The following is a 51,378-nucleotide window of genomic DNA, read 5'->3' on the forward strand; positions in this document are numbered from 1 at the left end:
CATATTTAAAAATGACCCACACATACACATGAATATTCACTGTACTGCTGACAAGTACAATTTCACTTTCTCACACCAAGTCAGCCGCCCCGTACAGAAGAGAGGGCGCCACCCAGCCTACGCTTTCCTCCACACTGTTCCCTTTTGAAAGATGCCTGCTAGTCCGTTTACAGTGCTGTGGTCTTTCTTTCTGCCTATCTTGTGATCCAGCGTACAACCTGGACACCAGGGCCGGTGCTGAGGGGCCACTGAACAACACTGTACTAGATTAAGAGGAAAATATATTTTACGCCTGAGTTGCTTTCAAAGAAAGGGTCAACAAGCAGCCATAGGAAGGACATCCGAAAACCCTGGCAGGACCCACCAGGAATATCAATTACTGCTGAAAGAAACTATAGCTGGGGGATGTCATGAATTCAAAGAAAATGGAAGAGCAAGCCAATCTCGATTTCGCCTACCTCACCTTCACTCTTTGTGTCCCTTGGGGTTTCTCCTAACTATGATGCTCGGGTCCCTTCCTGTGCATTCACTCCCTGGAGAAGCTCACGTGGTCCTGTGGCTTTACTGACACTTATGAATCTGTCTCTCCACCCAAACTCATCCCCTCCTCCCCACCCCACGCCCCTCCCCACTGCCAAATCAGCTGGGAATGGATTTACATTCCCAACAGGTATCTGTAACTTAACATGTCCCAAATCCAGCTACTGATCTTCCTTCCCAAATCAACTCCACCCACAGCTTCATCCTGGTCTCCTCATAACAAGTCATACCTGACTCCTCTCTTTTCCTCACACCTCACCAAAATCCTATTAGTTCTAAACTAATCCTGAAACAACCAATCATCACCAACCCTAGCCTAAGTCCCCATCACCTCTCACTTACATTCTCCCTTTCTCATTCTTTTCCAGTCACACTGGTCTCCTCTCATGGTTTCAACACATCAGGACACATGCTGGCCTCTGCTCCTGCCATTTCCTCTGCCTTGAACACTCTTCCACTGATACCCACTTAGCTAACTTCCTCACCTCCTCCTAGTCTATGTTCAAATCTCATCTTCGCAATAAGCCCTACACTGATCATGTGTTTTAATTATGCAACTGTATTCCCCCATACCAACTCATGTCCTTACTCCTTTCCCTGGTGTCTCAGACGGTAAAGCCGTCTTCCTGCAATGCGGGAGATCCAGGTTCAACCCCTAGGTCCTTACCTGGAAAATTTCATGGAATGAGGACTCTTGTGGCTCCATGGGGTTCCACAATCCATGGGGTCAGAGAGTCAGACACGACTGAGTGACTTCACTTTCACTCTTCCCCAGTCACAGTATCTTCTAATATACTGAATAGAATTACTTCCTCTGTATACCTTACACATCGTATGTTGTCTACTGCTTTTTAAAATATTTTATTTTTGGCTGCGCTTTGTTGCTGCTCGTGGGCTACTCTCTAGTTGCAGTGCATGGGCTTCTCATTGTAGCGGCTTCTCTTGCGGCAGAGCACAGGGTTCTAGAGCATGTAGGCTGCAGCAGTTGTGGCCCATGGGTCTAGTTGCCCCTTGACATGTGGAATCTTCCAGGAGCAGTGACTGAACCTGTGTTCGCTGCATCGGCAGGTGGATTCTTAACCACTGGACCACCAGGCAAGTCCCTGTACTTTTCTGATAGAATGTCAGCTCTGTATCATGTAACTGAATGAGAATAAACAAGCAACTAAATAATCCCTGACAGAGTAGGCGATCAGTATGTTGTGATTAAATGTACATGCTGAGAATTCACTTCCACAAGAATTGTAACAGCCAGGCTTCCCTGGTGGCTCCGACAGTAAAGCTTCTGTCTACAATGCAAGACACCCAGGTTCAATCTCTGGGTTGGGAAGATCCCCTGGAGAAGGAAATGGCAGCCCACTCCAGTACTCTTGCCTGGAAAATCCCATGGACGGAGGAGCCTGGTAGGCTACTACTGTCAATGGGGTCGCAGAGTCGGACACGACTGAGCGACTTCACTTCTTCATGTGTGTAAATACATATATAATATATACATATATATCAATGTACCCAAAATGATCTCACTACATAGATCCCATTTCCAACCCTCATAAGGGCTTCAAAAGTCCCAAACCTAGAGCCTCACATCTACTTTCATCGAATACACTCATCCATACCCAGAATTAATTTTTACAAATTAATCTCAAATATTGTCACCTATTTAGTTTTCTCACCAAAAACATTTAAACAAGAATCTAATCATAAGGACCTTCTATAAGGGCATGTAGGACATTCTATAACACAGCTTAAATTATGTGGACTTACTTAAATATCAAAATCATGAAACACACAAGGGAGGATATTCTGGACTAAAAAAGCAATGACAACCAAATACAGTATGTGATCCTTGATTTGATCAAGGGCAGAGGGTTAATTTTTCAAAATAAAAAAGCCAAGAAATATTAATCTCGGGAAAAAAAAAAAAAGACACCACTACATCCTCAAAACTCTTGACTGGATTAGGAGCGGAATACTCTCAAACTAGGAAACAGTCTTAGTAAGTTTGGGACTTAACTCTGGATTTGTCTAAAACAAGAAATAGTGAGCATCCACCACAGTTCTCTAGGTAGTCGGGCAGAGAGGAAATCTGACTCAGACCACTGAGCAGGGCCTGACGCATGACCACATGCACCCCTGACCATCGCAGCAGCCTCTGTCTGCAGGAGCATGGCCCAGCCAGGTGGGACTGGATCAAGGAACCACCACTGGCTTCTGAAAGTTCTTGGTTTCTTCACTTTGATACAAATTCTAGATTATCCAAAAAGCCTTGAAAGCATGTGCCTATTAATGCTCGTGGAACAAGATCCTTTTTTAAAAAACCTTCACACCACAAGCCCAAACCTGTGGCTGTGTCCCCCTACATACACCACAAGACAAGCACTGGGTAAAGATGAATATTTATTCACTTTACAAAGAGAATGGTATTAAATTGCCATAAACAGCTCCATTTATAGACAAATATAACTATACATTACACCAGTAGCTGACTCTAACTTTCCCAAGATGCTTGTATGGCTCCAACTCTACTAGTTGAGCACGGAAATCTGCCACCGAAGTGAGAAGTCCCTCAGAGATAATGGTTTTATGTTTTACATATTCACAGGTGGGAAAAATAAACCCATCTCCCCAGCCCTTTCTTAAGAGCTGAGCTTCCATCTGCATGTTCCCTACAGAGCACTGAGCAAATACTGGCTCATTCTTTAAAAAAAAAAAATTACTGATAATTTGAAAAGGCTTTTGTAGCACACAAAATACTTCTTTATACATACATAAAAAATCTTGAGTCAGATTTATTTTAAGGTAAACATAGCCTAACACTGCCAAGAGTGGATGATGAAAAGGAACACATTAAATTACGGAATTATAAAAATATTTTCTTTGGAAAAAAATTCCAACAAGGTTATCATTAATATCTAAAACCAAAGAGAAAAAAATAAACAATTGTTCTTTGATCCATTAGTAGTTTAAATAAAAATGAAAACCTCTTCAAAAGCAGCTGTAACTGAATCTTTTAAAAAGTTGCGGGTAATGAGCACTTCTAAATCCATACACTGATGATTCTTTACAGGCAACCTGCAGTCAAGAAAAATCCTTAATATGGCTAATTCTTTACTTTTTAATCATCATGATTTCTGTGTATTTTAAAAAAATATTTCACATGACAGCTTGAAAAATAAGTGGTTGTTTTGGGGAAGCACTCCAAATATTCAATCTGATTAAAATCAGATTACCACAGTTGAGAAGCCAGGAAAACTGGTGATTTTATTTTATTTTTTTTAATCACAATCATTTTTACTCGTTTTTAGTTTATCCCTTCATGTTTTATGAAAATGTACCAAACTGTTTCACTAGTGCTGCTTCGTATCAGGACGTGATGAAAGATACCAACCTGAGACAGGAGCTGACTCCTTCATTAAAGTCCAGTTCTTGAACCCTTACATGGGAAATGTCTTTTCATTTATGTCAATCCTTGGCATAACCAATCATACGAAGATATTATATTATAAAAATATACCATATATTGGACACTCATGTCAGTACATTGCAGAAAATGTGTCTATTTACTGTGTAAAGTTTATTAACATTTGAATGAAACTCTCTTATTTACACAATTAGGTCTGGGGTGTTCAGGACAGCAAAGTGGCATAGGAACCACCATTAGGAATTTGGAAATGTGCAGCGGTCCTTGGCATCTGTCAGAGACAACCCTCCCCAGGAGAACTCGGCAGCAGTGGGTAAGGTGAGCCAGTTTACACAGTTCATTTGGCCTGTTCTTTTCTGTTCATTCTTCTTCACTTTCATTCTCAGGATCTAAATCAGAATCTCCATTTAATTCCTTTTCACTTGCCACATCTCTGTCCTCACCATTTTCTTCATCTTTGTCTTCATCATCCCCTTCTTCCTCTTCATTCTCTTCATCAACATCCTCATCTTTTTCACTTGCTTTCTCATCCTCATCTTCATCCCAATTATCCTGGTGGAAATAGTAAGCAAAGAAAGCATGATTGAAGGCCTCAGTCTTACAGAGTACAAGGATATAAGGCATGTTTATGTACCAGGAAACAAATTACTCACATCAGAATCCTTATCTGCTATTTCATCATCAGATTCCTCTTCAGAAGATTCTATAAGAAGAGGGAAACCTAGTTTTAATTTTGTGATCAAAGCAAAGGGCATAGCACTGAAAGCTAATAAATGGAATCAGACTCCTGAATTTACTTTTAGAAATGTATTTAGCTGTCCTCCATCTAAGAAGGATTATGTTCTACTTCTAAAAGAAGCACAATGTTATGCCAATTATATCTCAACAAAAGGGGGGAGGAAAGGTGGGATCACAAGAAGTGTAATTAATTCAGGTACATTTTTATGTTCTTCAGTTATGTTTTATAGCTTTCTCTATAAAGGTTTTGCTTCATTTTTTAGAGGTATTTCTAGATAGTTTTGGATGCTGCTGTGAAAGGGATCTTTTTTCCTAATACATTTTCTAAATAGGACATTATGGACATACAATTACTGGGACATAATAATGCTACCAATTCCTTTTTTGCTAGATCTTGGTATCCAGTAAGCTTGACTATTTGCATATCTTAATAGCAATGCAACTGCAGATTCTGCTGTATTTTCTATGTGGAGAAGAAAAACAACTGCAAGGTCCAATGTTCTAGAATTCATTTCTTTCATAAAGTATAAGGCAGGATATCCAGAAGTAATAAAAGGTACACTATTGTCTTGTTAATGACTTTATGGGAATGCTTCTAAACCTTATGTCTGATGTAGATTTATTAAGGAAACTCCCTTACTTAAAATCCTAGGTTGCTTAATATATAGTGCTCATGGTAATCTGTTAATGTGGTAATAACTACAGTGATAAGGTTTCTTGACGCTAAATCATGTTATAATCTTTAAATACATTCTACTTGACAATGAAACATGATTTTATTTCTATAATTAATCTGCTACTTAGGATATTTGAGGATGGCCTAAAATGCTATTTTGACTACATTTTTCTGGTTCTGATTCATAAAATGCCTGAACTGTTCATATATGACAAAAATGACTTGTTCCTTAAAAGACTAATAAAAGTCATTTATAAAACCTGTGTCTGGTACCTTGTGAGGAAAGATTTTGATTAAGTAAATTCAAAACTATTACTTCAAGGTTTCTCTAAGTCAATTTGGTCATTGAAGCTTCCCAAGAAATTACCTATACCATCCAGGTTTTCTGTATGTGCATGGCTGTTCATGGTGTTCTATTTAAATCTCTTCCATACCTGATGCTCTTTTTTGTTACTCTATTTGTGCCCTCTCTTTCATTTGATCACATTTCTGCCGGTTTCGCCAAGGGCTTGTCCGTTTTATCAGGGAAGGTGTGCCAAAGCACGATCTTACTCACAAGTCACAGAGTTGAGCCAATGTGAAAATGAATTGTTAAGCATATACCCTAAGTCTTTACCTTCTTCATACACCAACTTTGCCTTCTGAGCAGGACAAGTCGTTTCCTTTGTTTTCTCTGACGCTGTAACCTGAAAGACAATCAAGTGCTATTGTGAAGTGGAATGTAAATTTATCTCAAGTATCACACAACCTCCCCAACAGTAAACTCACCCTCACCCTCATCCATGAAATGGATGACCTTAACATGATGCAGTTCAAATATCAGGCAAAAGGCAAGTGCATCAAATCCAAGAAAGAATTACTCTGTGTAATTACTCTGAAAATGCTTCTCAGGTTAAGATTTCCTTCTGTGACCAAAAGCTGCAGCAATACCCTGCAACTCTTGCTCACAGCACCACAACCACTCTAACTATATTAAGTTCAAACATTGATGGTGATGAGCTAAAGTTGACTCAAGTACAACAAAGCTTACTTACTATCAAATACATAGCACTGCCTAGTTAAAAATTAGGTCTTCATCTACCAGTTTTTGTTTTAACTGAAATGGGGCACTTTCAACAGCCAGGCAAACAATCCTTATTCCTCTCTCCATTACTCTCACATTCAAATGTTTGGCACAAAACAATCTGATCTACTCACTTGTGTGATTAGAAGGATAAGCTTTCCGTGAAGGTGGGAGAGCTTCTGAAAAGTTTTTACTCTGCTTTCCATTAACTGGTACAGGGTCCCCAGCTGGGGTACCAAGTCAGGCAACTACAGAAAGACGACAATAAAAAAGATACTTTGACACTATCATAACAAAACATAGATAACAAATATATAAATCATGCTCACATATGCCTGCAGATTCAGCCCCAAGCAAATGCTTGCACTTCTAGCGGCAGTGGCAGCCTGTCACATAGCCTAGCAAAATCTCAAACTTTCAGATGCCTTTACTGTACTAACGGCAAAAACAAATAATACATTTTTAAAAAAGAATGATACAAGGTCAGGAGAAACTGCAAGGCAAGACAAATTGCAGGCTGGGGCCTCTTTGTGCTGATCATATTATTTTTGAGAACATCAATATAAAGGAGACACTAAATAAAAAGTACCCTCAACCACATATTTCTTAAAAAGGACTTCACTCTGAAACTTCCTCTCTGATGATATCACAGGATCAACCTCTACCATTAGGTCCCAGTAGCTAGAGGAAGCTTTTCAGAGCTTCCAGAGACCCACTGGACAGAGTGACAGACTACAAAGCTGACCTTAGAGTATTTCAAACATACTTCCTGTTAAACATACTTCCTCTGACTTATGCTTCAGAAATTAAAGCAGGAAATTATTTTATTCGTCCCTCCAGAGCTGTAGAAATAGGGACCCTACTCTTTGCCCTTTAACTAGCCTTTACTTGCCCTCCTATCTGACACTAAAGTAAATAAGAGTATTTCATTCAAATGTTAAATTTTTAAACAGTGAAAATGAGTGTGTGTACATTACTAAAGCCCCCATGCCTAGCAATCTTTGACTTAAGAGAAAGTGCTTAAAGATACCTGATAAGGAAGAAATTAAGGCAAGGTGGAAGAAAAGCACTGTTCTCTGAGGAAAGAGGACTGTTTTGGGCTGCAGAGCCTACCCCATACTGTACTTCCACAGTCTATTCTGCCCTGACCTACGTTACACAACTACCATTCCGTAGTTATAACTGAAGGGTTGAATCCAGAAGGGATTCACTTCAAGTCCTCCTAAGGCTCTTTTCACCTCTAAGCAATTCAACAAGGTCACAAAGTAAATGCTGTACTATGCTTGTGGTGATCTCTCCATTCCCATCACCATGCCACTCAACCACCACCCCCCAATCTCCCAAGGCTTCTGTAAGCTAAGAACACCAATATGCATTCTGTTTCCTGTCTCTTCCCCCATTTTTACTCACTGACAGAGATCACCACAGACATACAGAGAATGAACTGCCAAACTCAAAACAGGTTATCCAGTAGCCTTTCCTATCTCAAACTCCTGAAGGAAAAGGAGCCTGAGAACAAGGGACAGTGATCAGGCAAGAATTGAGTGAAACTGTGTTAAGAAAGGAAGAGCTATAGTTTAAACAGCAATTAAGAATTTTCAACTCTCCATTAAAATCTTTCAAGAAAACCTACTGAAAGATGCTAGATAATCAAATAAAAGGAGGAAAATGCCAACTGCATGATTTTATTTCTAGTTTATTCATTTCTGAATTAATGATGTGGTAATAACACAACTTCTATTATGAGATATAGAACTATTTTTTTTTTCTGGTGCTGCTTTAAGATTTTACACTCCCTCCCTTACATCTGTACAGGTAATAAGGAGCTGACAGTAGCCCCAGCGAAACGTCAGGTATTAAATATTTATATAATTTTTATCACAAACTACCCATTTAGCCTCCTGAGGCAATGTACAACAGAAATGTTAACACGGGGGATATAAACTTTTAAAAGTTACTAAGCTTTTTAGCAGGAGGTGGAGAGATACATACAATGTAAAGATAATTTTGCTAAACAGGTTGTGTATATAAAAAAACATCTGAAGGCTCCTATGTAACTTTTCTCCTTTCTGCATTTTTCAAGCTTCTCTACAGAATATATATTACTTCTAAAACCTGGGTCAACAAAAGACCGGTTTACAAAAGTTAACAACAATGACAGTATGATACTGCACCTGGGAAAAAACAAAACCTTTAAAAGAAGCGGCTGACAGTCAAAGGGCAGATGGTTTTTGTTAAGCCATCACTTCATAATCCTTAGCAAATCCAAACTATTCAACTCCAAACGAACAGACTTACTGTGGATAAGTAGGATGCATGGACCGTTAACACACATTTTAGCCACTGAACCATTAAAATAGCACTGAAAAACAACAAACAAACAACAAATCAACTAACATTCACAAATCCAAAAGTAAATACAACAGAGTTATAAAGATCTAGAAAATGACTCTGCTAAGTCGCTTCAGTCATGTCCGACTCTGTGCGACCCCAGAGATGACAGCCCACCAGGCTCCCCCGTCCCTGGGATTCTCCAGGCAAGAACACTGGAGTGGGTTGCCATTTCCTTCTCCAATGCATGAAAGTGAAAAGTGAAAGTGAAGTCGCTCAGTCGTGTCCGTTTCTTAGCGACCCCATGGACTGCAGCCTACTAGGCTCCTCCGTCCATGGGATTTTCCAGGCAAGAGTACTGGAGTGGGGTGCCATTGTCAACCACTATTGAATATGACAGTCCTTTCATCCTTTCACTGGGTCTATTTGAGGTCTGTGTAATATAGGAATCTCTTGGGGAAGGGAGAGGGGAGTAAGATGGACTAGGTAACAGGACAAAAACCCCTTCCTCTAAAAATAATTCAATTCCAGATATAAAACTAATGTTTTACTTCATAATTAGCTGATACCAAGGCACTAAACTGGGCTCAGTTGACACTGCATTTTATGCTCATGTATCTGAGCCCATCTATTCATCATAAGGTACAAACAGCAAAAGATTTCCAAACCAGCATGAAGACAAACATGGGCCACAAATGTAAGTCAGGCCCTAATTAATGAACTCTTCAACTTTCCTCTGTGAGCTCCAAAGTCTAATGGAGTCTATCAGGAAAAACAACTTAGAAAAGAAAAAATATATTATAGACACTGATGATGCCATCAGATCAGATCAGTCGCTCAGTTGTGTCCGACTCTTTGCGACCCCATGAATCGCAGCACGCCAGGCCTCCCTGTCCATCACCACCTCCTGGAGTTCACGCAGACTCACGTCCATCGAGTCAGTGATGCCATCCAGCCATCTCATCCTCTGTCGTCCCCTTCTCCTCCTGCCCCCAATCCCTCCCAGCATCGGAGTCTTTTCCAATGAGTCAACTCTTCGCATGAGCTGGCCAAAGTACTGGAGTTTCAGCTTTAGCATCATTCCTTCCAAAGAAATCCCAGGGCTGATCTCCTTCAGAATGGACTGGTTGGATCTCCTTGCAGTCCAAGGGACTCTCAAGAGTCTTCTCCAACACCGCAGTTCAAAAGCATCAATTCTTCAGTGCTCAGCCTTCTTGACAGTCCAAGTCTCACATCCATACATGAGCACAGGAAAAACCATAGCCTTGACTAGACGGACCTTTGTTGGCAAAGTAATGTCTCTGTTTTTGAATATGCTATCTAGGTTGGTCCTAACTTTCCTTCCAAGGAGTAAGCATCTTTTAATTTCATGGCTGCACTCACCATCTGTAGTGATTTTGGAGCCCAGAAAAATAAAGTCTGACACTGTTTCCACTGTTTCCCCACCTATTTCCCATGAAGTGATGGGACCAGATGCCATGATCTTCGTTTTCTGAATGTTGAGCTTTAAGCCAACTTTTTCACTCTTCACTTTCACTTATCATCAAGAGGCTTTTTAGTTCCTCTTCACTTTCTGCCATAAGGATGGTGTCATCTGCATATCTGAGGTTATTGATATTTCTCCCGGCAATCTTGATTCCATAGTACAAGCTTAATATCTTTGAGAAATCAACATCCCCTGCGTGTGTGCTAAGCTGTTTCAGTTGTGTCTGACTCTTTGCGACCCTATGGACTGTAGCCCGCCAGGCTCCTCTGTCCATGAGATTCTCCAGGCAAGAATACTGGAGTGGGTTGCCATGCCCTCCTCCAGGGGATCTTCCTGACCCAGGGATTGAACCTGTATCTCCTACATCTACCTGCACTGGCAGGCGGGTTCTTTACCACTGGCACCACCTGAGGAGGCCCATCAACATCCTATCTAAATGTTTAATCATCAAATTAACAAAAGATGACTCGTAAGATTTAGTTATATAAAATTGTTTCCTTATAGTGTCTTTTAGCAACTACCAGAGACTGAACAAGTTCTACAAATGGCCAGTTTTACACATCATGATTAGGCCTAAATCATTAAAAATTAATCCACTAAATGGCCTGCGTTGTTTTCTAAAAGAAAGGAAAAAAACTCCAATACAATCTTGGAAATAAGAATCATTTAATTTAAAGTAAGTGCAGAGATCAATATTTCACACTTAAAAGAGTTTTATTAGAATTTCGGGCTACCTACTATGTAGTAACATGCTGTAAGACATTGCTGTTATTAAACAATCACATTTAAAATATTTATAATATCAAAGCAATTTAGGTTGCCCAAACGTCTTACCTATTAGGATGTCCTTGTAATCTCTTTGTAAGCTGAGGAAAAGAAAAACAGTATTAGTCACAGTACTTCAGAGCCAGCCAATCTCCCATCAATTCACACGAAAACACATCCAGAGAACCAAAGGAAAAGAACAGCCATATTAGGAAATCATTATTCTTGTTTCCTAACTCCTAAATGTTTTGACCAATTTAACATCATCTAGGAATACACTCCTAAAATAACAGTAATTATCTGATAAAAATCTAGGCTAGGATTTATGAATGAAATGTCCAAAACAGACACAAAGACAGAAAATAGATTAGCGGTTGCCAGACACTGGGGAGTAAGGACAAATGGGACGTGACTAATGGGTACAGGCTTTCTTTTTGGTGCGGCAGTTGTACAGTCTATAATATACTATACAACACTGTACACTTTAAAGGTATGTAAATTATATCTCAATTTTTAAAATATATAGAAAAAAATCTAGGTTAGGAAACTTTTGGCTGAGGAGATCTAGTGGTCATCTATCACCCACTCTTAAGCACCCTGCTCGCTTACATACTGCAAATCCATGTCTGGATTTTCATCTTCGAGTCACAGCATTAGGACCTTAGAATGAAAAGTGTACTCAGTTACCTCTTGCAACAACGGAATAACAGCATGCAGGGGCATCCTTAATACAGTTCTCTTTATTAAGTTTAAATTCCTAGTTTGAAGTACTTTCTGTGAGGGGGGAAAAAAAATATAAATAAGCATACTCAGAAACTAAGGACACTACAGGAAATACTGTCAGTAAAAATGATCTTAAAAACCACACAATGAAGAACCAACTGAATTTTAGCAAATAAAGGTTGGGATTAAATGAAGAATGCACTATTTCTTATGGCTATCAGACAAGTATAGTCGGCAAGTTATCAGGACATTTACTCCTTGGACTCTTTACCTTCTAGCTTTCCCTTCAACCCACCTCCCTCAGGCAACTACTACTGAACTATATATTTGGTTTGCATTTTCTAGAATTTTTATATAACTGAGAGCAAGCTATATGTACTTTTTTGCCTGGCTTCTTTCTCATAGCGTAAGTTTGAGATTCATCCATGTTGTTGATGAAGCAATACCCATTCCTTACACTGCTAGATAATAGTTTGTTTATCCCTTCACATGTGGAGAGTTCTTTCCAGCTTGGGGCTGGTATTCCTGTACAAGTCTTTGTATGAACACTGGTTCTTGTGGTAAATACCTAAGGACAGAATGGCACATTCTTGTGGTAGATGTGTCCTTAAGAAACTGCCAAACTGTTTTCCAAAGCAGGTGTACTATTTTACCTCCCACCAGCAAGACATGAGAGTTTCAGTTACTCTGCATACTCCCCAACGGACGGTACTGCTATTTAACTTTTAATAAATCGTAACGGACAGGTAGCTGTCATCTCATTGTGGCTTTAATTTGCATTTATGATGATTAATGATGTTTAATACCTTTATATGCACTCACTGGCCATTGGAGTATCTGTGAAATATCTGTTCACACCTTTACCAATTGGTTTTTATTTGAGTCTCACAAATAAGTTAAAAGAGTTCTATAAATTCTGGATGTAAGTTTTTTGTCTGATACATAAGTCGCTTTTTTTTGCCAACCTATGGCTTGCCTTTTCATTATCTTAACAGTGCCATTTCAAGAAAGCAGCTTTAATTTTTTATTAAATCCAAGGGACCAATATTTCCCTAAGTGTGGATTTTGTTGGAATATAGTTTTAAAGAAAGAGAAAAAATAAAAGTTTACAAGATAATCAGCCAGAGGTAAGTATTAACTGGATATTTGATAATTTTAAGGAATCATCATTTCCTTTTTTTAGGTGATAACAGATTGTGGTTATGTTTTTAAAAGGAATTGCTATTGTCAGAGTTGAACAGGGGTATATTTGTGGTTGAAATAAATAATAGGTCTGAAATTTGATTCACTATAATCTGGGGGAGGGGCATGGCAAACAGATAAAACAAGAACAGGTTGGTTAGTGTTGATAATTTTTGAAACTGAGTGATGGGTTCACTGTGGCCCATTGTACTATTACGAGATGTTTCTTTAAAAAAAAAAAAAAGATAACTGATTCACTTGTACTACTAAGGAATTTTTCAAAGCACAATTAAGTAAGCTATGATGGCAAATAAGTTATATTTTTTTAAAACACTGTTTTCTGTAGCTTATTTTTCACCAAATCCTCACCGAGGTTTCTTCACCATGTTAGACTAAAATTGATCTCCCAAGATACATACGCTCACAAACTGTTTTGAAAGTGATTTTAGGTTTTCACATATGTCTGGTTTCCCCCCTCATTTTACAAAATCACCTTAAACATAGGACATTCCCATTTAGATCAAAATATAAAGCAGAGAAACACTATTCATGGGTTGCCTATTCAAGTCACATCTATACTAAGTGGCACCAAGAGTCACTAATAACAAATGCGCTGAGCAAATGGAAACCTGCTTTAATCTAATCAGGTAGTGCTTAAGCCCATTTTTTTTTTACACTTAAATTTTCTCTACAGACCACTTTCAAATTCTGGAATTTAAGAGGACCGAATTAAGCAACATACAAGCAGTCACCAACTTACAAACACAAAAATAGCAAATGCCTCCCTTTTATATACCCCCAACCCTCTTGAATTTTTCCCTCAAACCTCCTATCCATTGCCAAGGTTCCACCTCACCGCCCCCTCTCACGGCCAGGGGGAAATAAGTTTCTGGAATCCAGAGTAAAAACTCAGGAACGCATTTTCCTACAGAAAAAAATATAAATTGTGATCTAGAATGCTGAGTATTATAATTCAGCTACACAACGTTTATAAAGGCTTTTGTGAACTAAAGCCTAAGAACCCAGTAACAAGTCACAACAATATTTCTATGAGAAAATGCATTCCAGGTTCAAAATAACTCAATTCAATCCCTTTGTAGGTTGGTGACTGTCTGTATAGTGCCACCAAGAGACAGACATTTGACTAAACTCACAAAACAGTAAATTCAAGACAGTACATGACTATTCACTCTGTAAATGTGCTGTCAATTGCCTTCTAAGAAAAATTAACCATCTTATTCCTTTAAAAACTGCTATAATACTTACATTTAGAATTTCAAAATCATTACTTTCTAAGCCCTGTGTGAGGAGAACTGGAAAACTATTTGTCTGTGGAAGGTTGTCCTTTTCTTTTTTTGAAGCTATATCCAGGGCTCCCAGGCGTTCTTCAATGCTAACCTACAGAACATAAATGACCAGTTAATGTTGCACCAGACAAGACCTAAACCAGTTTGGTCAAATTACTCTGTGTTTATGTCTCAGGAGACAAAAAGCTCTAACTGATTTACACCTCAACACTGAAAAACACAAACATGCTCTTTCTCATTCCAATAGAATCTCATCACCATAAAGCCAATGCGGCACACGAGTGTAACAACTACAGTCCACGTTCACAGATTTTAGGGGGGGGGAGAAAAAACCTGAAAAATCACAATTTGAGAATTTAATTCATAAAAATCCCTCTGTAAGATTCAAAAAAGAGAAGGGTCTGAAATCTGATTACTAGAGCCTAAGAAAAAACCTATAATTTCCCCCTTCTATAGTTTTCTATAAAAGCTTCCCCGTAGTATAACCTTCTCTTGCCATCAACCTCAAATCTCTTGCTAACAAATATTATCGAAAGAGCACAGATTCTCCCCCAAATTTATAAGATGTCTTCCTATTTTCCTTTTTATTTGCTACAGAAACTGACTTGTACTTAACCAATCCCTCTGAAAGCAAATCTAACAACTATGTTCTGCCAGCCCCTTGGTAAATGAATCAAAATACAAATGATCTATTATTACCAAAACAAACAAATATGCTTTGGTAAAGCCTCCTGTCTGGGATATGTTTTACGAAAAACAATTTTTAAAAGGTAGGATGAAATTAAAGGGTTGTATCCAGGCCAAGCTAGAGAGAGTTGGCCATTATTTTTACATACAGATACCACGTTATTGAGTAATAATTTTTATGAATAAAGCTAGACATTTAAAATCAGGTAAAGAAACATAACATTCTTTCTCTAACAATACAACAGTTAAAATTTTAGATTATTTAGATCAGAGTGACAAGTGAATGGAAGACAAAAAAGAGGACTTTTCATTGACAAGAAGAGTAAACCATAAGAGGGTTTTAAAAGTTGCAAAAGAATGAAACTTATAAGTGCTTTAAAAGATTATAACGATGATCACTTTTAAAGACTAACTGGCCCTAAACCAGCCAGGAATGCTCAGACAGCCAAGAGAAAAGGCATCATTGGAACTCAGCAACATGCGAAACCCAATGAAAATCATCACAGCAAGTCCTGGTTTAAACCACAATTACCTTATACAGCTAAAAATTAACACATGGCCAGAAGAGCACCCTCTTTAGTTAACAGAGTTTTGTCCTCTCCATTTTCTGAAGTCTTCAGCTTTGGCTCCTTCCAATACATTCATTAGATTCTCCCAAGTCATCTTAAATTTCAAACTAAAACATGGTCAGAAGGATTGTATTACCTCCTTTTCCCCCAATTTCCTCTTGCTCTCTACTTCCTTGGTCTGTGGAGGAGGCGGCTTGACAGCTGCGTGATGACCAGGTATCCCGGGCACCAGAACTTTTGCTTCAGAATTCATCACTGGTGTCCTCACCTGTTACACAGGAATAGGAAGCATGTGACAAAGGAAATTATGTCTTTAGTCCTTGTAACATTTATCCCCAGTGAGAAAACTAACAGATTTTAAAAGGTTTTTCTACTGAAAAGTTTAATACAACTAACTCAATAGGATATGAAATAAAGGTACATTTTAACTGAATATGGGCATTTAAGTACAATCTGAACATTCATGGTTTTAAAGCTTTCAACACCAGGTAAGAGAAAGAATCAAGAAAAACAAAAATCTACCTATTACCTAATGACACATTGACTTAAAAATGTTAATAGTGAAGCTGTCCCTTTTACTACTACCTTCAATAATTGATCTTTGCCAGAAATGCTCAGACAGCCAAGAGAAAGGTGTCATCTCTGAAACTCAGCCAGAAGCGAAACCGTATGGATGTCATCATAGCATATCTTGGTCATTAGACTGCCAAACACAAGTCTACATGTAGATGCCACATTATATTCAAAATAGAGCATCACAATAACGCTCTTATATATGGTATTTAATTCCAGCCCCATCACGGATTCAAGTTTTATTTCACCCTGAAATACAACAATCCTCTCAACAAAGTTATGGTGCTTTTTAAGTACAGAAACTGATAAAAATAATTTATCAACAAATCTGATATTTATTCAGTGATACTGCATGGGGGGATAGAGGAGGAAGAATTAAATCCAAGGTTTTCAACTTCTAGTCACCTATCCACTGATTCATTCAACAAATTAAGAACACGGAAATGAATAAAGTTTTATAATTTTGATATCTAAAACCTAATCCCACAAAGTTAAGACAAGATCACAAATAAAGATAATATTTAAAGTCTAAACATAGTATTACATAACGATTCAATTCAAATATCTTTTTTCTTAACTTCTAATATACAATGCACTCACCTTTGTTATAGCTGTTTCTACTTTTGGGGCCCAGCAGTTTGAAATATCTCTTATTAAACACATATGAGGTTCTTTGGGATTCAAAGCCTGGGGACGGGATTTTCAAGGGGGACAGAAGGTGGAAGAGGGGGGAAAAAAAACTGTTAAACAGAGTAATTGGGAGTAAGAATAAAGTGAAAAAGAAATGCCTACTTGTGCATATTTATAAAAATACAAAAAGGTATAGAAGGTTTCCAGAAAAAACTCCTGGTCACTCAGACTGATCATCATTCAGACTGGGGGCATTTGAGGAAAACGGATAAACTCTGAAGACAGCAAACATAATGTCTACTTTCCTTAGTTATGAACTGCTCTAAGTTTTCACATGTGCACCTTCAAAAGATTGAGATTTTAAATGTAACAAGTTTTAAAGAAAATATTATCAGCTCATTGCCCTTGTAAAGAGTAATCTGCTAAAAAAGACTTGTCCTACTCTAAAATTTCCTACTGCTATCCTTCCACAGGCTAGTCAAAGACAAGCAGTGGCTCAAAGGTGAATTTCTATGTCCTGATACAGTAATAAACAGTTAAGTTTATGCAGCAAAACCCCTATGTATCTACAAGGCTTTAAAGTTATAGGTAATTTCCTATATCCACATAATCAATATCTGAAAGACACAAAGCAAACAGGTAACAGGCTGCATCTGGAGAGTGGGATTATTAAAGGAGTCACATATGGTAAGAGACTTATGTTCACAGCTTAACACTTCTCTCCCCTTTTTTATATCATATCCATGTATTATGTTTTTTAAAAGTAAGTAAATAGTTTTAAATCGAATCAACAACAGATTGCCTGAGCAAGAAATATTCTCTCACCCACGTTGCCCACGCTCTGCAACAAGAGAAGCCACCGCCTTCTCACAGCCTCATCTACTGGATATGCTCATAATTACATACCAGAAGTCCTCAAGAAACTTTTGTAATCAAAAATTTTAAATCATTGCCCCACCTATCACATTTCTACTTGGAATATTCAATGTGTGGTATTACCATGAAATCTTATTTATCTTTTGGGTAACTGGGCAACATTCACCCATACCTGTGGCTACTGAGCACTTGAAATGTGACTAGCCCAAAGTGGTATGTGCTTACAAGTGAATAATACATGCCAGACTTCAAAGACATAATACCAAGTAAAGGAAGGAGAGTAAAACATCTCAAATAATGTTTTATATTAACTCGGGATTAAAATATTATTTTGGATATACTGAGTTAAGTAAAATTACATCGGTGACCCTTGAACAATGCAGAGCCTAGGCGCACCAACCTTCCATGCAATCGAAAATTCATCACTTATAACTTATAATGTATCCATAGTTCTGGCAACTGTGGATTCAACCACCTTGGATGGTGTAGTAGTACAGTACTTACTATTGAAAAAAGCCATGTAAAAGTGGACCCACACAGTTCAAATCTGTGTTGTTTAAGGATCAACTGTAGAACCAAAGCTCTCACAAGTTAAAATAAACCACCCACTGAAAGGTCCCTCAGTTAAAGGGAAATATATGACATCTTCTTAAGTATTCCAATAAGCACAGTGTACCCTTTCACAATCATCATCTACAGAGATGTATTGATGTTACACTACTTTACTTCAGGAGCATGTACGTACCACTCGCTCAATGGTGGGCTGAAACCAATTGCCATATACGAGCAACAATGACATTTTGTCTGAGCAGAAACCAGCTGCTAAAATAGGGATAGGTTTTGGTGTTGATTTCTTGCCTTTCCCAGGTGTTGCTATCTGAATTGTACAGTTTGAAGTCAAAGGCTTTTTGCAGTACCTAGAAATGGAAAAACAAATAGATAAGAAAATGTGAAAAGAGGACTTCCCTGGTGACGCAGTGGGTGAGAACCTGCCTGCCAATACAGGGGACATGGATCCAATCCCTGATCTGGGAAGATCCCACATGCCAAGGAGCAACTAAGCCCATGAACCACAACTACTGAGCCTGTGCTCTAGAGCCTGGGAGCCAAAACTATTGAAGCCGGGACACTACAGAGCCCATGCTCTGCAACGAGCAGCCACCACAATGAGAAGCCCACACACCACCACAAGACTAGCCCCCACGATGAGAAGCCCACACACCACGAGAAGAGTAGCCCCCATTTACCACAACTAGAGAAAGCCGGCACAAAGCCATGAGGACCCAGTGCAGCCCAAAAATAAATTAATTAAATATAAAAAAAGAAAATGTGAGATAGCATTTCACACTAATTCTTTGAAGCTGGTGTCAAGTAAAGAAATGGGATCCTCCACTGGCCTCCATGTCAGCACCAGGAGTGAGAGGGTCCCCAGAGCGCCAGTGTTTCTGTCATCTGTCCCCACCCTGCCAACATTCAAGACCTCACCACCAAAATCTGCCATTAGGTACACCTGCTCTATCCCCACAAAAGGCCCCAAGCTTCCAAGTGCTCTCTCACCACCATGAGCTTTCAGACCGAAATGGCTCTGTCCACACCCCTACTCCCCTCAGGCCCATCTCTAAACGCTTCCAATCTCCGAACACTCATCATGACCTCTGCAACACACTTCCAGGGGCAAAATAGTCAGTAAAATATAAATGAAATTAAATCCTCAACTTCAGAGCTCCCCTCACCTTGTGCCAGGAGCCTTCGCCATGACTTAAGTGTGCACCTTGTTCTTCACTAACATTCACTACAAGCAGTCTCTTCTTCCACCATCTCTAAAACCACTGAAATTGTCGTCACCAGCTAATGCTAATCCTGTGGCCTCTGGATCACTCAGCCCTTCTTTAAGATGTGAGTGGCTCACTGTCATTCTGTCCAACAATTCTGCTGAAGAATTCCCTTCCTGGTGACTTCCACACATGGCGTGCAGACGGATGATCCTTCTGACACCGCCCCCCCACCTCAGTCCTAAGCCTTTTGCCTCCAACAACCTTATCCGTCCCTGTATCTCAGCCACACACACTCACACCACAGACATCTTATCACCGGTAAGTACACATCCTCCATAAATAATTCCAATTCTAAGCACCCCACTAGCTTTCCAACTCTCTCTTCCTAGTTTCCCAACTCCACAACCATCTCCAGCCAGGATTTTTGGCTTCTGCTTTGGCCGTTACCCTTCTATGGCCTATTCTCTTTGCAATGTCTTAAAATTTAGGTCAAACGCCATCAATTATCAGTTTAAAACCCTTTAATGGTAGGCTACTGCCCAAGAAGAAATGCCCAGTCCTTACTGTGGCCCTCTTCTGGGCCCTCAGTTATACGTTCCACGTACACATATGACTATGGGAACAAAGGCCTCGAGGGCTACACACCAAAAGGTTAACAGCTACCTCTAAGGAGTGGAACTCAATGGAGCTCCAGAGACTTGGGTTTTATAACCGTCTATGTGTCCTGAATGTTTTAAAATAAATTATACTGCTTTCATACTTCCTATTGTAAAAGAAAGGGCGGTGGTGGTAGTGGTGTAGTCACTAAGCCGTGTCTGACTTGCAACACCGTGGAGTGTAGCCTGCCAGACTTCTCTGTCCATGGGACTCTCTAGGCACGAGTACTAGAGTAGGCTGCCATTTCCTTCGCCAGGGGATCTTCTTGACCCAGGAATTGAACCCGGGTCTCCTGCATTGCAGGCAGATTCCTTACTGACTGAGCTACAAGGGAAGCTGCCAACTGACAATAAAAAGTTGAAACGATTTTAAAGTTTCACATCATTATGCACACTGACTGAGTCTCAGACCATGTTCACAGCGTATGGCAAGAGCTGGCAAACTTTCTACAAAGAGCCCGATAGTAAATGTTTTTGCTTTGGTGGGGGCCACATATAGTCTCTACTGGATGCAGCCTGCAGGCCATAATTTACTGATTCCTATTCTATGACTATTGTACATAACATCAGCAACATTCCTCTCTGTCCACCAGAACACAAACAAGCATTCACTGACCCACCACTGTGTGACAAGGGCAACACTATCAAAATTAGAAATTAAAGCTTCACCAAAGCTCACAACAAAGTTTTCCTACTAAGCCAATTTCTTTTAAAATTTATGTTAGAACTAACAAAATTTACTAAATACACAGCATAAAAAGCCACCCTCTTTAACCAGAAATATGAAGAAATAGGCCACAACTCCAAAACTCAAGTTTTCATGGGAATGTATGTATTCATACAGACAAAGAATTAAAGCTTTCAGAATGACATTACTGAAAAGTAACAAAGCAAAGAAGGCTGAGGTGGGAGTATAAATAAACAGTAGCAAGTCACAGAAAGAAAATAAATTTCTGACTTGAGAACTTTCTTACTTACCCATTTAGTATGTGTTCAAAAAGATGAACTTGACCATCTCTGCAAACAACAGCTAACTTGACAGGCTAAAACAAAAACGTAACATTACTCTAATAGGAAATATAATTCAGTTTACTCTAATAATTACTTATGAAAATCCAACTACCCTCTCCACCCTTCAAATAGTAACCAGAGATAACACAACAGTAAGGATGGACAACTTCTGAATTTAAAAATTATCACTGCCATCAAAAGAACAATTCAAATAGAAGTTGTCAAGCTTATAAACAGAAGTTTAGACTATGAAGACCGTAGTCAATGACCATGCAGCCTGGAGGTTCAGAGGCACTAAGTTCCTGCCAAGTGCATTGGCTGACAACAGGGAACCGGCAGCATGTGTGTCTGGATCACTGAAAGCGCCACCACGCCCTGGCCTTTCCCCTCATGAGCACTTAACACAGAACCCAATGTTCACTTCCAGCAGTCTAAGACTTTTGTTTTACTTCATTCTCTCTCTTTCCTGAACCATCACATTGTCAAAATCCCGATTTAAAAAGAGTATTTGTGAAGTCCAAAAACAAATTCACAAAAAAAAAAAAATTAGCCGCTTACCTCCTCTTTGTTTTCTGACAAAGTCAAGTCAATATAGACAGGCTCATCTGTAACTGTAAAAGACATCACTGCATTCTTCTCTTTGTTTTCTGACCGGACCTGCCTAGATAATAAAACCAAGGTTTAGACAGCAAGACACTGGGAGGGGGGAAAAAGGGGGCCAAAGAGCAGTTCATCTTTTGAAAGCTAAATAAGGTAATTAAAGACAAAAATAAGCAAAATATTTGTGTCACTACCATGTACCATGGTTGCATGGGAAAAAAGAAAGCACTAACGTGTTTGTGGCAGACTTAAATAACGAACAACCTTCTTTTCCACAGACCATTTGTCTATCTTGATGGCAATGCCACTTTCTTGATCACTACAGCTTTGCAAGTCTTGAAGTGAGTCCTCCAACTTCTCTTTCAAAGTCATTTTGGCCACTCTAAGTGCTCTGCAGTTCCACTTGAATTTTAAAATCACATTGCTGGCATTTTGACTGGGTTCACTCAGAATTTATAGATTAATGCGAGGAGAATTAACATCATAGTAATATTGAGAAAACAGAGTCCAGAAATAAACAGATAAATGACCTCATTATTTGTTGATTCCTTATTTGAGAATATGCCTACTTGTTAAAATTTATTTGCAGACCCCAAAATCAGTATTTGCGGTGATTTCATGGTCTTTAACAGGTATACACAGAGCAGTGAAGACTATGAGCAGCCCAACACCCATGAGGTTAAACAAGGCGATGCTCTGCCTTTGTACTGCAGCTTTCACACTAAGGATTCTTTTCACAGCCTGCTTAGTGCCACACTTTTTGCTCCTGTGCTTTTGGTTGGTGACTTCTGTTTAAAATGGCCCCCAAGAATAATGCTGAAGTGAAGCCTAGTATCCCTAAGAGTAAAAGGGCTAAGATATTCTTATGGAGAAAGTGTCTGAGTTCGATAAACTGTTATTTAACATAAGTTCATCACCTATGTATGTGTGTATTAAACCGTCAGCAAAAAGACATTACTGAACTAATCCAGTAGTCATTTCTTTCAACAAAATCAGAGATTTTCCTAAAAAAAAAAAAAAATTTTCAAGGTTTTAAACTGCCCAGTCACAAAAATATTCAGCCTAGTGTACCTTTAAACAAGCACAGAGGAAGTTCTATAATGTAACACTCTTAAATTTTTCTCATAAAGATCTGATTTTTAGGCAGGCTTAACTTCTCATTATAAGTCAATGTAAATCTAACACTAGATACAATAAAGCCAATCTCATATTCATCACTTATATTAACCATGTAAATGTGACCAATCCTTTCAAGGTAATGTTACCTCCCAAATCCAAAAGACTACATACCAGACATTAAGTAACCGGTCATGGACTGCTCCAGATAAGAAATAAAGACCTGTAATTCCATCAAAGGGTTGGATCTCATTAGGAGGTCTGATAGTAGTGAACGTAAGTGATGAAACTGGTGTCGCATGTCCTGTGAAGTGCTAGAGAAAGTTAAATCTCATTTAGGAGAAGATGGATATAAAGCAGTAACAAAAATTAAGAGTTCACATGTACCAAACACAATATAGATAATACATATCTGAAATCAGAGCTCCAGACTAATTATTTGTGCTATATTCCTCTCACTTTAAAAAATTTCATCTGAAAATATTTGAACATTAAAGATGTCCCTTCCAACTCCCATGACCCTATCCCATAATCTTTTTTCCCTCCATCTTTACCCTAAAGACTCACTTCATTCTACCCATTTTAAAGGGGTGCTTGGGTGCTCAGACACAGCCAAGGAATTGTAGGTCTTCATGTTACTCTCAGTGAGTCGAAACCACAATTTTAAGGCATCATCATAGCACCAAAAGTTCAGTAACCCAAGTACACTGAATCGTAAGTCTGTATCTCCACAGTTAAGTATGGTGTTAATTCTAAGCTTCCTTAGTTAAATACTAAAAGTGTACCAAATACTGGATGCAAGCTAGAAATTAAAAATTACTATCATTATTACACAATTATAATTATCAACAGAGATTTAATTCAAATTCTACTCATTTCTTCCATTTATATTCATTTTTGCAATGCATGTGAAATAGATGTATCTAATTTATTTTAACAGATTTGGAGGCTAAGTTTTGTCTATTAAAAATCTACTATTTCATATGTTTCAAAGTAACAAATCTTATAAAACAATATTCTCTTGTTCAGATTTCTGCCTTTCTCCATACTTGCTCCAGTCCACTGTTATGCTTATGACTAATTTGATCCACTCACTCTGTAGACTTCTTTGGTCTCCAAAACCCATAGTTTGATTGTTCGACCAGCTGAAAGCAACATCTTTCCATCTGGGCTGATACACAGGGAACTGACACTGCTATTATCACCTTTCCATTTGCTGTATTGAAGAGAAATAAAAACATCTCAGTAAATGGGGAGGAAACTTTACTCAGAGCAAAAACAAAAAACAAATCAGGCCTTAAAAATGCCACTTAAGATTCTAGGCCAAATGACAATCCTCCGAATCTTGAGTCAAGTAACCAACCCTGGACAGATCTCCAAGGTCCTGCCTCCCCAACAGGACAGAGAATCTGGAGAGGTACCAGGAAATGGGTAAGAGCTATGAGAGTGTACAATGGGTAGCTGTGTATCCTGTGATCCATGAGGTGGATTTTATTAATACCCAGGAAACTGGGCATGCTGGCTGGACCCCTGCAAAGCCACTATCCCCTCCAAAGTTCCTGCATTCTCTGAAAGGTTGAGAATGTACTTGGTAGCACAAATGATCTCTCAACCTATGGTACAAAAAGGCTATTTCTATTCCAAATGCACACAGATATGCCCCCATCTGATAGAGTAAACTAAATTAGGTATCGATGATCCCTTTCTAATATCACAAATACGATCAGCAGCAAGAGTGTCTGCAGACTGTCACACACGTTAACAAACTTTTATAAGCAACAAGGAGCTTAGCCTGGCCATTCACTTATATAATAAGAAATAACAGCAGCAATTTTCCTACCAAAAAAGGTTAATTCTAAAGTGGAAAACATATTGCTCTGCTAGTCATATTGGAACTGTCAAATAACTCATTTAGAAAAACAAAACTACTCTTTTGTCTAGGCTGCCAACATGCCATCCGAACTAAGGGAGACCCGAAACTTGGGAGCACGTGAGCCACGGCCACAGTCGCCTCCGGAAACACCACAAGGCCAAGGCAATGCAAGTACCACCACAGAATCAACTTCAAAAACATCACCCAGGGTACTCTGGGAAAGCTGGTATGAGGCAGTACCACTTAAAGAGGAACCAGGGTTTCTGCCCAACTACCAGCCATGATAAATTATGGACCCTGGTTAGTACACAGACATGGGTACATGCTGCCAAGACCAAGACTGGAGCTGCTCCTATCACTGATGTGGTGTGACTGGGTTACTACAGAGTTCTGGGGAAGGGAAAGCTCCCAAGGCAGCCTGTCTTTGTGAAGGCCAAACTCTTCAGCAGAAGAGCTAAGGCGAAGATTAAGGCTATAGGTGCAGCTTGTGTACTGGTAGCTTGAACTGACATGCTGGGAAATTCATTAAACGATAAGTGGTTTTCAAAAAACAAGAAAACCAAAATTAGATTCTTAAAATACACATACAATGACCTTTAGAAATTAAATCAAAACTGATGAAAAATAAAAAAATGTTTATGAGAATGTTTTTATAATTCTGGGGTTAGAAAAGGCCTTCCAAAGCAATTACAAATAAGGAATCACAAAGAAAAAACAAACAAACAAACAAATTTAATTAAATAAAACTTCTTACCACAAAATAAGTCATAAAAATTAAAAGCAAAAGCCTGGGGGGGAAAGATACAAAAAATAAATAGGCAACCAGGGCTCTGTAACAACCTAGAGGGGTGGGATGGGGATGGAGGTTCAAGAGGGAAGGGACATATGTATACCTAGAGCTGATTCATGTTGATACTTGGCAGAAACCAACACAATTCTATAAAGCAATTATCCTTCAATTAAAAAATAAATTTAAAATTTAAAAAAAGAATTAATACTCAGAATACATAAATATCTCTTTATACTCAAGAAAGAACTCCTAGGGACTTCCCTGGTAGTCCAGTAGCTAAGATTTCATGCTCCCAATGTGGGGGGCCTGGGTTCAATCCCTGACCAGGGAACTAGATCCCACATACTGCAAATAAGACCAGTGTAGCCAAATAAACATTTTTAGAAAGACAAATAAAGAAAAAACTCCTTGATTAAAAAAAAAACCCCAAAATAAAAACAGACAAGGGCTTCCTTGGTGGTCCAGTGGTTAAGAGCACACCTCCCAATGCAGGGACATGGGTTCAATCTCTGGTCTGGGAAGATACAGGCCTTGAAGCAGTAAGTCCAACAGCCCTAGAACCCGTGCTCCTCAACAAGAGAAGCCACCACAATGAGAAGTCTGTGCAAGGCAACTTGTCAGTAAACGTGAAAAACTCAATCTCACCAATAATCAAGGAAATGCTGCAATAATGAGCAAGAACTTTTCCTTTACTCTCGTTGGTACCAAACATTCTTGACAATTTTTCACCAAATCCCACAGCTTTAGCACTCACCTATATTCCTTATTTACTATCTGGTCATTGAATTGAGAGACTTTAAAGAAAAAAAGGACATGATCACCATCCTGACAAGCTTTCTGAATCTACTTCACCACTGAGCACTGAAAACGCCAGCATAGAGCTACCACCACCAAAGCCCGCCCCCCTCCCCATTAAGAGCTTTGCAACCTGTTAACCTCCCTCCATCAGTAGTACCTGGGAACTTGTGTGAATTCTGAAGCTCCAACCTAGACCCACTAAATCAGACCTGTAGACACAAGTAGCATAATGTGCACTTTAAAGATGGAAAAGCAATAGGAAATGTGACTGGTTCCAGAGGAGTAACCTACAATATTAACTCTGAAGGCCTCCCAACCACTTTACAAATGAGCCCAGCAACTGAGCCACACACCCACACAGGCTTTCCAATCAGCTTTTTAATGTTTCATTTTCAAAAAACAACAGGCAGTCAAGGATCTCCAGTCACTTGAAGAATGTCTTTAACATGAAAGAAACCAAAATCAAACAAAAATCAAAACACATCCTCAAGAGGGAGATGATAAGTAAAAAAAACTTAAATCCTGCACTACTTTAGAGAATTAGAAAATATTACAGGCATGAAAGAAACATGACAGAACGAAAAAGAAATATTCAAAGAACATAAAATAACTCCCAGAAGTTAATAATTTAGTTTGAGGAACTTAAAAATTCAATACAAGACTTAGAAGGTGAAATTGAAGCAATTTCCCAGGTAACTGAAGGAAAAGACAAAAGAGTTAAAATGAGAATACAGTAAGAAACTTAAAGGATTGGTCCAGGAGACACAATATCTAAATAACAGTATGCAGTATAAGAGAAAGGAAAAAGCGGGAATTAAATTATCAGATCTGTAGTACAAGAAGAATGAAAAACATGAATTCCCAGGCTAAATGGTCCCTCAAGGGCCAACACAATGCACTGACTGAAGAAAAAAATAAACAAAACACAGAATATTTCAGTGTATAAGAATAATTAACAATGAAAGCCAAAAAAATGAACCAATGCTTCAAAATCCTGGGGGAAATTATTTCCAACTCGAAGTCTGTATCTTCAAATTATTAATCAACTGTGAGGACAGAAATAAAGACACTGGAAGACATGCATGGTAAATGTATTGAGATTCTGCTTGTCTTCCAGGAAGCTACCAATTTGTGTGTGTCACCAAAAAGAAGAAATAAACCAACGAAGAGAAGAATGGGGTCTAGGAAACAGAGGTTCCATCTGACAAGATAATTTTCAAGATAATGAAAGGAAATCTCAGGATAATCACTAGAATAGAGCAGAGAAGTCCTCCAAGAAATAAATGAAACTGGAGAAAAGCCTACAAAAATTAAATTACTGATTCATCAACTGATGTGTCTGAAAATATGTGAAATTTAAACTATTGCAGGAATGAGACTGAACTAATGACAAGTATACACAAAACTAAGCAAATGAAGCAATAATACACCCCAAAATTTTGTGCCCAAAGATAATACAAACAGCAGAGTCCAAGTTTCATCTAAAACAGTATTTAGGTAGGTATAACGTGAACAATGAATATTGTTTAATCAAAGTGTGACATTACAACACTGGGGAAATGCAGATAGAAAAAGGTAGGGACTAAGAGCTAAATCCTCATCTTCCTAAAATGGAAAATAAAATCAATTAACTATAGCATAAGAATGCCAAGAATGAAACTGTAAACACAATATTGTATGAGAGAGCGTAGCTGGGTGAAAGTTTAGACTCTGATTCAACCTCTCTCTTAAGTCAAAACTGGGACGGAGACCACCTTGCAGTGTTACAAAAACAATACTGTGTATAACATGTTGAACAGTGCCTTGAACATTATCAGTCATTCCTGGAAGGACTGGCTTGGTGAACTCTCATCTAGACAGCATTTAAAAGTATAGCTGCATGGGCCCCACCCTGACCTAGTGGACAAGAATCTCCACAGGTGTCTCTTTACAACCATGAGTGTGGTTATTGGAATGCACTAAACCTCTAGGCAGATGACTCACTGCACCACCAGCCCCAAACCTTCTGTAAAATTCTAAGCCTCTCTCACCACCCCTTCTGCTGGGTCTAGCTTCTCTGCCTCTGAACTAGCTTGTCTGTTTCTGAACTAGCTCCTTCCCATACATTTTACACAGTCCTAGCAAATTGTCTTCCTAAAACATTATTTGGGTTACTCTGCTCCCATGACATTGACCTTCAGTGTCTCCTGCTTATCAAACATCTAAAACTCTAAAAAAAAGTAGTTTTAGTACAGCAGGAAAACACTGTGCCAGAATTCAAGAGAGCAAGATTAGAACTCCCCTGCCACTTATTAGTTCTAAGACTATGAGTATCATTATCCCCCTTAGGATCCTCATCTGCCTAAGTTCAACTACATTCAACAGTCCACATTCACTAAGCATCTACTATACAGTCACTCACAGGATTAGGTGCTTGAACTAGAAGATTGTCTGAGATTTTTATCAAAAACTTACGGCCAGACTCTTATACAGATACTTTGGCTCATATCCTCTACCAGCCATTATTCCCCAGCATGGCCCTCCTCTTAAATTCTACTGCTCCATTCCAAGTAAATCTTTCACTTTTCTTTCTCCTAGCCTTTGCTCCTGCCATATCTCCATGCCACATTCCTTTCCCCACCCTCAAAAAGATTCTCCTGCCCTCTTCTATCCGTCTTACCTCTCTTAAGAAGACCAGCTAAAATTCTTCTCTTCCACCAGGCCTTCCCAACACCACCCTACTCATCTGACCAGTAATTACATGCTGCTGCTACTAAGTCGCTTCAGTCATGTCCGACTCTAGCGACTCCATGGACTACAGCCCACCAGGCTCCTCCGTCCATGGGATTTTCCAGGCAAGAGTACTGGAGTGGGGTGCTATTGCCTTCTCCGAATTACATGCTACCTTATGGCATCTCTTATGCAGTTATTTTACTCCTGTACCGTTATTTATGTATTAAAATCCTCTTTTATGTATTATGTATTTTTATGTATCTAATACATAGACTTTTATGTATTAAAATCCTCTATGTCCAATTTGATTAAAAATTCCTTGAAAACAGTCTATAACCTTACCAATGTCTACATTCCCCATTGTATCCAATACCCAACTTTACTTATATCAAGAATACAGCCATGATTTGTCAAAACATTAATGCATTCCCAAATAGGCATCGAGCTATCCCAAAAGTATCAATGTTACTCACCACTTTACTTTGCATGTCTGTGTGTTCCATTCCACAATATGTTTATCATCTGAACAACTATACAAACAGCCATTGTCTTGATGCCACTGTATGCAATTGACTCTGTTGTCATGTCCGCCATTCTGCAGATTTTTTAAAAAAAGTTTAAAAAAAAAAAAAGCTCATCCGGTATAATGTATAATATGCACCCTAGATTCATTACTGAACACTTAACTAAAATGTTAGGCCTTAACCTAATAAAAAGGCCTACCCATTAACCTAATTAAAATGAGTATCCATTTCCAACATTAAAAATGAGATAAATCTGCTATAACTTTATCAAATATTAACTTTCTCTTCCCCTCTGCTGGAAAAACATACATCATAAGTCAAAGTCCTAAATGCCTGCTGCTTTTGATAGGAATGCCAGCACTAAGCATGATAAAATACTTCATGCATAGTGGCAATAGTCTGGGACACCTGAGTGAACTAGTAAAGTCAAATCTTAAAGGGTTTAAAGTCAGCACTTAAGGTAAAATTCACTTCTAGTTAAAACTATCCTTGAAAATCCCTTTACAAAAAAAGTACCAAACACTCTCTCAATTTTAAAAATCATTGTTTCTTCAGGGAAACATTGAATGTTTCCATGTGTCACAGCTCATACCATACAGATGTAAGTTTAAATATACTTAGCATAGCAAAATGCTTGCTTACTCAGAGGCACCGCATAGAAATGGACACATTAACTGCGGAAAGACAAGTTCAAGTCTCCCATCTAACACATCCCAGAACAAGCTCATTCAGCAGAGTAAGGTGTTAAATCTTAGGATAAAACCTACTCTCTGAGCAATTACTGTTTTTTCACTCTTTCCACCTAAATTCACATTAATTAAATATACATACAATGAATCATGACTGTATACATATCTACGCTAAGCATAAAGGTAAACTCACTACTACTATCATACAGACTGCTCCCACCAAAAAAGAAAAATAATTTTAAATGTTAAATTCAATTACTTCCCTTCCTTCCTAACAGCTATCTACTCAAAGCCCTACTTCATAACCGCACACAAAAAACTGAACAAAGGATATGAACGGATAAATTCCACTGAAAGAACTCAGTAAGAAATTTTTTAAAAAATTTTCAGTAAGTAATCCAAGAGATACAAAGCAAAACAAAGCAACATTTTCAGTGTGTTCATCTACCTATTTTTCAGCACTGTAATATCCATCCTGGTGAGGCTACAGTGAAAACGACACTATCGCATGTCGCTAGAGGGCCAGCATACCTTTTTGGAAAGCATCTAGCAACTGTCCACTCATTCATTCATTTACTCATTCAACAAACATTGACTCAATACCAATTACTTCTAATAAACTCATTCCTTGCCAAAGGTTTATATATAATCCTGCGAGGTATCAAAATGACCTAAAAAGGAGTTCAAGCCTCCATCAGTATCACGTCTGTAACTGACTGAAACAGTACCACCGTGTACCCAATGGTAGGTCCCTGCTGATCACAGAAGACTGACCAAATCAAAAGATGGGATCCAGGGTATAGTGGGGTAAAAGCAAACATGAGGCCTACACTCAACTTGCAGAGGAAGGAGGAACGAAGGGAGTGTCCCTTTACATATACTTCTGAAAGTTTTTATTTCATTTGTATATTATTTTTACAGTATTTAATATAAAAACAAGTGATATATTTTTAAATGCAGATTTAACAATCAAATAAAAATTTTCACCTATTAAATAAGTTTGGGTTTTTGGTTGGTCTCATTGTTGTTTTAATAGAATAATCAATGATGACAAAAACATTGCTGAAACACAGGTACCCTGCCACCACTGAGACAAGGACAAATTAGGAAAACTTTCAGAAAAAATTTATACTATGTATAAAAACACCTAACACACACCTTGGACTCATTAGTTATAGATTAGTAATTGTGGGAACCCATGTAAGAAAAAAAAGTTTTATAACAAAAAAATCAGAAACTACCTCAATGGTCAGTAACACCACCAAGGGACTATCCAATTTATAGGACTTTAGGCAACTAGGTCTGAACAAATATAAAAATTACTCAAGCTGTAATATAATGGGAAGTATCAGGATACAAAATAGACTGACTAAAACTATCAACAGAGGATCTCTCATTGATAAATTTAGGTACGTGGGGGGGGGTGGTTCAGGATGGGTGACACATGAACACCCATGGCTGATTCATGTCAATGTATGGAAAAACCACTATAATACTGTAAATAATTAGCCTCCAATTAAAATAAATTAATTTTTAAAATTTAGGTACAATTTTTTTCCCTAACTTCAGGTATTCCAAATTACTATGGATAGATGTTACTTAAAAGAGAAAACAGTCTTTTATTTATAAATACAGAAAGCATTCCTATATACAGATAGAAATTAAGTGAACATCAAAAGCATACTGTAATAGGTAACAGTCTGAAACAAATCATGCCAATTAAGTTACTGTCTGGCAGCACCAAGCCCACATCTCTCTGCTCTGGATGCTGGGGCTGGGGCTCTGCAAACCCCATTTCTGCTTTGCTAGTGGGATCATTAGTGGGCTCCAGACCAAGGGACTTATTACCTTCCTGTCTCCCAGTTTGCATCACCCCAGCGTTTCTTCAACCCAGCAGGAGCAATCCTTTCAGCAGCAGCTGAACTTAAGATGCAGTTTTTTCAACACTTGGAGAACCTGTCTCATCAGCTCCTTTCAAAGATACCAGCAGCCAGCTAGGGCCCACTCCCTCCTCCCAGAAGTCTGGACCTCAAGTCCATAGGGCCAATCTCCCTCGACAGACATCATCTGTACAGAGAGCAACATCTGCTTCACAAAGGTCTGAGTTTCAGCAACAATCTCACAGCTTCCCTTGTTCCCGAGCCCTGGACGTGGTGTGCTCCTTCCTTCAGCTACTGTCTGCGATACCCAGAATTCTTCTTATCCTTTCTTATTTTAAGCCTACGCAACAGTTCTTCACACTCTTCATATTCTGACCTATAATAGTGACAAGGTTACCTAGCACAGCTATTATCAAATATTACTGTTCAAAATTTTAAATATGGAAGGGGCAGAAAATGCCCTTATACTACAGATCCTATAGCATATCCTGAACTGCTTTGTTTTTCATAATCAGTTTCCCAACATCACTCTTTTACATAAAACACACATACAGATAGGTACTTACTATCAATTTACTGTGTAATTCTCCTTTTACTGTACTGTATAATAAAATACTACCAACTGCTGTACCAAGAGCCAACAAGTCAGCCTGGTTACTTGTTACTATAGCTTCTGATTTCCTTTTTTTCCTCTGTGGACCTTCCTGGGGGGAAAAAAAGACAATTTTTTATTTTATTATTTCAAACACTGAACCATCATTAATGCATAAATGCAAATGCCCTTGAGCCCACAAATGAAATGTGCCTGCTTCTAAAAAATGTTTTTTTAAAGTGGAGATGGGATTTGCTCTCAGATGATTTCTTTTTCACTACTTAGAGTATAATCACTCCACAGGAAGAACTTCTAATACCTGTCCCTGTCTCCTACCTCTGAAATAGGAGAACTTAGAATGCTCTTGGTAGGGTTCTAAGGGCTCCAAGCAGCCTGTTTTCGACTTCTCAGAAACCAACCATTCCCAACAAGTCCAAGCGAAGTCTCCACTCCGAAGCAAAAAGATTACAGATCCATATACAAGCAGCCAATACTTTCCCCTTTACCCACAAAATCTTTCCTTGCCTTGTGGCTTCATTTTCAGGAAATGGGATTCAAATATTTTTACATTTATAAACATACAATTACTTCAATTTGAGTCAAAAAATAGTTGAACTCTCAGAGAAGCGCAAAGCACACATCAGAGAAGTTGCTCCAGTGACTGATTAAGGGTCAATCTGAAAGTTCCATGCTGTGTTTGTGATTAGTGTCAAAGAGTCCAAGCCTTCTTTGACTTACTTCAAAAAATGAAAGTAAAAAAAAAAAAATGAAACTAACAGCTTCTATCTGTCCATCAAGAAGACAACCAGTGCGTACAACTTCAGAGTACTATTTTAGAGTTTATAATGCCAAATAATAATTTATAATTTTGTAACTTTTCTTCCATATATTTATAATTTTTTAAAATTAAAGCTTGTTAGCCTATGTTTTAACATAAATTCTGAGAAATCCATTCTTTTCATGTAAAACAGACCAAAACCATAAAAAAGATAACTTTTTTTTTCAATACTGCAAGATCTTTGCTCTACAGCACATAAAAAGCAGTTCACGATACATAAAATCTGCCCAACCCAAAAAACCACCAAGAAAACTGATGTTAGCAGTACACAGACTATCAAGGAAGAGATTTATAAGGCATTTTCCTCTTTTTCTCCTCTTAGTTATCCTACAGAGATGTTACATTTGAAGAATTTGATTCACTGGACATACTAAGTCAACAAAAAATTGAAAGATTTAACAAAAAATAAGATATCTTTAAATATGGAAAAAATAATGCACATTTTACAAGTCTTGAGAAATGTATTACATTAATAAACCCAAAAGAGAAGTTAAAATTAAGAGTCAAAGTCTAAGTCTGATGGTCTCATCAGTAACATTTAATTTGACTGAACACTAAACTCAATCAAGAACTGTCCCAAGCTCCACCTTCAGTTACATGAATTTCTAAAGGCACCTCTGAATGATCCCAGAGGGCAAATGTGGCTTCTGCGTAAGGTTATGAACACAGACACCAATTTCAGGCAAGGGAAGCAGGGGAAAGTGTACCAACCTAATACTACCTCATCAGAAAACTCTTCTCTGAAAGATTCTAGAAAGTATTTCTTCTATTCTTGGTTTTCCTTAAATCAAACTAAAATTACCTACACTGAGGTTTCTAACGTGTGGAACATGGGCTGATCCAAATATGTGTATGTTTTTCTGTAGATATGCATCTGCATTAAAAAGCACAAAGAGGGCTTCCCTGGTGGCTCAGTGGTAAAGAATCCGGCTACCAATGCAGGAGACACAGGTTCAATCCCTGGCCCAGGAAGCTCTCACATGCCACAGCGCAACTAAAGCCTGTGGCCCCAAGTACTGAGCCTGTGCTCCAGAGCCCCAGAGCCCCAGCTACTGAAGTCGGCATGCCCTAGAGCCTGTGCTCCACAACAAGAGAAGTCACCCCAATGAGAAGCCCACGCACCACAACCAGAGAAAAGCCTGGGCAGTAACAAAGGCCCAGCACAGCCAAAAATAGATAAATTATTTTTTTTAAAGCACAAAGAAATTTTAGAAATTAAACATTAACATTCAAAACCCTCATTTACCTATCAGCAAAATCTCCATTTTGGGGAGAAGCAAGCGAAGGCTAGTGGTAGGAATATTACAGAAATTATGCCCAATTTTGAGGATCATTGGTCTAAACCTAAATAATAATCCAATTAGTTAACCTCAAACAACTAACAACTCACATAAGTTTTCTCCAAGTTGGGTGATCTTTTTAAAAACTAACTTCTCATTCAATAGGATGCGTATGTCCAAACAAGTAACACATGCAACCAGATAAGTTTATATAACCAATGTGTGTTTCAGTGAAACCTAATATTTTAACGATGGTGTGATCACTCACCTAGAGCCAGACATCCTGGAATGTGAAGTCAAGTGGGCCTTAGGAAGCATCACTAGGAACAAAGCTAGTGGAGGTGATGGAATTCCAGTTGAGTTATTTCAAATCCTAAAAGATGATGCTGTGAAAGTGCTGCACTCAATATGCCAGCAAATTTGGATAACTCAGCAGTGGCCACAGGACTGGAAAAGGTCGGTTTTCACTTCAATCACAAAGAAAGGCAATGCCAAAGAATGCTCAAACTACTGCACAATTACACTCATCTCACACGCTAGTAAAGTAATGCTCAAAATTCTCCAAGCCAGGCTTCAGCAATACGTGAACCACGAACTTCCAGATGTTCAAGCTGGACTTAGAAAATGCAGAGGAACCAGAGATCAAATTGCCAACATCCGCTGGATCATCAAAAAAGCAAAAGAGTTCCAGAAAAACATCTATTTCTGCTTTATTATTGATTATGCCAAAGCCTTTGACTGTGTGGATCACAATAAACTGTAGAAAATTCTGAAAGAGATGGGAATACCAGACCACCTGACCTGCCTCTTGAGAAATTTGTATGCAGGTCAGGAAGCAATAGTTAGAACTGGACATGGAACAACAGACTGGTTCCAAATAGGAAAAGGAGTACGTCAAGGCTGTGTATTGTCACCCTGCTTATTTAACTTCTATGCAGAGTACATTATGAGAAACGCCAGGAGAAATATCATTAACCTCAGATATGCAGATGACACCACCTTTATGGCAGAAAGTGAGGAGGAACTAAAAAGCCTCTTGATGAAAGTGAAAGAGGAGAGTGAAAAAGTTGGCTTAAAGCTCAACATTCATAAAACAAAGATCATAGTATCTGGTCCCATCACTTCATGGGAAATAGATTGGAAAACAGTGGAAACAGTGTCAGTATTCTTGGGGGTTCCAAAATCACTGCAGATGGTGATTGCAGCCATGAAATTAAAAGATGCTTACTCCTTGGAAGTTATGACCAACCTAGATAGCATATTTAAAAACAGAGACATTACTTTGCCAACAAAGGTCTGTCTAGTCAAGGCTATGGTTTTTCCAGTGGTCATGTATGGATGTGAGAGTTGGACTATGAAGAAAGCTGAGTGCTGAAAAATTGATGCGTTTGAACTGTGGTGCTGGAGAAGACTCCTGCGAGTCCCTTGGACTGCAAGGAGATCCAACAAGTCCATCTTAAAGGAGACCAATCCTGGGTGTTCATTGGAAGGACTGATGCTGAGGCTGAAACTCCAATACTTTGGCCACACTCATTGGAAAAGACTCTGATGCTGGGAGGGATTGGGGGCAGGAGAAGGGGATGACAGAGGATGAGATGGCTGGATGGCATTACCGACTCGACAGACGTGAGTCTGAGTGAACTCCGGGAGTTGGTGATGGACAGGGAGGCCAGGCATGCTGTGATTCACGGGGTCGCAAAGAGTCGGACACGACTAAGCGACTGAACTGAACTGAATATTTTAACCCCATTACTATATACTTCTGAAATCAAGAGTGTAATGGGACTAATGATTATAGATCATGACAGACTTCTGTTGGCATTTTCTATTAGAACCTATTATTTCTGTGATCAAAAATTTCAATGACTCCTCAGAGAAGAGTAAATCAAAAAAACAACTGTTTGGCATTCAAAAGCATCCACAATTTCCCTCCAGCCCACCTTTTCTAGTCTCATTTCCAATTCCATCCTTACATTACACTCCCTAGTCAAGAATGTGTGTTAGTTGCTCAGTTGTGTCCGACTCTTTGCAAGCCCATGGACTGTAGTCTGTCAGGCTCCTCTGTCCATGGAGTTCTCTGGGCAAGAATACTTGAGTGGGTTGCCATTCCCTTCTCCAGGGGATCTTCTCAACCCAGGGATCTAACCCGGATCTGCTGCACTGCAGGCAGATTCTTTACCATCTGAGCCACCAGAGTCACGAATACACTTTCCCATTGGCTTGTCCCTCCTTTTGGAGAGAACTTTTTCTACCCATCTCAAATTTCAATTTGGTTAAAAAAAAAAACAACTCGATCCATGCTTCAGGGTCGACCTCAAATATGTTCTCTCCACAAAAATCTCCTCTTTCTCTTAAGACTCAAGTCATACTCTGCTTTGCATTACAGACACAGTATATCTGAATTGTCTTTATTTCTTCTTTAATGTCTTAGTCATACTGCTTTGTTTCATGTCATGTGCATGTTAATGACATGTGTAAATATATAAAGTAATGGAAAAGGTAGGCTAAAAATTTAGTTCATCTATCTGTAATCAGTAAATCTGAGTTTCAGGGAATTTCCTGGTGGTTCCATGGTGAGGACTCTGGCACTTTCACTGCTGGACTCCAGTTCAATCCCTGGTCAGGGAACTAACATCCAACAAGCCACACGAAGCGTGGGGAAAAAAAAAGAGAGAGAAGAAAATCTGAGCTCCAGAAGGTACCAGGAATGAAGACCAAAAGGACAGGGTCTATTACTTAGACTACAGAGTCTTTGCCAATGTGAAAGGCTGGCTGAGGTAAGCAATAAATGCAAACAACAGTCTCAAGAAAGCCGTGTTTGATCTAGAAGGCAATCGGAAGGCTGAGTGAGAATCTGCATGTGCATGATTCATAAAAGCAAGGCATGGTACAGATGTGAAGACAGAGAGAAAAAGCACAACCAGGTGATGAGAAGTCTGATTTTGATCAATTAAGCACTGACTTTTTAGGCTGAGATCCTAGAGTAAGAAGAGTTTACATACATACACACTCATAAAAACATGTGTGTATACAGCTGAAACAAGTTTCACCAAAAAACTTAAACTTTACTATGCAAAATACACTCTACATTGTCTATGCCATTTCTGTAATGCTATCACAATCCACTAAATCTATTTCACAATCCACTAATAGTTCAAAACCTATTTTTGAGAAATACTGACCTCTAGTCACTGAAAATCATGGCAAAGTTTCAAGTTTCATTCTGCAATTGGTCTCCTATGCCACCATTTCTTGGCCTATTTTAGCTGTCCCTTACTCTGGCAAATGCTCAAATTTCATGGGTAACAACGAATAAAATGTGTGCATTTTACATGTAATTACATACAGTATGTACATCAAAAATAAATCTTAATTTATTTCTGCCAATAAGATCTAATACACAAACCTTACTCTTTTTAAGTCTAAACACTGGAGAGACCTTAGGACAGAGCATTATATCGTAACATAAGTAAACTGTGCTTCTTCTCTAAGGGTTAGGACTGGGGTTGCTCAGGTCTTTCCCAGAAACATGCTTAATGCTACTGTGCCTGCCCTGTCCAAAGCCTGAAATGCCATGTGCTTCATTCAATAAGCACTAAGCTATGCAGGGTCATTTTAATTGCAGTGACAGCAAAGCAACATAAATGCATTTACTGTGGTAGCCAGTCCGTTTCTTCAGGACTTATCAGCAGTTAAGGAAGGAAAAACTGAAAAGTTTGGATCTTAAAGGAGCAATGAAATAGCAGGTGGCTCAGCCACTTAATGTGTGCCTCTGGCATATCATCTAACATCTCAGCCTTAAACACATAAACCTGAGACTCTAAAAAAAGCGTTCACCCAGTCATTCAACCTGTCTCCTTGCATGTTCCTCATCATCATTTGCGGTCCTCTTCCTCCAGGCTCCATCACTGAAATAAAATGCTTAGCTACATAATACATACAAAAAAGTCCTAAAGACCACTGTGACAAAGATGCCAAGAATTATCATCATTTTGTGACCAAAAACAAGCAGCAACAGTCTAATTTTTCTAAAAATTTATGAACCACTGCTTTAACTCCTGTCACCCAAGAAACCCAGCACCAAATCGTTTTTCTCCACTAATAAGTGTAATGTCACCAAAATTTGTCCTTGGGTGGCAAACTGCCAATTACTAAGCCAGAGAATACTCCTATAAAATAATATAAATCTACAATAAAAGCTTATGAAAACATGTTAGAACTTAAGTGGCAAGGATCATAACCCAGGGACCTGGGAGCAAAGGTAGAAAATGAAGATTTGCAGCAACCACTATCTTTAAAAATCACCTGACTTTACAATTTTACGAAGTACACATGCAAGTGTAATACAGGAAAATTGCTTCTCTTCCTAATTTTCAAGTGAAATTGATGCTCCACGAGAATACAATCCCAAGATGAACACTGGATGTCTCTACATTGCTCCCAGTTCGCAATTCTATGACTCAAGATCTAAGGTTCAAGTAAGAGCACTGGATCAGCAGTCAATGCCCTCGACTCTAATGGCCACAACTACTTCACTGGTTATTAAGGCTTCGGTGAAGTCAGTTAAACGTTCTTAGTTCTGACTCTCAAGTTTTTAAAAATGTGACTTTAGGGTATTTCATAGAGTCAGCTGGCTAAAGTGAGAGCATACGAGTAAATGGATACTGAAGCCTGTAAGAACTTTTTTTAATGCAGCCTGACTCTTTTTCAAGGAGGCCTCCAAAAGTAAAGTGACTTGCTCAATGTGACAAAACAAGTTTGGTTCATGGGTATGAAACCAAACCCATTTTTCTACCGTATCATTGTGCTATAAACAATCCCAAACTGATTTTAACAGTAAGTTTAAGACTAGGTAAAAGTTTTATTCTTCAGACATATGATTGCAAGGCAAGAGAAAATCAAGTGGGTGACAAATGTCTGCCAGCCTAATAGTAACGATTTGTTGCTCATAATGAAGAGCTGAGCTCTAAACACTGGTATTCTAGTCCTGGTTCTATTTTTGGTGTTTTTCAAGTCGCTTGATTTTCCAAAACCTGGTTCTTCTTCCTGAACAAAGCAAAAAGTTAGTTTTTAATCTACCGTGCAGGACTAACCATGCAAATAAGAGACAGTAACAATTAATACTTGCGGCACTTACACACCAGGAACTACTCTAGACGTTTTAGGCATCATTAAGTAATACTAACCTTCACAACCACTCTTGAGGTGAGCACTATTACTCCTATTTTACAAATGAGGAACTAGAGGCACAAATACAAAGACACCAAGCCTGGATTCGAGGCCAGGAGTTTAGTTTGGGTCCTTGCATCTAATCATTGCTCCTCATTTCCTATCACCATAGGGAGGCCAGGAGTTTAGTTTGGGTCCTTGCATCTAATCATTGCTCCACATTTCCTATCACCATAGGAACTATTATCATTTACAAGACTGTTAAAAAACACAAATAACCTGGTGTACGAGACAGCTGATGTATAGAACAGTCTTATGGACTCTGTGGGAGAGGGAGAGGGTGGGAAGATTTGAGAGAATGACATTGAAACATGTAAAATATCATATAAGAAACGAGTTGCCAGTCCAGGTTCGATGCATGATACTGGATGCTTGGGGCTAGTGCACTGGGACCACCCAGAGGGATGGTATGGGGAGGGAGGAGGGAGGAGGGTTCAGGATGGGGAACATATGTATACCTGTGGTGGATTCATTTTGATATTTGGCAAAACTAATACAATTACGTAAAGTTTAAAAATTATATAAAATTTAAAATATACATTCAAAAAAAAAACACAAACACAGAAATCTGAAAAGGAGAAATATGCAAAGTGCTGTAATCTTGATGACAACTGTGATTTTTTTAAGTCCTAGTTTTGTGCACTGATACGGCTTCTTTAATAGTCAATCGGAGTTACTTCATCTAGAAAGTATAAAAACCTAGCTTAATATCTGAAAAATATCTAAGCATACTCATGCAAAGTGTAACAAATTAGTTATATCCCGACGTTCAACCTAAAAAGTTAGAGGAAAGTTTCCTGGAATAGTCAGAGGGAGTTAAGATCTGTACCAAACAGTTGTTGTTTTTTTTCCCCTTTTTAGTGCATTTGTGTTTAAACACTTTTTAAGGTTGAAACAGAGTGTTAGCTAAACCCCACACAGCTCAATACTGACATTTTCAAATCATACTGCACTGATCCGGGCTGGCTACCTTATAGGTGCAGTACCCACGTGCGTCTGAGTTAGTGCAGACGTAGTCGAGTGACTCAAAAGTGAATGGCATCTTACCTGAGATGGGTCCCTAAGAGTGAAAAGCTTTCCCTAACTCAGCAGTAGCCCCGTCTAAGAGAAACTTCACTTGGACTCATGTTCGTTAAGCTACAATTTCACTTTACCTCCATGTCTTAATGCAGACTTCAGACTTGGGGAAAAGGGGATGTATCAAGGGCGAGGCGTGCAGATGTTAAAATTTTAAAAGCAAGAAGGTTCAAATGGCTAAGAATGGAACCCAGGCTGGGAAAGTTAGGACTTTCAAGAGTCTCACATCCTAGACGTGGGAGAGAACACGTGGTGAGCCGGCACCCAAGCGGGGGGGGGGCGGTGGATGGGGGTGTCCGGAAGCAAGGAAACAGACTTGTTCATTTTAACTGCCCAAAGCAAAGTCGATGAGCTCGGTAAGGGTCGGAGAATAGTACTGCCCCAAAGCGGGGCTCTGTCAAAACCCACAGTTCTGAAGAGCGCAAGCCAAGAGAACCGGCCGGGCGGCAGGAAGCCGCCCCTGGGGGGCCTGGGGCCTCGGCGAATATGGCGGCCCCGGCGACGAGAGGCCCAGACAGCACGGAGCCCACCGGTAGGGCTCAAGTCCACTGCCCGTCGGATCTGGCCGCACCCGTTCTCTCTGCCCTCTGGACAGGCCGCGCACGGGGGTGGCGGCGTGGGCCCACCCTGCGCCGCCACTGCGCTCGGTGCCTCCTCGCTCCGGGCCTCCGAGGGCAACGCGCGATGCCAGACCGCGCGCCGCCGGGCCGGGGGGCAATAATGCCGAGCCTGGGAGAGTGCCCGCCCCGCGCCGTTCTGCTCACTTTACCTTGGCCTGCAGCCTCGCTGGCGCCCAGGCCAGGCAGGTGCAGGTACCGCTGAGGTGCGCGGAAGGCACGTACTCCTGGTGTAGCCGGTTGTTGGCTGTCTCCCACACTCGCAGGTGACCATCGGCAGACGCTAAAGCGAAATAGGCCTGGCTCTGCGGGGAGAAAGCGCAGGGGACCCCCGCGGGGGACAGGGGGTCGGCAACACCACCGCCACCCGCCGCCATTGCTGCTCTTGCTCCGCGGCAGCCACGTGTTCGGCCCTGCGCAGGCGCATCGGGGAGAGGCGGGGCCTGGAGGGAGGAAGTGGGGCGGAGGGAGTTCAGGGAGCAGAGGGAGTATCTCTTCGAGATGCGAGCGAGCGTTGGACCGCCTACCCATGGACGGTGGCCCGGTGGGCTCAGTGCTAATTTGTTCTGGAGACGAGTGAGTGGAGGAGAATGACAGGACTCTGGCCTTAAAAAAAAAAAGGAAAAGGTGTTTTTTGTTTTAATTTAAATAACATGATTGAACGAGATGTTTGAAACAAGCGTTCAGCTATAATTCCGTGATTGTGACAACACTTTCCATTTTTCCTTATCCACTTAAAATCTGTAATCCTGCTCACATTAATAATCTATTCAGTCATAATAGTATTAAAGTAAAGGGAGAGTCTTTTCAGTCTTCTTTGGTCAAGATTTATCCCATGTTACCGCACCAAATGTTCAGTTTTTAATGTCTCCATAACATTTCACCAAATTTCTGATTCAAGAAATGTCAGGTACTATTCAGCCACACAGAATTTATTGATCAGCAGGAAAAACACACACACAACAAAAGAAACCCACTGCCCTCAAGGGCTATAGGAGACTCTGAATCTTTTATAAGTAGAAAGAGTCATGGTAAAATCTGCATTTTATATTATCTGGAATGACATAAACTGATCTACATTTTAAAAGGCCTCCTGCATGTTTCATGGAGACAGTAGAGCGGCAAGAATGAAAGCAAAGAGACAAGAAAGAAGGAGGATGGTGGATTGTGGTGGTGAGAAATGGTCCAGATTCAGATATAGCCTGAAGTTGAGCCAACAAGACTTGCTAAATGGATTGATTATGAAGGATGAGGAAGAGTGAAGGATGACTCTAAGGCCTGAGAGGATAAGTGAATGGTGAATAAATAACCATTAGCTGAACTGGGGAAGTGGGTCTGGATGGAGTGGAAATAAAGACTTCTGTTTTGGACAGTTAAGGCTGAGATGGCCATTAGACATCCAAATAGAGTTACTCAGTGGGGAGTCAGATATATGAGGAAATCACAGATATAAATTGTGCATGCATTAGTATTCAGATGCTATTTGAAACTGTAGGACTGGTCAGATCATCTAGAGTGTAAGTATAAATAGAGAAAAAAGCTTAGCTCCAAAATGTGCTAACCTGTCAGGAACAGAAAGAGAACCCAGCGAAGGAGATTAAGAAGGGTTAACAGTGATTAAAGCCCTGGAGAATGAGATGCCCTGAAAACCAAAAATTTTATAAGGATTTCAGAAGCAAGACATAATCAAAACCATGTCAAATTCTGTAAGATGAAGACTGAGAATCAATGGCAAGATCAAGATCATTGTTGGCTTTTCAAAAACATTTTTAGTACAGAGGTAGGGGAATAACTCATTGCGGAAAATAGAGCGGGAAATGGGAGGTGAGAAAGGGCAGAAAAGTATAGACAGCTATTTCTAGGATTTTTGTTATAAAAGAGCTTGTGCTAGTCTTCTTAAAGACAGGTCTGAGCTAGAGTTACAGACTTGTTAGTCATAAATGAAAATAAAAGCTTGTTTTGCACGAATTATACATCAGGCAGTCTTCTAGGTGCTCAGTGTGTATTAATTCATTTAGTCCTCACAACAGCCTTAGGATGTAGAAACTATCAACATCTACATCTTTCTGATAAGAAATTGACATGTAGAGCTGGGCAATGGAGGAAAAGCTTGAGCACAGACAACCAGACCCAATGAGTATGTAGGGTTTATATAGATGACCCTCTGATACCCAAGCATATCAATTCCTTGACCTCCTCCCTTTCAATGATCTCTATGCCACACCAGCCACTCACTCCCACTATCATGTCCCAGACCTTGCCATGCAATAAATGCACCTCTTTCATAATCTCAGTTTCCACACACCAGTCTATACCACCAACTCCGATCTTTTCAGCTCACTCCCTCTGACTCCCAGCATTCAGCCGGTCCTTCTACCCGACCAGACCAACAATTCATTCATCCTGAGGCAATGGCACCCGACTCTAGTACTCTTGCCTGGAAAATCCCATGGATGGAGGAGCCTGGTAGGCTGCAGTCCATGGGGTCGCTAAGAGTCGGACACGACTGAGTGACTTCACTTTCACTTTTCACTTTCATGCATTGGAGAAGGAAATGGCAACCCACTCCAGTGTTCTTGCCTAGAGAATCCCAGGGACAGGGGAGCCTGGTGGGCTGCCGTCTACGGGGTCACACAGAGTCGGACATGACTGAAGTGACGTAGCATAGCATAGCATAGCATAGTCTTTTCACCAGCCCTCATACCTCCTCCCTGATGGCTGCACTTTCCTCTTAATTTATCCTAAATTCTCTCATTACAACCCTCGACTCCCTTGCCTCTTTCCCTCATCAAAGTCTTGGTAAAATCACAAGCCTGGGAGTTCCCTGGCAGGCCAGTGGTTAGGATTCCACAATTCTACTGTTGGGGCCCTAGTTCCATGGTCAGTTCAGTTCAGTTCAGTCCCTCAGTCGTGTCCAACTGTTTGCGACCCAAAGGAATGCAGCACACTAGGCATCCCTGTCCACCATCAACTCCCGGAGCTTGCTCAAACTCACGTCCATCAAGTCAGTGATGCCATCCAACCATCTCATCCTCTGTTGGCCCCTTCTCCTCCCACCTTCAGTTTTTCCCAGCATTAGAGTCTTTTCCAACAAGTCAGTTCTTCGCATCAGGTGGCCAGTATTGGAGATTCAGCTTCAGCATCAGTCCTTCCAATGAATATTCAGGACTGATTTCCTTTAGGATGGACTAGTTGGATCTCCTTACTGTCCAAAGGACTCTCAAGAGTCTTCTCCATCCCCACAGTTCAGAAGCATCAATTCTTCAGCACTCAGCTTTCTTTATAGTCTAACTCTCACATCCATACATGACTACTGGAAAAACCATAGCTTTGACTAGATGGACCTTTGTCTGTAAAGAAATCTCTCTGCTTTTTAATATGCTGTCTAGTTTTGGCATAGCTTTTCTTCAAAGGAGCAAACATATTTTAATCTCATGGCTGCAGTCACCATCTGCAGTGATTTTAGAGCCCAAAAAAAGAAAGTCTGTCACTATTTCCATTGTTTCCCCATCTATTTGCCATGAAGTGATGGAACCATATGTCATGATCTTAGTTTTCTGAATGTTGAGTTTTAAGTCAACTTTTTCACTCTCCTCTTTCACTTTCATCAAGAGGCTCTTTAGTTCATCTTCCTTTTCTGCCATAAGGGTGATGTTATGTGCATATCTGAAGTTACTGATATTTCTCCCTGGAATCTTGATTTCAGCTTGTGCTGCAGCCAGTTCAGCATTTCGCATGATGTACTCTGCATATAAGTTAAATAAGCAAGGTGACAATATACAGCCTTGATGTATTCCTTTCCCAATTTGGAACCAGTCCGTTGTTCCATGTTTGGTTCTAACTGTTGCTTCTTGACCTGCATAGAGATTTCTCAAGAGACAAATAAGGTGGTCTAGTATTCCCATCTCTTTAAGAATTTTCCACAATTTGTTGTGATCCACAGAGTCAAAGGCTTTAGCATAGTCAATGAAGCAGAAGTAAGATGTTTTTCTGGAACTCTCTTGCTTTTTCTATGATCCAACGGATTTGGCAATTTGATCTCTTGTTCCTCTGCCTTTACTAAATTCAGCTCAAACATCTGGAAGTTCTCAGTTCACATACTGTTGAAGCCTGGCTTGGAGAATTTTGAGCATTACATTGCTACCTTGTGAGATGAGTGCAAGACAGTAGTAGGGGTGAGATCACATTTAGAATCAAACCCCATACCTGCCAGACGTGCTCTGAGGGCTCAAACATACCTTGTACACACCAGGACCCAGAGACCCCACAGAGATTGAGACAGAACTGTGTTTGAGTGTCTCCTGAGGAGGTACCGGTCAGCAGTGGACTGGTGAGGGGCAGGGGCTCTGAGTGCAGTAGACCTGGGTATGGCATAAGCCCTCTTGGAGGAGGTTGCCTTTAACCCCACCATAGAGCCATCAGAACTTACACAGGATTGGGGAAACACTCTTGGAGGGCACAAACAGAAACTTGTGTGCATCAGGACCCAGGAGAAAGGAGCAATGACCCCACAAGAGACTGACTCAGACTTGCCCGTGGGTGTCCAGGAGTCTCTGGCGGAGGTGTGGGTCAGCGGTGGCCTGCTGCAGGGTTGGGGGCACTGAGTATAGCAGTGCACGCATGGGATCTTCTGAAGGAGGTCTCCATTATCTTCTTCATTACCTCCACCATAGTTTGGCCTCAGGTCTAATAACAGGGAGGAAATACAACCCTGTCCATCAACAAAAAATTGGATTAAAGATTTACTCAGCATGGCCCCGCCCATAAGAACAAGAACCAGTTTCCCCCTCAGTCAGTCTCTCCCATCAGGAAGCTTCCATAAGCCTCTTATCCTTCTCCATCAGAGGGCAGACAGGCTGAAAACCACAATCACAGAAAACTAATCAATCTCATAATATGGACCACAGTTCAGTTCAGTTCAGTCGCTCAGTCATGTCCAACTCTTTGCGACCCCATGAATCGCAGCACGCCAAGCCTCCCTGTCCATCACCAACTCCCGGAGTTCACCCAGACCCACGTCCATCGAGTCAGTGATGCCATCCAGCCATCTCATCCTCTGTCGTCCCCTTCTCCTCCTGCCCCCAATCCCTCCCAGCATCAGAGTCCTTTCCAATGAGTCAACTCTTCGCATGAGGTGGCCAAAGTACTGGAATTTCAGCTTTAGCCTCATTCCTTCCAAAGAAATCCCAGGGCTGATCTCCTTCAGAATGGACTGGTTGGATCTCCTTGCAGCCCAAGGGACACTCAAGAGTCTTCTCCAACACCACAGTTCAAAAGCATCAATTCTTCAGCGCTCAGCCTTCTAACTCAATGAAACTGTGAGCCATGCCTTGTAGGACCACCCAAGATGGACTGGTCATGGTGGAGAGTTCTGACAAAATGGGTCCACTGGAGAAGGGAATGGCAAACCACTTCAGTATTCTTGCCCTAAGAACCCCATGAACAGTATGAAAAGGCAAAAAGATAGGACACTGAAAGATGAACTTTCCAGGTTGGTAGGTCCCCAATATGCTACTGAAGATCAGTGGAGAAATAACTCCAGAAAGAATGAAGAGACGGAGCCAAAGCAAAAACAACACCTAGCTGTGGATGTGACTGGTGATGGAAGTGAAGTCCGATGTTGTAAAGAGCAATCTTGCATAGAAACCTGGAATGTTAGGTCCATGAATCAGGGTAAATTGGAAGTGGTCAAACAGGAGATGTCAAGAGTGAACACCGACATTTTAGGAATAAGCGAACTAAAATGGACCGGAATGGGTGAATTTAACTCAGATGACCATTATATCTACTACTGTGGGCAAGAATCCCTTAGAAGAAATGGAGTAGCCATCAGAGTCAACAAAAGATTTCAAAATGCAGTACTTGGATGCAATCTCAAAAACGACAGAATGATCTCTATTTGTTTCCAAGGCAAACCATTCAATATTACAGTAATCCAAGTCTATACCCCGACCAGTAATGCTGAAGAAGCTGAAGTTGAATGGTTCTGTGAAGACATACAACCTTATAGAACTAACACTGGCTGCAGCACAAGCTGGAATCAAGATTGCTGGGAGAAATATCAATAACCTCAGATATGCAGATGACACCACCCTTATGATGAAAGTGAAAGAGGAGAGTGAAAAAGTTGACTTAAAACTCAACATTCAGAAAACTAAGATCTTGGCAAATGGTCCCATCACTTCATGGCAAATAGATGGGGAAATAATGGAAACAGTGACAGACTTTCTTTTCTTGGGCTCCAAAATCATTGCAGATGGTGACTGCACGTAATTAAAAGACGCTTGCTCCTTGGAAGAAATGTTATGACCAATCTAGGCAGCATATTAAAAAGCAGAGACATTACTTTTCCAACAAAGGTCTGTCCAGTCAAAGCTATGGTTTATCCAGTAGTCATGCATGGATGTGAGAGCTGGACTATAAAGAAAGCTGAGCACCGAAGAATTGATGCTTTTGAACTGTGGTGTTGGAGAAGACTTTTGAGAGTCCTTTGGACAGCAAGGAAATCCAACCAGTCCATCCTAAAGGAAATCAGTCCTGAATATTCATTGGAAGGACTGATGCTAAAGCTGAATCTCCAATACTTTGGCCACCGGATGCGAAGAACTGACTCGTTGGAAAAGACCCTGATGCTGGGAAAGATTCAAGGTGGGAGAAGAAGGGGACGATGACAGAGGATGAGAATGTTGGATGGCATCACCGACTCAATGCACATGAGTTTGAGTAAACTCAGGAGATAGTGATGGACAGGGAGGCCTGGCGTGCTGCAGTCCACGGGGTCACAAAGAATCGGACACAACTGAGCAACTGAATTGACTGATTGACTGAGATGAGTGCAACTGTTCAGTAGTTTGAACATTATTCGGCATTGCCTCCATGGTCAGGGAACTATTAAGAAGATCCCACAAGCTGCAAGGTGGGGCCAAAACAACAACACAAGCCTGGTAAAATTGGTAAAATCTAACTCTCCACCCACAAACAACTGAAGATGACTAGAGGAAAGCCACAACCACCTTATTATGCCTCTTGCTGCTGCTAAGTCGCTTCAGTCATGTCCGACTCTGTGAGACCCCATAGACGGCAGCCCACCAGGCTCCCCCGTCCCTGGGATTCTCCAAGCAAGAACACTGGAGTGGGTTGCCATTTCCTTCTCCAAGGCATGAAAGTGAAAAGGGAAAGTGAAGTCGCTCAGTCATGTCCGACTCTTAGCAACCCCATGGACTGCAGCCCACCAGGCTCCTCCGTCCATGGGGTTTTCCAGGCAAGAGTACTGGAGTGGGGTGCCATTTCCTTCTCCATTATGACTCTTAATCTACTTTAAATTGATCACAAACCTCACATGGGAAGTCAGTGCTAACCAGTTATCAAACAGTTGGTCCCTAATTCATTCACTGTTTCACTGTTGCCGTTCAGTCACAAAGTCGTTGTCTGACTCTTTGCAAACCCCATGGACTGCAGCACACCAGGCGTCCCTCTCGTTCACTATCTCCCAGAGCTTGTTCAAACTCATGTCCATTGAGTTGGTGATGCCATCCAACCATCTCATCCTCTGTTGTCCCTTTCTCCCCTGCCCTCAATCTTTCCCAGCATCAGGATCTTTTCCAATGAGTTGGTTCTTCCCATCAGGTGGCAAAGAGTTGGAGCTTTAGCTTCAGCATCGGTTATTTCAAAGAATATTCAGGGTTGATTTCCTTTATGGGCCTTGATTCCATAATCTTCGTTTTCTGAATGTTGAGTTTTAAGCCAGCTTTTTCACTAGCATGAACCTGGGAGAGAAAATGCTGCTGCTAAGTCGCTTCAGTTGTGTCTGACTCTGTGTGACCCCAGAGACGGCAGCCTACCAGGGTGCCCCGTCCCTGGGATTCTCCAGGCAAGAACACTGGAATGGGTTGCCATTTCCCTCTCCAATGCATGAAAGTGAAAAGTGAAAGTGAAGTTGCTCAGTCGTGCCCGACTCTTAGCAACCCCATGGACTGCAGCCTACCAGGCTCCTCCATCCATAGGATTTTCCAGGCAAGAGTACTGGAGTGGGGTGCCATTGCCTTCTCTGACTAGTTGCCTTCAAATCCATTTCCCTCTTAGGCTGATATTCAGTTGTAATAAAGACTAAATTTCTCAGCTTTCCTTGCTGCTAGATCTGGCCATGCGATTAAGTTCTGGTGAGTGAAATGTATATGTGTTTTTAGCAAAGTGTTTTTAAAGAAAGAGGGCATGACCTTCTTCCCGCTTCTCCCTTCTTACTGACTAGAATTGGGATGAAACGGCTGGAGGCTGAGCAGACATACTCAATATTGGTACTTTTAGATGTATGTAGGACAAAATATTTATATCACTGTATTTGTTATTCAAACAACAGAAAGAAAGGAATGCTATTTACTGTTCACAATTTCAGAAATTATGTATTTAAATGTAGTTCCCATATTTTGTCAATGTACCTTCTAATTCTTACTCCTTCTGAAATAACATCCAAATATCTTAAATAACATTTAAGAGATAATAAAGTAGGAATGATAAATTTTAAAACAATTGTAAGGCTTAAGATTCAGAAGGTTCCAACTCAGACCCATATTTAGCAGTGATAATAAAAAGAACTTTTCTTAAATCGAAACCAAAAGTGACACGTGCAGTTGGGAACGGAAGAGCAGGGCTGTTTTGTCTTTTCATGTTTAGGATTAAAAGAGAGAAGTCTTGATGATGGAGTTTACAATGGTTGATGTTTTAGAAAGCACAGATTAAAAATGATTTATGTCTTTGAAAGTAATAACAAGACTTATTTTCTCAAATTTAAATTGAATTAGTAGCTCTCTGAACGTATTCCCATGCTAGCTCTGAATTCAGTTGTACTGTTGACTGGTCTTTGAGAAGGGGTGTTACAGTACAAAGAGCATGGACTGCTGAACCAGACTGACCTAGATAGGGAACCCTGTCATGCCACTTGTCAGCTGTGGGCTATTGCCCAAATCATTTAATCTCCCTGGGTCAGTTTTCTTATGCGTAAAACTGGAATACTTATTTCTGACACAGGATTGTTATAAATTTATATGAAATAAATATCTGATGTACCTTGTAATGCCGAACCCTCAATGAACTTTTACCGACTGAATTAATATTAAGCAAACAAGTTAGTGATATTTAATGTCAAATGAGATTTTGTTTTGTTTGTCTCATAGTCTCAAATGTCTATGAGACTCCATAGATAACTTTCCCCCCGTTATTAATTTTGTTTAGTTTTTAGGGTTAAATTCATTTTTATTTAAAAACGGAGGGGGGAGGGTGCCAAAACCTGGAAATAAAAATTTTTAAAGAGATTCAGCAAGAGAGAATTAGAAAGCACAGTCAATCTCTCTTTTTCTTTTTTCGTAAACAATTGAATTAATTTTCTCACAGTTCTGGAAGCTAGAAGTCCAACATCAAGGTGTTGGCAGGTCTGGTTTCCTCTGAGTCTTCTCTGCTTGGTTGTAGATGGCCATTTTCGGCCTATGTCTTCACATGGTGTTCCATCTGGATCCTCATCTCTTCTTAGGAGGACAGCAGTCATACTGGATTAGGGCTCACTCTAATGGCATTTTAAGTTAATTACCTCTTTAAAGACCCTGTCTCCAAATACAGTCCCATTCTTAAGTACTTAAGGTTAGGACATCAGTGCATGAATTTAGCGGGCTGGAGGTGGGGGGTGGGGCGGTGTGGGGAATGAAATGTAGCCTGTAACACCCCTCTACTCTGCCACTCCTGTTTTAGCAAAGGTCTTTCCCTG

The 51,378-nt window shown here is 40.0% G+C and overlaps 1 protein-coding gene, 3 non-coding genes and 1 pseudogene across 4 annotated transcripts; 1 reads left to right on the plus strand and 4 right to left on the minus strand.

Annotated features, from left to right (window-relative positions):
- Window positions 1-2,917: 2,917 nt before the first annotated feature.
- On the minus strand, window positions 2,918-42,010 carry WDR43 (WD repeat domain 43). The gene is made up of 18 exons (NM_001205598.1): window positions 41,777-42,010; window positions 32,558-32,695; window positions 29,372-29,493; window positions 23,821-23,941; window positions 22,900-23,039; window positions 21,568-21,670; window positions 20,977-21,041; window positions 18,313-18,484; window positions 16,662-16,748; window positions 15,625-15,756; window positions 14,192-14,323; window positions 11,708-11,794; window positions 11,090-11,121; window positions 8,737-8,800; window positions 6,573-6,686; window positions 5,992-6,061; window positions 4,615-4,664; window positions 2,918-4,513 (listed from the first exon to the last, which is right to left on the minus strand). The coding sequence occupies exons 1-18, from the start codon at window positions 41,999-42,001 to the stop codon at window positions 4,322-4,324; spliced, it is 2,046 nt and encodes a 681-aa protein (NP_001192527.1). The 5' UTR covers window positions 42,002-42,010; the 3' UTR covers window positions 2,918-4,321.
- LOC112448920 (small nucleolar RNA SNORD53/SNORD92) lies at window positions 15,353-15,428 on the minus strand. Its single transcript, XR_003037379.1, has one exon. It is a non-coding gene; the product is annotated as a small nucleolar RNA SNORD53/SNORD92 (small nucleolar RNA).
- Window positions 16,099-16,176, minus strand: LOC112448919 (small nucleolar RNA SNORD53/SNORD92). Its single transcript, XR_003037378.1, has one exon. It is a non-coding gene; the product is annotated as a small nucleolar RNA SNORD53/SNORD92 (small nucleolar RNA).
- On the minus strand, window positions 23,324-23,408 carry LOC112448921 (small nucleolar RNA SNORD53/SNORD92). The gene has a single exon (XR_003037380.1). It is a non-coding gene; the product is annotated as a small nucleolar RNA SNORD53/SNORD92 (small nucleolar RNA).
- Window positions 24,676-26,116, plus strand: LOC132346603 (large ribosomal subunit protein uL15-like; annotated as a pseudogene).
- Window positions 42,011-51,378: the final 9,368 nt, after the last annotated feature.

Source organism: Bos taurus, chromosome 11, assembly GCF_002263795.3.
Source record: "Bos taurus isolate L1 Dominette 01449 registration number 42190680 breed Hereford chromosome 11, ARS-UCD2.0, whole genome shotgun sequence".
NCBI classification, from domain to species: Eukaryota; Metazoa; Chordata; class Mammalia; order Artiodactyla; family Bovidae; genus Bos; species Bos taurus.

Coding starts and splice junctions, on each gene's coding strand:
- WDR43 (NM_001205598.1), bottom strand. CDS start 42,001: ATGGCGGCGGGTGGCGGTGGTGTTGCCGACCCCCTGTCCCCCGCGGGG. Junction 23,040..23,820: donor AGACCAAAGAAGTCTACAGA/GTGAGTGGATCA, acceptor AACTTTCTCTAG/CACTTCACAGGACATGCGAC. Junction 15,757..16,661: donor TAGAAACAGCTATAACAAAG/GTGAGTGCATTG, acceptor CCTGTGTAACAG/GTGAGGACACCAGTGATGAA.